The 72,089-nt window shown below is 32.4% G+C and overlaps 2 protein-coding genes and 1 long non-coding RNA gene across 3 annotated transcripts in view; 1 reads left to right on the top strand and 2 right to left on the bottom strand.

The window, feature by feature from the left end:
* LOC127718647 (uncharacterized) overlaps positions 1–3,479 on the bottom strand; it is a 3,901-nt gene extending 422 nt beyond the window's left edge. The window contains exons 1-3 of the mRNA XM_052224699.1: positions 3,141–3,479; positions 489–946; positions 1–55 (exon numbers count right to left, since the gene is read on the bottom strand). The exon at positions 1–55 is cut by the window's left edge and continues 422 nt beyond it. Of these exons, the coding sequence (XP_052080659.1) occupies positions 1–55; positions 489–946; positions 3,141–3,474 (847 nt within the window). The 5' untranslated portion in view covers positions 3,475–3,479. The remainder of the gene's footprint in view (positions 56–488; positions 947–3,140) is intronic.
* Positions 3,480–28,985: 25,506 nt separating this feature from the next.
* Positions 28,986–64,327, top strand: LOC127717488 (TGF-beta receptor type-1-like). The gene is made up of 10 exons (XM_052223155.1): positions 28,986–29,110; positions 32,467–32,572; positions 35,850–36,019; positions 38,585–38,827; positions 41,081–41,311; positions 42,774–42,941; positions 44,786–44,878; positions 51,978–52,175; positions 53,660–53,790; positions 57,897–64,327. The coding sequence occupies exons 1-10, from the start codon at positions 29,044–29,046 to the stop codon at positions 58,035–58,037; spliced, it is 1,548 nt and encodes a 515-aa protein (XP_052079115.1). The 5' UTR covers positions 28,986–29,043; the 3' UTR covers positions 58,038–64,327.
* Positions 64,328–68,234: 3,907 nt separating this feature from the next.
* On the bottom strand, positions 68,235–70,516 carry LOC127717486 (uncharacterized). Its single transcript, XR_007989202.1, has 2 exons — positions 70,379–70,516; positions 68,235–69,295 (listed from the first exon to the last, which is right to left on the bottom strand). It is a non-coding gene; the product is annotated as an uncharacterized LOC127717486 (long non-coding RNA).
* Positions 70,517–72,089: the final 1,573 nt, after the last annotated feature.

Below are 72,089 nucleotides of genomic sequence, written 5' to 3'. Positions count from 1 at the left end.
CAGCGCCTTCTTTTATAACACTGGCCCAAATTCCATCTGCTCCATCCATTAGTACCTGAATATGGAATAAAATACTCAATTTTGTTTTACAAATATAATTACTTAAGATTGATAAATACTTTTCCAAGGCTGTGTAATACGAAATTTTCAAAGTCTACAAATTTCAAAAACAGTGAAAACTTAAAAAATTAAAATAGACATGTCAAAATCATATTGTATACATACCTTAATAGTGTTTTATAAGTATTTTGAACGAAATATTGCCATGCAATTAAATTCTTATCCCGTCCTACTTTGTTCTAGCAAATAACCAACAAATATTCCGAAAATACAAAAACAGTTAGGATAATTTGGTCAAAGAGTATTTTTATTAGTTTATTACCGAGATCAGGTTTGAAAAAAAAATGTTCAGCAAGTTAATAGTGAGAGATAAATACATGCAATAAATCATAATTAAAAGATTTGTTATTTATATTGTAAATGCGTACCTGCAAAGCTACAGCATCACAGTAACCAAATTTCTCGTGAACATGAACCAAAAGATGACCTTTGAAATTATTGGCGTCCATGACCTTTCTTATATGTTTTGCCCAGGTGCCACATTCCTCGGGGAGAGATTGTCCTCTTGGTTCCTCAAACATCAGACCAAATAATGGTAATTTACATAGGAAATCAGTAACTTCAAAAACTCTATCGGAATCAGTTGGCATAGCATCCGGGAGGTCTCTGAAGCTAATGAATACTTTTGCCTCTTTACCCAAGTTTTCAAAAACCCAGTCGACCCATTTTTTAAGTAATGCGCACATCTCATCTGTTCTGAATTTGTCAAAATCGTACGTAGAATCTCCAAGGTCGAGTTCAAAGATAACGTTATACAATCCAGCTTCTTTCATTTTCCGTAAACCTACAGGTATGCTTTCAGTGTCAGGAACTTTCCCCTTTATTGCTAAAAAAAGGCATATAAAATATCATTAAAATATTCTAACATTGTTTAATGAATACTTTCCTTAATACGATTACATAAAACCAGTCTAAAGCGAATCCCTTTAAATATTCTATTCAGTGAAAACACATGTATATATAATTGTATTTCCAGATACAAGACATCTGTAAAGACAGGTCAACAAAGGATTAGTATTAAACAGGATTCATTATATTTCATTTGTAACTTCTTATCAAAAATTTTGAATATCCTAGAAAAGTAAACCAACGCGTTTTTCTCTCTCTCAAAACAACTACAATACAAGTGAAGTAGTTACATTTTTTTAAATTCATTAACAATTACATTTTGCTTTTTATCCTAAGGTACGATAACATGTATATACATCCTGATCCTGATCCTAAGATCAAAGTTGACACAACTTGTCTCTCTGTACTGTTTTTTTTCTTCCTCTTATGGTACACCGTTGCACATGGTAATTACTCGCGGTACTTTGGAATATTTTTTTAGGCGCAGAAACGGGATTCAGGGCTTGCTAGTTCTTGAAATCGCCCTGATCTTGCTATATATTCCCCTACAATTTGAGCTGTTGCTTCGTATGTTTTCTCTTTGGTAATGACAATAGTGCATACATGACATAACAAGCAACGTGTAACATTGTTAGTAATAACCCAATTCGATCTGCAAATTAACGAATAAACAAGCATCTCGCATTCTGAGAGTATTGCATGGCAATACATAGTCCCCTACCGGTTAAAAGTTCATTGTACTGGAACAATATGCTAACTTAATCTATAACTTGTCATGGTGTAAACTATATAACAAATATCAAGTCAATATCTTCACGCATAAAGAAAAAAAGTGTGGAAAACTGATTATATCTATGAATTGTCTAAGTCCAAGGACCATAGCTCTGCACAAAATCATCAGAACGGGAATTCAAACTTGATCTGTAACTTGTCATGATAAAACTATATACCAATTATCAAATCCTTATCTTTAAGTGACGAAAAAAGTGAGGAAAACTGATTATTTGAGAGAGTTTTCTTAGTCCAAACACTATAACTCTGCACAAAATCATCAGACCGGAACAAAATTCGAAAATAATCTGTAACTTGTCATGATAAAACTATATACCAATTATCAAATCAATATCTTCAAGCATGACGAAAAAAAGTGAGGAAAACAGATTATCTGTGTGAATTTTCTAAGTCCAAGGACCATAACTCTGCACAAAATCATCAGACCGGATCAAAATTCGAACTTGATCTGTAACTTGTCATGATAAAACTATATACCAATTATCAAATCAATATCTTCAACCATGACGAAAAAAATTGAGGAAAACCAATTATTTGAGTGAATTTAATTTCTGGATAACCATAGGCCACCTCTAGCGTATATCCAAACACAGCCATTTTCATGACCTTTAGGCTGTGTTTGGATATACGCCAGAAGTGGCCTATGGTTATCCATAGGTACCTTTGGTTTGATGTTCTATCCAAACACAGCCACTATCATCAATCGTAACTACTCGGCCATTCTCGCTACGCCTACACTAATTTAAAAAGTTATTGTAGGCGTAGCGAGAATGGCCGAGAAGTAACGATTGGATTTCTTTCCTGAATCACTTACGGATAAGCTCACACATACATGTATCTAATGCACCCCAATATTACTCAATCGGACGTTAAGAAAGCCTTTACTTCGTACGGAATAAGCTATTATATTTACCAATGAGAATCCCTTAACAGATTTACCGCATTGTGACGTGAAGCGTATGACTATTTAGACCGGGTCTCATGTGACCCGGTAATGACGTGAAGCGTATGACTATTTAGACCGGATCTCAAGTAACCCGGTAATAACAGAACATGCTTACTCCGTCGAACCTGGTTAAGAACTATTTAAAAAAATGTTTACAAAAAAAAGAGTAGATTGGGGTTTACTAGTATAGAACAAGCTGCTGATCTTTCTGTAGTATCTGAGTTCATTTCGTATTTCGTGGGGTGTTCGTTGCTCAATCTTTAGTTTTCTTGGTAATAAATATTTGTGAGCATGATCTCGCTGTCCGTGTTATTTTCTTCATCGACTTATGGTTTTTAAAGTTGGTATCTGTTTCTTTTATTACAGGTTAATTGCTTGGTGGTTGCTAAGCATTGTATACAGATTCAGGACAATGACTTTATATACAACTGACCTTCGGTTATTTCTGAGAAAGCCCAAAGGCCTGCACGATCCTCTCCCTTGTCAATGAGCTGTTTGATAAAGACATCATCTACACGAGTACTGTGGTTGAATGAGGCAACTATTGTATGCTTAAATCCACATTTTTTAACTTCGTCATAAACTTTCCACTTGTTTTCAATGGTGTGACCTCTAAGCTGACCAACTGTGCTCTCTCTTATTGAATTGTCTAGGACAAACAAATCTACATCTTTCAGTACTTGGTATTTCTTTATACTTTCTGTCACATCTTTTTCATAAACTTTGGCCAAGTCTTTAAACTGACCATTGACTGCTTCACATGCCATTTTCTTTATCTGAAAAAGTTAATTGTGGTCACTAAAGTATGTCAATTGTGGTCACTAAAGTATGTCAATTGTGGTCACTAAAGTATGTGAATTGCGGTCACTAAAGTATGTTAATTGTGGTCACTAAAGTATGTCAATTGTGGTCACTAAAGTATGTCAATTTTAATCAATTATAAGGTACCTATCAATCGTGTCCTCCTGGACGTGACAGATTGAATACTTAATTTGTTTGTTCGATAAAAAAAAACGACAATAACAGTTTATACTTAAGGATGTACTTAGGTGAGGTTTTGGAATAAGTTTCAAATGTTCGGACTCCTCAGTGTTTTTCCATACGATACAAGGTAAAATAATTTGCCCCATAACACCTATTTATCTTTTAACATAAGACTTAATAGCTCATAAATGGTAATTTGACAAAATTTAAGCAGATTCTTGATTTTTTTTCTTTTGATTTGAGACCAAAATAATACCAATGCAAATATAAGGTAAAAGTCCGAGTCAGCCTTTTACCGCCATATTTTATAAATCAAATATCTCAAAAAGGAGCTCCATGACCTATCAATATTTTTAGCTTACTTTGATCCTTAACTAATACTCTTCCAGCTTTAAGTATCAATTTGGAATTCTTGATTTATTTAATTTTACCTTAGATCACCTAAGTACATCCTTAAGAAGCCACTTTTCTGTGTTTACTATCACCAGAAAGTCTCAAACCCAAACAAATTGATAGCACAGGATGGATAAATACTTAAATATTTAAGGAGCTATATATATATATATGACCAAAGGGATATTAACATTCTTCCTAACAAATATATATAAACTGAATAAACAATATCATTTGGCCATTTATTTGGATTTATAAAGTTAACCAGGTATAAGTAGGAACTTTTGTTGCTTAGAAACTAAAAACGGAGAGATAGTTAGATCTGCGCAGTATTTTTAGTGTTATAACCTAAAGATAATCAGCAGGTCCTTTATCAACTTACTTAGCGGTTAGAATTGATTGGAACCTTGTTTTTGAGTTTAAGAAAGCTAGGGATAAAAAGTAAAATATGTGAACTCCATTGGAAGTCAATACATAACATTATATTTATATATAATCAAGATTTGGGCATTCCTCAGTTCAAGTCAACTGCCATTTCTGCAAACATGTCTCTGAACCACAATAATTCTTTGTTACACTTTAAAAAAGGTAAGGCTCGAAAGAGTTTGTGTCACCTGGATCTATGTTCAATTTCAACATTGGCCACGTATCAAAATTAAATATAAAAATAAGAAGATGTGGTATGATTGCCAATGAGACAACTCTCCACAAGAGACCAAAATGACATAGAAATTAACAACAGTTGCTACGGGTCACCAGCACGGCTTGAAGTGTTGATTATTTGAGAATATAATTCTTGACTAAAATCTCTTTTTTTGTCGATCTTTTATTGCTGATCATTCTAGGTCCGTGTATATTTGCATCCATTCGTTTTTCGATTAGAGATATAAAAAAAAAACGTTAAACGAAAGTGTTTTCAGTGTTTTCATTTTCTGTTTTAAATTCCAAAAACGAAAATAAAAAAACGAAAACACTGAAAATAGAAAAACGAAAGTGTTTTCGTTTTTTTTTATGTTTCATTTCTAATTAACAAAAGCGAAAAATAAAAGTGTTTGATTTTTCGTAAATGATTTCTTGACAAAAAAATGAAAAACAAAAACGATAACGATTAAACGACATTTCAACTAAATTTCTGTATTTCAGTTCTGTGCATTTCTCGTTTAAAAACGAACTATGATTTCAGTTCTTGTTGCATTGTTCTATATCTTAATTGATGAGAAAACTAGCCCGGCCAGTATTCTCATCGGTTACCAGATCATCACGGACACTTGTTCTTTCGAGGCCTGACGCTGGTGAATAAAATACAATGATGTTTTTATGATTTATCCCAAACAGCAATCTAATTTGAAATGTGGTATGTGATCAATTTATTTGAATAGAAAACTGTATTTTAACTTATTTATATTAATGAAAATCTCTATTATAAATTTAAGTTAAGTTTTAAGTGTCAAACTTAAATTATTAAATCAGAAAATAAATTCTTACCTTAAAAAAGTCAATTGAAAATATTTTAAACTTAAACAATTTACATACCTGGTGAATAAAATACAATGATGTTTTTATGATTTATTTCCAAACAGCAATCTAAATTGAAGTGTGATATCTGATGTTGGGAGTTTGCGGTCTTCCCGTTTTAAACCCAGCATCACGTGCTGATTGGAACTATTTTATTCACCAATAAAATTTCAGCGTCAATTTTGAATTTTCTAAAGTTACTTTTTATTGGTCAATTCTTCTTTTTTATGTAAAAGATTTATATGATTGACATATATTTTATTTAATTATGTATTGACATATATTTTATTTAGTTATGTAAAAGCAATTAATGGATTATCAAAATCTCTTTAATTAATTTACAGGATTATTTTAGTGGACAATAGAAACACTTTAGGATTATTTTCCTACGGCAAATTACATTTATTCTTATTCTTTTAAAAGGTGTCAGTTTATTTAATTTATTTCTCGACGTCACATTAATAGCTATGATCAAAAGATCTCTAGAAATGAGATTAACTATATTATTACCAAAAAGACGTAACTATTTCAATTGATTACTTAATCATATGTCACTTATTTTGTTTCAAAACTTTAGCAATACATTATAATTCTTTTTTTTTATTTATTCGTTTATTTATCTATGTTTACTTTATTTTACTTTCATTTTCCAGCATACAATTTTCCATCATTATACAGCCTTCAAAAATAAGTTAAAACCATACCGAATAGACCCGAATGACAAACAGGGAAAACTTTATCAATTTATTGCGCACAGAACAAAAGTAAAGGCTCCTGACTTCGGACAAGAATTTAACTAAGATGGATATGTATTCGAATGCTACTCCCCTACACACACCTTGGTGTAAAATTACTTCCTGAGAACAAAGTTGGAATTAAGAAGGTCCTATAAACAAAACAAATGATTTAAACATCGACAATATTCATGTAATAACTACAATGTGGATAGGGTGAAATTATGATAGAGCAGTCATTGAATGATTGATTGATTGATTGAAAAGGGATTTTCTGATGTAACTCCAACGAAAATCATGACCAGAGACATATAATACAATATGTATTATATGTCTCTGTCATGACCAATTGAGAATCCTCTGTTTTTGTTGGTATCATTATAATAATTTGTATTATTCTAATGATTTTGTCGTCTTAATTTCAATAATGAAACTACCATAAATTTCCGTTAATGTCTCTGCATAAAACCATATGGAAAAGTACATCGGTAGAATTTTCTTTAAGTTTATTGGAACCCAATGACATTTTATATAGTGTTGTAGCCTTTAATGCGAAGATGTGTAATTTAATTATGTTAAACAAATACCATTGAAAAAGTACAGGAAGATGTTTTATTTTCCATCAAATGGGCTCACAAAGAGCATATTACAATATAAGACATTATTCTAGACAACAACAAAAAACAATAATCATGTATACATGCAAAGAAAAACCAGTCTGAACATGTGTGACCCGCCATGACATTTCAAGGCTTATGGAGGTATAGACCGAATTTTTCTGTCTCCAGTGTCCATATTTCACCCTTCCGTGTTACAATTAAAAAAAAATTAAAAATCCAAATGATAAATAGGTAATATGAAATGTCAAAAATAAACACGAAGAGACAGATTATTCGGTTTAATGGAGGTAGAACGTCATTGTGAGAAAAACGCCGTTAACTATATACACGTTATGTAAAATTTCGTATGGGGACATGACTGAATTTATGTTTTGGATGCTTTTTGCATTGCATATGAAACTTATATAATTAAAGCTTTAAGCTAAAGCGAGCGACTAATTATAAACGTCAAAGAGAAGATGTGACATTCTGTTTATTTTACCATTTAAAATCTCTTTTTGAATAACATGAATTTTTTCAAAAGAACTTTTTTTTCCGTATGCTTTGGTGCATTGTGCATCACATTTTCTAATTATAATCAATGCTACCTCACCATGTATTCAATATAACATGTATGTGTAACATAGGAACAACCAGTAATAATAATAAAGTTATACATATTCCATACAATAAGTCATAAAGTCTTACGGTTTTTAAGGGTTGTATTTGAATATAAGATTAATATAAATAAGAAGACGTGGTATGAGTGCCAATGAGACAGCTCTCCATACAAGTCACAATGTATGAAAAGTTAACATTTATAGGTCAAAGTACGGCCTTCAACCTTAAACCTTTTTTCGAGTAGTTTATTTTATTACACTGCTTTTTAACCATCTTTTATACGATATAGTTTTTCATTTGTTTTGATATCTAATTTTTTAATCTAAAGAGTTAAACCCTTTTTAACTGATTTGTATAGTTTGTTCTTGTGTTGTACTGTTACACCACTGTCACCTGTTTAGCGGAGGGTTTGGCACAAGCAAACATGTTAAGACAAGGGCTATTTTCTGCTCTTTGGTCGGGTTGTTGTCACTTTGACACATTCCCAGTTTCCACTTTCTATTCTAAGGTTAACCTCGCCACATTCTGTATGTGCCTATCCCAAGTAAGGAGCCTGGAGTCGGTTTCACCAAAAAAAAACTCATAAGTATACTGAATTGTTCATGACTTACGATCAATCTATAGTCGTAAGTTTTTTTGTGAAACCGACTCCTGGCAGTAATTCAGTGATTGTCGTTGGTTGCTGTTTATCATATTTGTTTTTCGTTTATTGTTTTGTACATAAATCAGGCCTTTAGTTTTCTCATTTGTCATTTTGGGACCTTTTTTTATCTAACTATGTGGTAAGGATTTTGCTCGTTGCTGAAGAACGGTGACCTATAATTGTTAACTACTATGTCAATTGATCTCAATTGATAATCATACCACATCTTATTGTTATAAATTCATAGCCACTTAATACTCCCTCTACCATCATATATTATTTTCAACGCTTTTTGTCTACATAAATGTGTCACGAACTGTAAAATATCGTAGGTTCAATAAGAATACAAGCGTCTTTAAATGATTTAAAGAAATAATATGTGTTTATCTATACCATAGTCGGTTGGTATAAAGCAATTGACGTTAGTTTGAGGGGCCTGATGGGTTATTTTCGTTCTTCGTGATCGGCGCATTTTCGCTATCGTGATCCGTTTTTCTACAGATTTATTACTCTTTATATTTTCGTGATCCGTGATCATGGAAATTTATTTTCTGTGAATCGTGATCGACAAAAAAATCAACTCGTTTATCGTGTTGAGACCCCCCCCCCCCCCCCCCCCCCCAATCAGGCCCCTCTAGTTTATGCAATGTGCATGTACAATACTCGATAAATAAGTAAACAGAAAAGACCAGACACATTTATCATATAAGTCCAAAGAAGTCGTAATATAGTTTTGCATGGTAAATTTAAAGTATATTAGTAATTTTCTACCAGTTGCGGATCAATGATTTTGAAAAGGTGGGGTACCATGGCAACGTTAGGTGGGGTACCATGGCAACGTTAGGTGTGGCATTTGAAAAAAGTTTATGTATTCACCATATATGCAGCTGCGGCCCAGTACCCAAATAAAAAGAAAATAAATATATATATAAATCCGCCTCTGACTTTATAAGTTGAAGCCCGGTAAAATGATGTATAAATTGAAAATAAATCAATCATTTGCAAATTTATAACTGCTTTCAGATGGATCATTCAATTTCTAAAATTATTGTATTTTATATAATATCTCAATTCAATAATGTTTAATTGTCATTTCGAAGTATTTGTGAAGAAAAGGATTAACACTTTACCTTGGCTCCTTTTTTTGCTGGCAACTACGTTATCGTCTAAAGTGAAAAATATTTGAATCTATACATATCAAATGGATAACGAAATCAAAATTCTCTGCTCTATAGATTTTCATAAATGGAATCATAATAAATCTACCGTATCGTAATAAGATTTTATTTTTGTGAACTACTCATCACTACTGCTTATAAGCTGTTACGCTTCTTATGCTATGTGATGTAGAGACATGTATCATAAATCGAAGTTAAAAGACAAATTAAAAAAAAATTAAAAGCTTTCTTTGACAAATTGTATACTAACTTTTATAACTATACTATTACAACAAGTTTAAATTACATGTTCTGAAAGAGAGCAAAGAACTGTTTGCATTGTAGTACATTTAATACATTTTGAAATTTGTATGCAAATACGCTGTTAAAGATCACTAAGCGCCAATACAATACAATACTTGTGTATTTTATAAATAGTGCCTTCGATAATAAAAATCGCCATCGAATACAGTCTCATTATCGATGACCAGGATATTGACGAACGAACGTACGAAAGCGTAACTTGACGAATCGTACGAGACAGGAGCTGCTGTTTATACAAAGTACATTAAAACGTAAATCTAACATAAAAACAGAATGTTGAAGTTAAGTAACTCGCATCGTCTGCATTAAGTTTACATGAGATATTTTCGGTCTCTGTAGCTAAACTCCTCACGTTGAAATGATGATAAATATTGTAATGTTGTCTACAATAGAAAAAGGTGCATTTGATATACAAGACTCTGCTTTGGCAATGAGGTTCCAAAAAGGATATATATGAGTTACGGACTTAATACAAGGGTGATAGCATAGATATTGAAGCTTTTTATATTGATATGATTGATGATCAATTTCAAATGTGTTTTTTTTTTTTTCACTAATTTTAGTTAGCTTATGCCACTAGACCAGTCGAAAAAGGCTGGATGCAGAGAACCTCTGTCCAAATTTTAAAAAAAAAATGTGTAGCCAAAAGAGTTTTTTTACGAATATTTTATGATAAAAAGTTGATACTTCAAAAGACATTGAAGTTAAGTATATTGATATATTGATAATCAAATTGGAGTTGCAACTCTTGATGTTCATTACATTTTCTGATTGCAAATTTATACGGAAATCAACGAGTTTACTGACCGAAAACAACAACAGACTCATGTATAAACGCTCAATTTATCCAAACAGACCACGTCAGATGAGTTGCATACTGTTTAGGGTCCAACTTTCTGAGAAAAAATGGATATAACTCTAGGAAAGTTGGACCAGATCATCCTACTCACGCGTACACATTGATGTAAAGTACGTTTCACCTTACTGAGTATCACATTATGGTAAAACCTGATAAGATAAGGAGAATATCATCTTGAAATTTTGATTTAAACATACTTACGGCAACTAATTTTTGTGACATGTTTCTAACTACTATGGCTTGTTCTATACTCATGTGGATATTTTGGGACAAAGTTTTTGATAGGTACAAAATAACTTATTTGCCAGTGATTTCATGATCACTTTTTTCTACACTATATCAATAAGTATATAACAAGCCGAAATCGTTTCTACATTCTAATAGTTGATAAAAAAGACCTATAGGTTTATTATTGGGAGGACTGAAATACTCTATTTTCCCACGTGAGCTTAGCAAAACGGAAAGGCAATATATCAACATTCCGAAATAAAAAAGGGTTAACGTACCAAATATATTTGTTATCGATCATATCATTTGCCTTCTGTGTATTTTGTGAAGTCAATGAAACTTGAAATACTTAAATAATTGAAACGTATTTCAACAATCGCAAAAAACCAACATGTCATATGATGCCATGAGTATGTGCATACTGGACAGGATCAAAATTTATATAGTTGTAAAGCTTTAAAGCTGTCTTCGTGTGCGTTATAAATGGACCCTTTAAAAAAAGTTATTTACTCTTATGACTAGTGTTCTTTACAACTAATAAGTTTTGCCATCCTCAGAGGTTGACAAATATGATAAATAAAAATAAAAAAAACCCGAAATCATTATTATCAGTCACAATTACATGTTCACTTGATTCAAGGGGAAATAACTATCATATGGAGTCTCCAGAAAGCTTCGGTCAAAATTAAACGTTACATTCTGAGGATATAACAAGCAATTTGGAAAAATAAATTTGAGTTTCTTTTACGGTAAGAGTGTTCGGGGAGATAACTCTAACAAAGAAAAGTGTTCGGTTAAGCGGTGTCAGTTTCAAAAGCGCATTAACTGTTCGATATCATATATCAAATATCTAAGCGATATAATTTGAAACACCAAAACAGTGCAAGAAAAAAAAAATAGGCGGAAAAAAAAACAACAACAACAAAAAAGAAAGAAGTCTCTCCACCCCAAATAGACATATCAAGACAGGAAAATATCACTTTTGGTTTATAATTCTGGTGTCAGCTGAATAATAGCTTAATTTATACTGATTCCGAAAATATATGGTTTTTATATACTTTGGCTTAAAATAAGGGAGACTTCCGATGTACAAAATGTTACTTCAGGCTACATATGAACATTACTTCACACTGGTTCTAAATACATGAAGTTCTAGTAAATTGTACATGAAAATAATGCAAAAATGGCTACTTCTGGATAACAAAAGGTCATTTCCGGTTGACCTTCTTCAAGGTCATATGTCTGTAACCTAATGTAAAAACCGTTTTTTCTTTATCATGAACCCATAAGAAGTTAGAGCAAAGGTCAAAATCTAGAACGTCAACTCAAACTTTGATTTTGTCCCCAATTTCAAGGTCATAAAACAAGGACCTCAATTCAGAAGACCCTTGGTCAGCACTATATATGGTTAATGAGTTATATCACAATACAGCTAATCTTAATTATAAGAGGGGAGAAAACTCCCATTAAATGTCTACGTACCCTTTCATCAAAAATATATGTGTTACGACATGTTGCGACTAACAAATATGTAAAAATATTTTGTTGATATCTTATATGATTTCTGAAAATAAGTGATAACAAGCCAAAATTTAGGAGATGACCTTGATCCTTGACCTTGACCTTATTTTCTTTTTCATGGACCAAGGACCTCAAATCAAAAGACCCTAGGTCTCTATTACTCATGGTTTGCCAGATACAAATACATTTCACTCATATCAAATACTGAAGGGGAAATAACTCTCATATGGGATCTCTATACTGCTTCGGTCAAAATTAAACAAAACATCCTGAGGATATAACGAGCAATTAAGAAAAATAAATGTGTCGGTTACTCTACGATCGTGGAGTACTAGAAATAACAAGAAAAGCAGTGTTCGGGGAGATAACTCTTACAAGGAAAAGTATTTGGTTAAGCGGTGTCAGTTTCATAAGCGTATAAACTGTACGATATCATATTCCAAATATCTAAGCGACATCTTGCGAAACAACAAAACAGCGAAAGAAAAAAAAAATAGGGAAAAAAATAATCAGAACAAGATCAAAAGGTCTTTCCACGGAAAAATGAAAAGACCTAATAATATCAGAACAAAAGCAAAAGGTCTTTCCACGGAAAAGTGGAAAGACCTAATAATCAGAACAAAAGCAAAAGGTCTTTCCACGGAAAGGTGGAAAGACCTAATAATCAGAACAAAAGCAAAAGGTCTTTCCACGGAAAAGTGGAAAGACCTAATGATCAGCACGAAAGGAAAAGGTCTTTCCACGGAAAAGTGTAAAGACCTAATAATAATCAGAACAAAATCAAAAGGTCTTTCCACGGAAAAGTGGAGACCTAATAATCAGAACAAAAGCAAAAGGTCTTTCCACGGAAAAGTGGAAAGACCTAATAATCAGCCAAAAGCAAAAGGTCTTTCCACGGAAAAGTGTAAAGACCTAATAATAATCAGAACAAAATCAAAAGGTCTTTCCACAGAAAATTGGAAAGACCTAATAATCAGCACAAAAGCAAAAGGTCTTTCCACGGAAAAGTGGAAAGACATAATAATCAGCCAAAAGCAAAAGGTCTTTCCACGGAAAAGTGTAAAGACCTAATAATAATCAGAACAAAATCAAAAGGTCTTTCCACGGAAAAGTGGAGACCTAATAATCAGAACAAAAGCAAAAGGTCTTTCCACAGAAAAAAGGAAAGACCTAATAATCAGAAGAAATACAGTAAGGTCTTTTTCTTTGGAAAAGGAAAGACCTTAATTATCAGAAGAAATACAGTAAGGTCTTTCACTTTTGGAAAAGGAAAGACCTTAATATTAATAATAATAATAATAATATCCAGAACAAAAGCAATAGGTCTTTCCATGGAAAAGTGGAAAGACCTATATAGCTAATAATCAGGACAAAATCAATAGGTCTTTCCATGCACGGAAATTGGAAAGACCTAATAACAAACAAACGAAATACAGTAAGGTTTCCATTACGAAGTAAAGACCTTAATAATAAATAAACGAAATACAGTAAGTGGTTTCCATTAAGAAGGAAAAACCTTCATAAAAAACCACAAAAAAACAAAACAAAAACATAAGAAAAACCCTTAAAAACTAAATTAATTGAGCGTAATACAAGTACCTACCTTCTGTTATATCCAGGCCTGTTATATTTTTTTTCTATGGACACTACAAGTATATATACTTTATCTGTTGGCAAACTTATACTAATACACTTACCGCAATTTCTTTTATATATAGTAAAGCATCCTCAATCCTGTTTCTATATAGTAAGTTCACATCTGAAAATAAGATTTCAATAATCAATCCATCCTCGATCCTGATCTACATGATATGTCGAACCCGGATGTCCACATGCTCGGGGAGTTTATTACCTTACTTGGTATTAGTCCAAATGATAATAATTTATTTTCACTCTTCTGCAATATTACCCATAATGCATTCTAATCTTAAACGGCGAATTGTTTCCTACATTTTGTGTTGCAAACTTTTAATTTCCATCCTGTTCTATGCAAGGTTATTTTTTTTCAGCTCTTACCAGGCCAGGATATTCATTTTCAAAATCCCCCGTGACGTCTTGAAATGCTATTTTATTTTTTTTCTAGCGTTACAGAAAAAAAATTAAATAGCCTAGACAGGATGAAAATTAATAATCTGCAAAACAAAATGCAGGAAACAATTCGCCGTTTCAGAATCTAATGCATTATGGGTAATATTGCAGAAGATTGAAAATAAATTTTCTCGTAGCGAATTAAAATAATAAGGCGTAGCAACAAATGAAAATAAATATTCAAAACTGCAAACAGTTTCCTTGCCTTCCCCCGAATATCTTTTGTTGCTAGATTGTCACTATATATCAACCAGTCTTGCACATAAAAGAAAAAAAGATGTACATGTTTTCAAATTTAGGATTTATCTATTATTTACATGGCAGAAAAATGAAAGTTAAAACTTTAAAATGCATTAACTCCTTGCCGTTCAATAGAAAAAAAAAACATTATTCCAATTTCTTTGATGCTTTTCAATCATGAAATTTCGACTGACAAACATCTTGAAAGACATGTTTCTTTATTAAGAATAAAATCAGCAATATCTCTGTTTTTGAAGCGATAATTCTTTATTCTTAGATAGGCATTTTATTTATTTTTTTTTTGTTGCTATGTGCTTATAGGATTAGTACTGCTCTGATAATTCAAACTCTTTCCGACCACAGTTTACAGTTTGTTCTTACATTGTGCTGTTACACCACTGTCCCAGTTTATAGGAAGGATTCATCGCTCATACACATGTTTGACTCCTTCACAGTCTGTAATCGCCTGTCCCAATTAAAGCGACAGTAGTTTAGCGATGTTCAAAGCCTCGTAATCTCCAGCCAGGAGACTATAATGTAGTGGTTGCTATTTGAATACTAAGTAATTGTTTCTTGTTCTTGTTCAAGTTTAAATCAAGCCGTTGGTGCTCTCTTGTCACTCAGGAGCCTTTTAAAACGTACTATACGGCATAAGCATTGCTTAACATTTATCAAAGGGGAACATAGAAATAAATTACGCTATAGCAGCTTGGTTGATTATTGGTTGGTCGGAACTACAACAAATCGTCTTATAACTCTGCCATTTTCTCCCTAACATTTGTTTTGAAATGGACTGGTCATTGTTAATAAATCTTGCACCATTTGATTACATTTTACTCATTTTTAGCTCACCGGGGCCCGATGGGCCCCATGTGAGCTTATGCCATCACTTCGCGTCCGTCGTCGTCTGTCGTCGTCGTCTGTTGTCGTCTGTCGTCGTAAACTATTTCAAAAATCTCCTCTGAAACTACTGGGCCAAATACCTTTAAACTTTAACTTAATGTTCCTTAGGGTATCTAGTTTATAAATTGTATCCGAAGTTTTGATCCATCGACAAACATGGCCGCCATGGCTAAAAATAGAACATAGGGGTCAAATGCAGTTTTTGGCTTATATCTCAAAAACTAAAGCTTTTAGAGCAATCTGACAACGGGTAAAATCGTTCAATTGGTCAAGATCTATCAGCTCTGAAATTTTCAGACGAATTGAACAACCCATTGTTGGGTTACTGCCACCGAATTGGTAGTTTTAACAAAATTTTGCAGTTTTTTGTTATTATTTTGAATATTATTATAGATATATATATAAACTGTAAGCAGCAATAATGTTCAGCAAAGTAAGATCTACAAAAAAGTTAATATGACCATAATTGTCAATTGACCCCTTAAGGAGTTATTGCCCTTTAAAGACAATTTTACACAATTTGTTCATCAAGTTTGCTAACATTTAAAAATCTTCTCCTCTGAAACTACTGGGCCAATTACCTTCAAACTTTAACTAAATGTTCCTTAGGGTATCTTGTTTATAAATTGTATCCGAAGTTTGTATCCATCGACAAACATGGCCGCCATGGCTAAAAATAGAACATAGGGGTCAAATGCAGTTTTTGGCTTATATCTCAAAAACTAAAGCTTTTAGAGCAATCTGACAACGGGTAAAATCGTTCAATTGGTCAAGATCTATCAGCTCTGAAATTTTCAGACGAATTGAACAACCCATTGTTGGGTTACTGCCACCGAATTGGTAGTTTTAACAAAATTTTGCAGTTTTTTGTTATTATTTTGAATATTATTATAGATATATATATAAACTGTAAGCAGCAATAATGTTCAGCAAAGTAAGATCTACAAAAAAGTTAATATGACCATAATTGTCAATTGACCCCTTAAGGAGTTATTGCCCTTTAAAGACAATTTTACACAATTTGTTCATCAAGTTTGCTAACATTTAAAAATCTTCTCCTCTGAAACTACTGGGCCAATTACCTTCAAACTTTAACTAAATGTTCCTTAGGGTATCTTGTTTATAAATTGTATCCGAAGTTTGTATCCATCGACAAACATGGCCGCCATGGCTAAAAATAGAACATAAGGGTCAAATGCAGTTTTTGCCTTATATCTCAAAAACTAAAGCTTTTAGAGCAAATCTGACATGGGGTAAAATCGTTCAATTGGTCAAGATCTATCAGCTCTGAAATATTCAGACAAATCGAACAACCCATTGTTAGGTTGCTGCCACCGAATTGGTAGTTTTAACAAAATTTTGCAGTTTTTTGTTATTATTTTGAATATTATTATAGATATATATAAACTGTAAGCAGCAATAATGTTCAGCAAAGTAAGATCTCCAAAAAAGTTAATATGACCAAAATTGTCAATTGACCCCTTAAGGAGTTATTGCCCTTTAAAGACAATTTTACACAATTTGTTCATCAAGTTTGCTAACATTTAAAAATCTTCTCCTCTAAAATACAGGTGAGCGATTCAGGCTCTTGAGAGCCTCTTGTTTCAGCATATATTATGTCATAACATGAAATTTCATATCTTAAATAACTATTTTTAAAGAGAGTAATTTCAACCCACAAGTTATAAGTTAATACAGAAATTAATTTTTATTGTCGACTAACAAATTATAGTTTTCATTTTCATTCCTGTCCTTGTATACAAAATTTTTTAAGTCAAAGTTTAGACAAATACGTATATTAAAATACGCGGTAGAGGTACCCCAGCCCAAACGCAATATCATTAGTTCGCTCAAAGGTAATACGTTACCATTTGTTTGCGCAAACGTAATACCTGTAGAAATTCAAATTCGAGCAAATGTAGGTCACCTGCGGTCATAATAACTGTGTTTTCAGATCAGAACCAAAGTTACGAATAATTATTAAAACAGAAAATCTTGCGACAATTAAGATTCAATTCGGAATTCATATTAGTAAATTCGCTATATTCTTTCAAATTTGTGTTAATAACACCAATTTAGCGCCCTTCTCGTTTGAGCATGTTCATTTCCCTTTTGGCCATGCGCGCGCAGCTCTTTTTGTATCATGTACTTATGCAATTTTGTATTTCAAATGTTTGGGACTGCGTTTCTGATGAAGGAAAATCAAGAAAAGCGCTTCGGACGCATGAAAAAAGAATTGTTTCATTTTCACTGTCTATCCATAGAATGATTGAAACAATATCACATTTAATGGCAGTGTTGTTCATTAATGTCAATAAACTTTTTTTTATTTCAGGTCAAACAATGATGATGCTGATCATTTTCTTGTCTGTCTCTTAAGATCCCAGGCTGGTCTCATTTTCTTCTTGGCTTTGAAGATGAGAGTGTTGATTAAACCACTTATTCGGACGTCAGTCGATGGTAAATGTTCCCGGTATGCAAGTCATCAAAAAGTCGGGGAGGTTGTTTTAATATGACATCGACGGCTTGCATAGTATGCTTTTACAGTAATCCATCGGTCTTTTTTGTTGAAGGTTTACCTTTTAACAAAGAAAGATATATAAGAAAGATGATCAAAAGCACAGACATTTTAGTATATACATCTTTATTTTTTTATAACTAAAGTTGTATGTATGCACTTCAATGTATTATCTTTGAATATAAAATTTTAACATTATAAGTACAATTGAAAAAAGAATACTCTTGTAAAATGTAATTATAATAATTTAATCCAATAAATATCTTCTTATTCTAAAAATGTAATGACTTGCATTTCGAAATAAATACAAAGATGTTTGTTTATCGTGTGTCCGTGTGTTTCCCGCTTTTCTTCTCCATTTCGTACCTGTCGCAAATTGATTTATTTGTAACTATAAGTGAGTAAACCGTAAACACAATGTTAATATCCTTTAAATGTTGTCAAAGCAGTTTTCATTGGATTTTCCCAGTTATCAAGTATCCATTTTTCAGTATAAGCCATAACACTCCCAATTTTTCTCATTTTTCCAGAAATATACGCGCTTTCTGCTACTGAAAACTTGGCGTCTCTACATAAATTCCCGTTAAGGAAGAAGCACTTATCTTTAAGTCTGTAAGGTGAAAACTTTATACACAATGTCATCAATTCCTCCGTTTCCCCGAGGTTAAGGCTAAAACGGCCATAATCCATGAATCGAACCAGTCGGGAACTTGTAATTTCTTCGATGCCAATGCAAGAACTCGTGCATGACAAATAGTACATCAAGTGTGCTCTGTAGTCGTCTGCAACTTTAGCGGCAGAACCTTCTTTAGTTAGTCCTATAACAGACGACATCTTCGAAATAAATAGGATAGAATTTTTGAAATTATAATGAGCAGAGTTTGAACATGTTTGAATAGAGTGATTATGATTTGATATAAACGAGCCTTCAATAGTTTTCTATTACAATGTATTTTGATATCGTTTTTTAATGTTGCAACTGAGGTACATGGTGGTCCTAAATTGTGCGACCTGGAGTTACGCTAACTTGAATGTTTAAGCCAAACATAAAAGAAATATCAAACTGTATTACAATCTGCGACTAATTAAATCCAAACTGGGGTAAATAGTACCTTGTTCATGCATGTTGTTTTTCTCGCATTTTTATTTTGCTTCTAACAAAGTAAATAATGCTACATCTATGATGGTGTGGATAGCGTTTACAGAATAGAGAATAATGAGCAATATGTGAAAGAGTAAAGAGCAAAAATACTGTACAATTAGAAAAAACTGTGTTAATTTATTAAAATCATTAATGTGAAAGTATGTCCCCCTAGTTAAACTATTTAACTTACATGTAGTATTTCATAAATGCATGTATTTAGTATATTTATATATATATATATTTATATAATTCGTCTCAAATTTAGCCCAACAATGTAAGATCCTCAAATTTGCGTTAGCAAATTTTTGTTCTTCAAGGCCCTCAGCGGGATTCGAACCCTTGACTGTGACATCGTGGCAACACCTGCCACTATACATCATGTACTGTGTTACAACTCTAGATAAAGCCGACAAGGAAAGGCATTACATCGACCACCGAAAGCAATATTTTTATGTAGCCTAGATGGTCGAGTGGTCTAGGGCGCTGGACGCGGTGTTGCCACGATGTCACAGAAGCAAGGGTTCGAATCCCAAGTGTTATCCGATGGAGAATGTCTGTCATAAAGTTGTCACATGTTATGACGTGTGTCGCCATAAGTTAAGCAACACCTAAATGTTTTTGCTTCTATTTTTTGTTTTAAAATCAAATTTTATACTGCTTTGTTTCCATATATTTCGTTAATCTATTGTTAATCGACAGGTAAGAATTCAGGTATAGATTTTATTCCTAGGTATCTTAAAAACAGATTTTCGAAAGCTACATACAAGTTTTTCCCTTGCAAGTTTCGTGCAATAAAATGTAAGGTGTTTCACGTGCTGTTTTGTCAGTGTATACGATAAATATTCTGTTTTGGAAGATGTGTCACAGTTACATAACAAACCAAATATTACTTGAATAGACTTGACAAATATTTCTCTAAATGAGTGACAAATTCAATTATGGGATTACAGAAAAATTAGCACATAGATAATAATTAAAATAATTATTCATGGAATTAAACATATACGAATAATAGATCAATTGAAGCAAAATGTCGCTAATTGAAAAAAACAAATCAAAACATGAAATTAGATTAGCTTTAAATAAATCTTCTAAACTTGACTTAAACCTTTCACAATAAATATAACAAAATTCCTTAGTGAAATATTGCAAATATAACAAAAACAGTGATTTTACAAAATCTTTTACAAATTGTCCAAAAAATCTCAAAATCAATTTTTGTCCATTTTTTTCACTGTGACAACAAAACATATACGAATAATAGATCAATTGAAGTAAAATGTTGCTAATTGAAAAAAACAAATCAAAACATGAAATTAGATAAGCTTTAAATAAATTTTCTAAACTTGACTTAAACCTTTCACAATGAATATAACAAAATTCCTTAGTTAAATATTGCAAATATAACAAAAACAGTGATTTTACAAAATCTTTTACAAATTGTCCAAAAAAATCTCAAAATCAATTTTTGTCCATTTTTTTCACTTCGACAGATGCCCAGACGTAAGTTGACAATTGCACAGAAATGGCAAGTCATTTGTCCGCGCACTACTGGTCTGACGAGAGCAGATTCCTTTTACGTCATATTGATAGGCGCATGCGTGTATGGCGTCATCGGAATACAGCATTCAGGGAACAGCACATCCTTGGAACTACAGCGTTTGGTGGTGGGAGTTTGACAGTTTGAGGATGCTTTTCATTCGACTGCAAAATGGACCTTTACGTTCTGGAAGGGACTATGACGGGCCAAAAAAAATCGAGATAACATCATCTGGGATATCGTTGTGCCACATTTTGACAATCACAATCTTGCAACTAGACCAATATTCATGGACGATAATGCTAGGCCACATAGAAAAACGCATTGTTTCAGATTATTTACGTCAGGAGGCAGTTGACAATATTCCTTGGCCAGCCATGTCACCGGATATGAATCCCATTGAGCATGTCTGGGATGATACTGGTCGAAAAATTAAAAACAGGGTTCCAGCTTGTCAGAATTTACATGAATTACGAGCAGCCTTGATTGAAGAATGGCAAAGAATTCCTGTTAGAACATTACGACGCTAAGTTCAAAGCATAAGACGACGATGAACCTTTCCGGAAGCATGAAGGTTACACTCGCTACTGACCTAAATTGTACTTGAATGTATTCACAAAATGTCACTCTCGAGTTTTGAAAAGAATTTTGTGTATAGTGCAGAGCAAATTTGTCAAAAACATCAGCATAAGTTGAAACTTTATCTTGTCTTTTTTTTTGCCATTTTGCAACCATTTGCCCAAAACTTGTAATAGTCAAAAACTCAATCATGAAAACAGTCCAAACTTTCACTTGGAAATTAACATTCTGTATGTTATCTAATAAAATCACAAATTCAGATAATTTTACCGATATTTCGATTAGTTATGAATTCAGTAAAAAACAATTCTGAAAAAAATATCAGGTGTTACTTAACTTTTGGCGAGGTGTATACATATAAAGTGCCTAGAAAATCAACCTCACAATTAATGTTAAAGTATATCTGATTCTTTACTTCCTCCCCGACCGGGGCTTGAACCTATACTTTTCACTTCATACTTCTACGACAACACCGCCTTATCCCCTCCTCTAACTATATAGCTGATAAAAATTAGCTGTTACCTTCTATATGAATTAATTAAATAAGGACGTCTAAACGCAATAAACAAAGTATTTTTAAGTGTACAGGAATGATCATCTACTCATCTCTTCAGTATAATTAATTACAGGATGCTATTCTATTTTTAGAAGCATACAATCCCTGTAAAGTTATATATATAAATGTCTGTCTATGTGTAGTGACAACTGTAAATTATACCTTGTCCATCAGATATCTTACGATTAAGAAATACCAGGCGTTAGAATATTTATAAAGTGCCTAGTAAATCAACGTAACAATGTTAGAGTAGATCTGATTCTTTACTTCCTCCCCGACCGGGCTGGGTTCTGTACTTTGCACTTCAAACTTCTACAACACCGCCTAGCATTAAGCAGACGCCTTACCCCCTCCTCTAACTAATATAAAACATAATAAAAATATACATTTTAAGAATATGATAAACATTTTCTTTTCAATAAAATATCATAGCAGATCTTGGCGTCTGCCAATTACTTTAAGGCACTACAGAATTGTTATCCCTATCAACAGATCATTAAGTAACGGGTTGTAAAAGATGCTTACTATATAAATCTTTGGATTGAGAGACTATATATATATAAACATTTAACATGACAATAATTCGTGATAACAATTAAATAATATTCAATAAAACCAGATGCAGGCTGCGAGTAAAAGGCGTTCTACGCGTTAAACCTGGGAATTGTATGATGCAATGTCCCAGTTTAAAAACAAAGTAAAAAAAAACATATCTTTATAATGGCCTTGCTTCATTTTGAGACTTCTATGACAATGTGTTATACAGGCGCGGATCCGGCCATTTTAAAAAGGGCCGGGGTTCCAATCCTCGGAACACCAGGAAACGTTCACATAATTAATAGAAAATACGAAATCGAAAAGGGGGGGGGGGGTCCTACCCCCCACCCCCCTTCCACCCCCTCCACCCAACCCCCGGTATCCACCAATGTTATAGTAGACTCTGTGTCATGCCGACAGCAGAATAGTGTTGTTATTATCAAATCAAATAAAATATGATAGAAAAATTTAATGTCGGTAAATACAGTTATACATACATAAGCTTTTTTTTTCATTGTATATCAATGACCTAGTAGATGATTTGGACTTGGGGTGTGATTCATAAAAAAGAAAGGAGATGTGGTATGATTGCCAATGAGACAACATCCATCAGAGTTCAAATGAAGTGGATGTAAGCAATTATAGGCAACCGTACGGCCTTCAACAATGAGAAAAACCCATACCGTATGGTCGGCTATAAAAGGCCCCGACATGAAAAATATGAAACAATTCAATTGAGAAAACTAACGGCCTATAATTTATAACAAAAAATTTTACGAAAACAAATATGACAGACATGAACCAACGACAATCACTGAACTACAGGCTGCTGACTTGGGACAGGCACAAAAAGAATGTAGCGGGGTTAAACATGTTTGTGAGCGCTCAATCCTCCCCTAACCTGAGACAGTGGTGTAACAGTACAACATAAGAACAAACTAAAAAAAAAAATTCATTTGAATAGTAGATCTTTATCTTGTTTATTATATGCCAATGACATTGTACTGTTGTCCTCAGTCTGCAAAGGGACTACAAAATGCACTAGATATATAGATTAAAATGTTATTGTGATAAATGGAAACTCCAGATTAATATCGATAAGACAAAAGTGACGATTTTTAACAAATCTGGTAAAATTCTAAAAGGCCATAACTTTTTATATATATAATGAAACTGTAAAAATTGTGAATGAATATAAATATCTTTATATAATATTCAAGTCTTCTGGCTTTTTTTCTGAAGCTAATAATCAATTATATAAAAAAGCTTATAAGGCAATTTTCATTTATTCGCAAATCATTCTACTCAGAAAATATGAATAAGAATTTACATGTCAAACTATATGATACTTGTGTAAAACCCATTTTGTTGTATTGTAGTGAAGTTTGGGCCATCATGGCATGTCCTTACTTATCAAGAACAAATCTAATTTTGAAGTATGTTACGATTCTTTTATACCTAACAGAGTGCAGCTTAAATTTGCAAAATACATTTTAGGTGTGACATTTTAGATGTGTACAAGTCAGCAACTAGTATTGCTGTCCTAGGTGAATTGGGTCATTACCCTCTCTCTCTGACTGCATTCAAGTCAAATATTAGTTACTGGATATATTTATTAAAGGCAAAAGATAAAAAATTTATATATTGGTCTTATAAAGACAATGTTTCACTTAAAAATAGTATATTTGATAAGCTAAAAGATCTTTTAAATCCTATTGGCTTTGAAAATCAAGGTTCCTTTTCTAAGTCAAAATTAATTTCATCTATTGTGAACAAACTAGAGGAAAGATTTAAAAATTATTGGGAGGTGTTCCTTTATAATGATGACAAAAAGGCATCGGTAATAAGTTGATACCATACCGTAATTTTAAAACAATGTTTTTGCAGAGAAAAATAATTATTCACAGATATTGACAAAAAAGCAACATGGGATTTGTAAAAATACGAATTAGCAACAGTAACTTATATATTGAAAAAGGTCAATATCTGAAATTGCCAGTAGAGGAGAGAATTTGTTAACTGTGTACTTCAGTCATTATATTATAACATATACCAAACTAAAAAGCCAAAGGAAGAATTCTTTAAAAACATTATTTCTGTTATATCTTCTTTTTTAATTTTTCTGTGTTTGAGAAAGTTGAATTCATAGCAAGCAGTAATGACTAAGATGTATGTAAAATATATATTTTAGGTGTAAACAAGATGTATGATATGAATCTGTCTTAAAAACAACACGTGTAATACTAGTCACTCACTTGTGTATAAATTTTATTTCTACTAAATTAATTTCAATGTTGTGTTGTAAGGGAGATAACCCTGAGAATTCTTTGTAATAGCTGAGATATATATGGGTCTTTCTAAAAATATGTCAAAATTCAAAACCAGACTTGAAGATTCATAAAAATGATGAGTAATTCTCAGATAAATGTAACTTCAATTGGAATTTTAACTTCTGTAAAACACGAAAATACAACTTAACATCAACATGAACAATAACTTTTTTTGTAAACAAAATATGAAAAATATTCTTATATATTTGTATTTGCTTCCTCCATTCAGAAGAATTTGGACAATATGAACGTGAATTTACATGTCAAACTATTTGATGCTTGTTTAAAAACCATGGTGTTGTATTGTAGTGAAGTTTGGGCAATGTCTTTACTTATCAAGAACAGTTCTAATCATTTTGAAGTATGTTACGATTATTTTATGCAAAATACATCTTAGGTGTGTACAAGTCAGCGACTTAAATTTTGAGAATGACCCGGCCATATATAACATATGGGACTTAACTCTAATCAGCTCTGCCGTGGTATCAGCGATTCTAATTTTGCTAGCTGTTCAATGTATTGATTTTTTTATAATTTTGATTTATTTTACAATCACATATATATGTTGTGTACAAATTGTAATGTTGTAAAAATTATAATTTGTACAGAATTTTTGTACAAGTTATCAGTGTTATATGAACAGCTTAACACAGATGGATTATACAATCACACAGTCTTCTGTTTCGCATATTTCTGTCATATTTCCATGACTACATAATACAGTCTAATACTGAGCATTGATAAAAAAAAACATTATAAGAACACAAAAAGACTTTTTATGGATATGATTTTGGTATAAGGATAAAAATCAAAATAGAATTTAAACCATTCAAATGTCCTTACTTCCAGTTTTAGGACAAAGAGAATAGCACTAAATGTTAGGTTGAAGTAAATAAATTTGAATTTAAGACATTAAGCTGATAAATTTGAGAAGATAAACTTTTATCATCTGGTGCAAAAAGGTATGTGTCAAAAAACTTATAACTTGTACAAAAACCCTGTACAAAGCTAATTATAATTTGTACAAACTTGCAACTTGTACACAACATATATATATATATATCAGCAGGGTTTAAGAACATCAGTTGTTCGACCTGATAGTCAAATGAGTTTTGTTAAAATATACTTTTTCACATTTTGGGGTCTTTTGGGAAATGTTGTTTGTGCTGTATTTAGACCCCTCTACCAAGAAATTTGTTTTGCATGCACACGTATAAAAATTACGGTTTTTATCCAACGCAATCATAGGTTTGAACGTTGTTTTCAATTTAGACTTGTTTATATATATATATAGTCAATGCGTTTTGTTAAAATATACCTTTTCACTTTTTTTGGTCTTTTGGAAAATGTTGTTTGTGCTGTATTTAGACCCCTCTAACAAGAACTTTGTTTTGCATGCACACGTATATATAAAAATTGCGGTTTTTATCCAACGCAATCATAAGTTTGAACGTTGTTTTCAATTTAGACTTGTTTATATTTTTTCGTTTGGGCTTGTATTACATTTGCCTTAGGGTTTATATGATCCGTTCGTCCTATTTTGACTCCTCAAAATTCAAGAGTCTATCCTAAATTGAGGTAAATTGTTGGGCTTTCCAAATAATGTTTCGATTCCTAACATCACTGAAGAGACATTATTTGTCGAAATCCGGATATGGTGTACAAAAACCTTTGCACCTTTTGTTTGCGGTATATCATCTTCTCCGCAAGTTTATTGTTTTCTGTTTAGTATTAAATTTAAAATTAAGATCCATTTATTACATCAGTGATCCGTTTATTTGGCAATCGCCAATGGCAGTCAGCAGGGTTTAAGAACATTTGTTGTTCGACCTGTTAGTCAATGCGTTTTGTTAAAATATACCTTTTCACTTTTTTTTGTCTTTTGGAAAATGTTGTTTGTGCTGTACTTAGACCCCTCTTACAAGAAATTTGTTTTGCATGCACACGTATAAAAATTGCGCTTTTTATCCAACGCAATCATAGGTTTGAACGTTGTTTTCAATTTAGACTTGTATATATATATTCATAAACGCCTGAAAAGTGTACAAACAACACCAATAACAAAAAAAAAGAAAACTATAAATGTAGTTATTTATAAATATTTCGGATAACAGATATCCTTCATCAGTATGATTATGATCATGGATGTCAAATGAATCATATCAATCTACTTTGATTAAACTATAACAATCTTGAAATTTATACAATAAAACAGTTAAACCGAACATCATAGTTTAGACGCTTGTACAATTCTAAAAATTTTAAACATGACATAGGTTATATAGCTATTTACAACAGAGACTGCAAGATATGCTTCAAATAAAAATAGTAATGTGCGATAGAAACTGGCACAATTCTAAAATTTAAAAGGCGACGACAGTTACGATGTTACAAGAACGATTGCGTGAATAAACATTCCAAATAAATAGCACTGACCGATCTAAGTTTGTAAATATTTCAAATTTGACAACGGTAGAGTAATTACAACATCCCAAATAAATAGCAGTTAAAAAATATAATAATAAATTTCAACTAAGGTTAAATAGTTGAACGTGACTGGGTACTTTTACATCCCTTCAAAATGAAAAGAACCAAGCAATTTAAACTGATATATTTACAAAAATTTTTAGAGTTGAGTAAGGTAAAGAAATAGAAGCAGAGACTGTAGTTATAAGTAATATAACCCAAGTGTAAAGCACTGCGCGAATCCGAACTACATCTTTTCATTTATCCTAACATCACTGAAGAGACATTATTAAATCTGTTGTAGAGTTGTCACTGGTTCAGACGTACTTATATTGGAAAATGTTGTTTGTGCTGTATTTAGACCCCTCTACCAAGAAATTTGTTTTGCATGCATACGTATAAAAATTGCGGTTTTTATACAACGCAATCATAGGTTTGAACGTTGTTTTCAATTTAGACTCCTTTATATTTTTTCGCCGTTTGGGCTTGCATTATATTTGCCTTCGGGTTTTATGATCCGTTCACCCTATTTTGACTATTTTCACGGTCCGAGCAGTCTTTCAAAGTTGTCTGTGTTGCTTTCATACGTGGTCTGAATGGTGTTTCCAACTTGTCCGATGTTTCTTAAACTGGTCCGAGTTGTCTTGGTCCGACTTGTCTTTGGTCCGAGTTTCAATGTATTTAAAACATACAGAATATTCCAAATTAAAGGGCCCACAAGGGGCAACATGAGATTATAGCATTGCACATATTTAACAAATACAAAAGAACAATACTGAAGGAAAGAATTACTTGATTGATAGCATTTAATGACACTCACAAAAAAAAATAAAAAAAATACATATTATTTTGTAACTATTTTTCTTAAATGAAAGTTTTTAATCACACTAAGATAATTCTCTGGACCAATCTTTTTACAGATAATTTTCCAGCCTTAAGCGTTTCACTATTATTTTTCAAATCACTTATGTATTTTTTGTGTAAAACTTGGTTTAAATAGAGACAAATATACATGTTTCTGGTTTAATATGAAACCAAATTTTCTTTTAATAGAAGACAGAAAGTCTTCTTTAATATCTATTTTTTTTTAATTGAGTTATTGGGGAGTACCAAGTTGTTTTACCTTGAGTATGCAAACCTTTAGAGTTGGAAAAAGCATCATATAATGGAAATTCTGTAAACGGTAACAATATTTCAACATAGATTTAACAATGTTATAATGTAATGGAAACCGGCTTCCAAGCTCTGATAGTGATGCAAAGTTAACACTTTTTCTATGCACACCTAATACAAATTTGCAAAACTTATTGTTAATTTTTATAACATAAGTCCAGATTATAAGTTGTCCTGGATTAGAAGAGCGAATTTTCTGATTGTTAACATTAAATGAACCCCAAATTTCTGAAGCATATAAAAGTATAGGCTTGATTGTATGGTCAAAACATGTAAACTAGAGTCTATTCCTAAATTTATAATTAAAACCTCTCAATTTGTAATATCCTTTCAGTGCTTTTTGATAAAGCACATTTTTAATCAATGAAAAACTTCTATGTATGCAAGAAAGAGAAAAGGGAGTTAATCGCTGCAGGTGCTCGGATTGTTAATTGATATATCATTACGCGACAATGATTGTCTGGAAAATATTTCTTTTTTCGTCACAATTAAAAAATTCATGTTATGTTCTTTAGAATATAAAAAATATATGGAACACATTCATTTTATAATATTTAATTCTTATTTCTAAGCGATGAACCGGAGTCTCAATCATCAAAGTAAATATTATTTCGAACTTTTTTGGTGGATTGATATCCTGTGTAGCAGACAGTATGTTCCTCGGTCAATAACAAACAGAGAAAAATGTTAAAATTTCTTATTTTTATGATTTTAATCACGATTTGGCTTAATTTAATTGGAGTTTCAGATGGTAAGAGGAAAGTAATCTTACAATCAAGATGAATTCAACAATCATATTACATTTTTATTGAATTTATATATATATATATTTACGATATCTCAACTTCGACTCAAAATCATTGGCAATTTGCTGCTCTAGATCTCTTATCATAAAGCATAAAATGTTATTTAAAGTCGTTTCAACATAAACATAATGTCTGTATATCTAGTGATAGTTCTCCCCTACCAATTATTCATCGCTTATTGTATGTACTGAAATTTCTTCTTCCAGTCTTCAGCATGTTCAGTCCTATGTGATTTTGACCCCCTGTTATATTTTAAGGTTTCATAACTGTGAGAATGGGATATCCCTTGTTATTATACCTTACATTATATAGTAGTTATTTGATTGGCTAATACAGAATCATGTGTCATAGTTTAATTTGATGTATTTCAAAAAATTGTTTGTTCGTATAATATAACAGTTATGGCACATTGAGGAGATGAGCCCTAGTGGAATAACACTTACTCGGTTGACAATTTTAGATATTCAACTCCTCAGCGGGCCATAATTGTATAATATCAACTGGAGTTATTTAATTTCAATATAATAATAAACCAGCCTTGTCAAATGCTTGTGCGAGTTTATTATTACTAATTAAATGAAATAACAAGAGTTGATACATTGTACATGTATCAAGCAATATCAAATATTCTAAAAAGTTGTTTAACCTATTTCTCTTATGACATGGAGAATCATATTTGAATGCTCTCCCTTTATCATGTACAGTGGGATTCCTTGTGTCTGCGTGGCTGATGATATCATGCATTACATGATTTCATCAAAGCGCAATGTTACATAAATAGAATAGTTCTTGTAATGGTATTGCTCTTCAGAAGGAAGAGAAAAGATTAAAATTGATAAGTTCAAGCTCAAATTTATAATTGCAATCCCATGATCAACAATATTTAACCATTTTCCTAAAGACATGAAAGAGTTATGACATCATTTAAAAAAAAATCTTTCATTTCAAGACAAATTTTATCAAACTGAAAAAAAAACTTTTGCTCTGCATCATTGGCAGTCTGTTTCATTGAAACTGAACTGTATTTTGTAGTATAAAATCCTTGTTTTATTCAAAATTAACTATTTTAAGAAGGCATGCCCAAAATCACCAGACATTTGAAGACCTGTGTTAGGGGTTTCCCTAATTTTGAACACTATTACACAAAATCTTAAGGGTGAAAGTAAATCATACATTAAGAAGATTTAATGAAATTAAAGAATGTCATGAATTTTTTCACAATTTATTATCCAATTATTGGTTTTATGAGTTTACCAAAGTGAAGCCTAAAGTCTTCCCTGTGCTTATACACCTGACTTCACCGTAGCATTTAGGGATAACTTAAGAGCAAAGATTGGTTGGCTCGGATTCATAGTCATACTAACAATGACTAATGTGTTGTGGTATGATGGCATTTCGTCCTTCAGACTGTTACCTTAGTTGTGAACTATGTAGCATGTTTTAAACTGGCTCAGCATGTAGATCTACAATGTAGTATGAAGTAGGGTCTATACTGATATCAAATTTCATTTTGTCGCAGGGTTTTCAAAATGTAAATACTATTTTATATATATATTTAATGTATTGCATTTGTAATTGATCACTGAATCCTCTTAAAGATTCGAACCAGTATTTCATATTATATAGTATTATCCAGTAAAATCAGGGTTTTCCCAGTATTTCCCACTGGGATGGGCAATACTCATAAAACATGTAAAACACAGGGTTTTGCCAACCCTGTTTTTATACGACCGCAAAAAGATTTGTACTACAAGGTTCCATATCACAAAGGTAAAGTTGGGTTTGAGTTTGGGGGTAATTGCCTTAAAAGTTTAGGAATTTGGGGCCAAAAAACAAGCATTTTTCTAGTTTCCAGACAATAACTTGTGTTCAAGTGTATGGATCTCTCTGAAATTGTACTGCAAGGTACCATACCACAAAGGGAAGGTTGGGATTGAGTTTGGAGGTGATAAATCATAAGGGCGTTCAAAAAATTTGGGTTAGGGTTTTTTTTTTCTTTAAAATTTTCCATTTTAAATTGGTTATTTCTGATTTATATATAAAAGCAAATAATAATGATATGGTTTGAATAGGTAAATTAAATTTTTTTAAGTTCTTAGACCACATTCATTCTGTGTCCGAAACCTATGCTGTGTTAAATATTTAATCACAATCCAAAAAGCTTGAATGTTGTGTCCATACTTGCCCCAACTGTTCAGGGTTCGACTTCTGCAGTTGTATCAAGCTGTGCCCAGCGGAGCATTTTATTAACTTTTGTCGTCCTGAAAATGCATTTGAATTGTCACTGGACGATAAATAGGCAGCCATTATCATCATCATGTTTAGATAGTATCAGTCAGTGGCGGATCCAGAAATTTTCATAAGTGGGGGCCCACTGACTGCCTAAGAGGGGGTCCGCTCCAGTCATGCTTCAGTGATTCCCTATATAATCAACCAAATTTTTGCCACAAAAGGGGGGGCCCGGGCCCCCTGAAAAACCCTCTAAATCCGCCTCTGTCAGTTTTACTTCTAACCTAGGTAATATATACATGATATATGTAATTGATTAAAATAAAACTGTCCATGAAGTTATTATGGATTCAAAGGACAAATCTTGATGAATCATTCACACATCATTTTTTCACAAAATGTGATAATGGCGACTGCCAGCAAAAACCCTGGGTGTCGACCCATTTTTATTGGTGGTTGAAGCCTGATGAGTGCACTGAGAGAACCACTGACCTTTTCTAGGAAAATTGGCATTCCTTGTCAATTAAGAGTTATACCCACAGAGAACTATCTACATTCAACAGAAAAACTTTTATGTCATTCTAAGTTTCTTAATCAATTCCTGGTATATTGTCCCTAAAGTTGAACATGTTTAGATGCAAATTCCAATGTATCGAAATATAGAAAAATTAATTTGAATCAACAGTATTCAGAGATTTTTAAATTTTGTTTAATCTGCTTTGGTGAAGAAATGTGTAAAGCATTTTATTTTTGGAAGAAAAAATTACATCAAAAGCACATAGAAGGCTGGGTTGGTATGACTAACTTTCGTTATAATTCAAGTAAATTCTTTTATGTATCTTCTTCCTCTTCAAGGCTATCAGCTCTTTGATTTTAAAGTTTATTTGGTCACTTCACCATATTTAGCAAGTGACTCACTGAATGAGCTTTAGACCGTCACATGACCGTGACAAATCCGAAATCTCCTGCAGGTTCTGATCCTTATGAACTCTTTTATCAACTAAAAAACTTGTTTATTAAAAACGTTTATGGCAGTGATTTATTAAAATTTGAATCTTTTGATTATTTTCAGGTCTGAAATGTTATTGTGATTTATGTCCAAACAGTACATGTATAGCTAATGCTCAATGTTTAACAGTTGTGGTCAAAGGAAAGACAGGTCTTGTCCATAGATTCAGGTAAATGTATATATGTTTTAATTAGGATGAGATGTAAAAATGATACTGGAAACAGAAGAAATGCTTAAAGATCAACAAAAATGTAGAGTACCAAATCATGCAAATCTAACATTGACAAATTTGTAGGGAACCAGATCATGCAGATCTGAAATTGACAAAAATGTAGGGTACCAGATCATGCAGATCCAAAATTGACAAAAATGTAGGGTACCAGATCATGCAGATCCAAAATTGACAAAAATGTAGGGTACCAGATCATGCAAATCTAAAATTGACAAAAATATAGGGAACCAGATCATGCAAATCTGAAATTGACAAAAATGTAGGGTACCAGATCATGCAAATCTAAAATTGACAAAAATATTATGGAACCAGATCATGCAAATCTAAAATTGACAAAAATGTAAGGAACCAGATTATGCAAATCTGAAATTGACTAAAATGTAGGGAACCAGATCATGCAGATCTGAAATTGGCAAAAAGGTAGGGTACCAGATCATGCAGATCTAAAATTGACAAAAATGTAGGGAACCAGCTATATAGAGAGCCAGATCATGCAGATCTAACATTGACAAAAATGTAGAGTACCAGATCATGCAGATAAAAAATTGACAAAAATGTAGGGTACCAGATCATGCAGATCTAACATTGACAGAAATATAGGGAACCAGATGATGTAGATCTAAAATTGACAGAGATGTAAGGTACCAGATCATGCAGAACCAAAATTTTAGATCTGTATGTTCAAATTACGGTTTACATCACAGTTCAAGTTGGGGTCCTCTGTGCAGTCTGCGTTTGATTTATGTCGATTTCATTCAAAAACAAATTCAACAATTGGGATTGAAAAACCTATACGTTTTAGCTCAATGTTAAATTGCAGGATAAAAATAATATACGCACAGTGTAGGAAAATATAAAATTTATTTGTACTCGTAACCAAACTGGAGGAAAGCTCAGCGAGCCTTACTTTTCTCTCTGTTTCTAAAGCTCGTTAAATAAATCGTAATATTTTTTGACGCTGTACAATATCGTCGTCACAGTACAAAATAAACATTAACCTTTTTATATATATATACATGTTTAAGAATAAAACTACAATATTTATTTATTCCTCCAATTTTTACTGTCCTAAAAAATACAAGGTGAATTGTTTTCTATCAGTAGGTATATATGAAATGTTAAGGGTCCTTTAACTGAACTTAAAAGTACATTGTACATATATTTTCATCGAAATCTAGCTATTTTTTTAAGAATGAAGATATAGCCTGAAAAAATCTTTAACTGTAAAAAAGTTTTTGATAAGTCTCAATTATAAGATGACCAATTGCAAGTATTGAAGTATTATGACATTTCAGATGCAATGGAGAGGACAATTTTTTTCGTCCACCAGATTCACCAAGTATTTGTAATCCTACTGAAAAAACAAGTCTGAGTAATGCTCAGTGTTGTTCAGACTCAGATTATTGTAATAGGTATCTAACTCCTACATTAACTCCGGTTGGGAGTACAAATATGACAGGTATTTATAACACCTATTGCCATGGCAACACACACCAAGTACCTTCAAGATTCCTTTGATCCATTCGAATATCCAAATTCCTTGCATATAAAACCATTTCACGCAGTTAAACAGATAATTTACACACGTCAAAATCTATATATATATACAATTGCAAACCAGCAGTATCCCAAGACACGCAAGAGTCACAATTGACATGATTGAGAAAAGCTTGAACTAAGATATTGTTGCTATCATAATATAAAATAAGAATGATTTTGAAATAAACTTGACTTAATTTAGGTACTAGATTGTTTATGCCAAAAATATTGAAACTGAAGAGAATTAGTATTACCTCTAGACCATCATATCTTACAGGGTGCAAACTACTGTAAATTCAGAAATTATTGCGTACATTTATTATTGCGATTTTTGAAGAATTAACAAAAATGTCAGTTTAATTATTGCTATATAAGGAAAAGCTTCTTACATTTATACATATTTTATATGTATCATATATCAGAATGCGAGTACTTAATATTGCAATGCTGAAGGAGTCGCAATTTTCACATTAATAAAAACGTCGCATTAATTTCTGAATTTACAGTATGTGATATGTTTCATTTACAATTTGTAATACTGTGGATTCATTATTATTCGTTGGATACCAATTTTCGTGGATTTCGTGGTTATAGGTTAACCACGAAATTAAATGTTCAATGAATGTCAAATTTACTATAGGCTTGTATGCAGACATTGTCAAAAACCACGAAATTAGATATCCACGAACATGTAAGTTTTCCTTAATTCACGAAAATTGGTACCCACGAAAATAAATGAATCCACAGTAATCGCAACTTTCACATTTGTCTTATGAATAGTAGCATGACGTGTGGGTTTTATCAAATTATATACTCAGAAAGTAAAGGGTTCACTAAGGATTAAAATTGGCCCCTAAATTTTGTTAAATTTAACTTTAATAATGTGTTAAAGTAAAAATTTGATAACAAAATATGTTTAAAGAATATCTGACAAATACAAAAACAACAAGCCTTGATGTATAAGAACACTTATAATGTCATTATTGTTTTGACCCAGATTTCTTGGTTTACTAAACATGGTAATCTAATAGGTGGGGCATGGTGTCCTACAGACTTATATTCTTATTTTAAAGAATTATGTGCAATGTGGCGTCATAAAGAAAAAAAAACAGGATTATGTTGCTAATATTTGACAGGTGAGAAATTTTAAAAAAACATACCAAAATTAACTGTACTTTACAGCATGCTAAGGTACACAAAAGCATACTAAGGTACACAAAAGCTATCCCAATTGAAAATCACTCTTGTTAGTATTGTGATTCAAATTTGCAGGCATGGATCCAGTCATTTTAAGATGGGGGGTAACCCCTGGAACACCATGTAACATTCACATAATACATTTTTTTCAATCGAAAAAGGGGGTTTCAACCCCTGGAACACCCCCAGGATCAGGCAATGGAACACCCCCAGGATCAGGCAATGAATTCAAATAGGATGATTGTATGTGATTGAACTTATTGCACTCTGATTTTCCATCCTGTTGATTTTGGTAGATATATCATTGTATATCTATTGAATACACACCCAAGAAATTTCAGAGTCAGCAACTGAAAATAACCAGAACTGACCAGGAGACAGGATTAAAACTGAATGGGTTTGTGTGAAGTGATACAATCATGCATATTTACCTCTTATATAACAACAAGCATTACTTAATTTATTACTGATATTTCAGATGTTTAGATAAAATAGAAGGACAGTTTTTAAATGGAGAGCATGTAAGCTGTAATACAGCTAAGAACAAAAAGACAGACAATTATAGATTGTGTTGTGATGATTATGATTTTTGTAATCGTGCATTGATGCCAACACTGGCGCCACCTACAACAACAACCCCAAGTCCAGGTTTGTTTTGACACTTATCAGTCATATGCTTTTTGACTTATATTTAGTTTGTTCTGTATTTTTTGCTTGTACAATTTTTTTTTTTGTGAACATTGTAAATTTTGTTTAATTTCACCGTCTGACATATTGACATTAAAAAGTAAGTAGAAATACATTTAAAAAAAATCTTATTGATGTTTGCTGGTTATGACAGTCAGGGGTAATACTTATACAAGTGTTTTTATTTACTTGTCCTGGTGAATTAGTTTTAAGAGAGAGTTATAGCCCTTAGACATTCAGAGTCATATTTTCATCTTTTCTTGAACTTCTCTTGACTACATTACTGTAAATGAGTGGTCAATTGTCTGTCATTCATAGATATCTTTACTTATCATAAATGTATAATTTGATGGACAATGAAAATCTCATGTGCCTGTTATCTTTAAAACACTACTCATTTACATGCTCCAGGAAGTAATTTTTTAAGGTCTTGCACATTTACTTTTAAACATATGTGCAGAGTACTAGATTTCTTTGTTTAGTTCTTGAGATAAAAGGTTGGAGTCTTAATTTAAAAAAATATTAGCAAACTAGAAACCAATTGTATAGACATGTTTCGACCTACCAAAAACTTGAAAATTTAAGGTGCTGTAAAAAAATATTACTTGTTCAGCAAAATGTTCAGAAGAAATTTTTGGAGAAGATTAAGGGGAGATTACCTGTATTCAAATCTTGAAATGAAATCTTACAACTTTACTTCTACAAGTAAATATTACTTCTTCAAGTAAATAATCATGACTACCATAAAAAAAGTATAACAAAAGCACCGAACTCCAAGGTAAATTCAAAAAGGGGATGTGCGTAAAAACTGACAAAATCAAAAGATATCAACTAACATAAGTGAAAAACTACCGTCATACTCCTGACTAAGCATTACTCTTGACTGTATGATGGCCATTTTTGTTTGCCATAATCAGGTTTTCATTATTTTGAGCTCCTCTGTCTATCAAACTTCCTTCAGCATCATTTCCTTAGATGGATGTGGAATTAATGTCCCATCAATGGAAATGTAAAGTTAATTCCTATTATGACAAAAACCGTGTTTGTTAAAAGACAAGATGATTTTTCTGAACATTAGAATTTGTTTATAGATATGGCAATATAAATAGACTATTTATTTTTAACACTATGCCCACTTCACCTGACATTGATAGCAGAAAAAAGATTCACCCTTTTGGTGTTTTGTTTCTACTTTTTAAGATAATTGTTTATACATGTATACTTGTATGAGGCTCTGGATGGGGTCTTAATTTCTGTATACTTTAATTTCATAGGCCAATTTTCTCTCTTCTTTTTTTATTTGTTCATTATTCTCTTCTTCATATTTGAAACCCCATTATTCTCTTTTTTGGGGGTGTCCATTATTCTGTATCGTCATATTTTATTATTGTCTGTTTTATTTTTTTGAGGGGTCTTATTATCTCTATTCTGTAAACTCCATCCACAACCCCTTGTATCTCACTTAATATCAGAAAAAAAGTTATATGTTTTGTTTCTACTTTCTATGAAATATACTTGTAGTTTGTTAGTGTTGTGAGTATTTAACTTTGTCATGTGTTATAGAAAAGGAAAAAACCAGTACATAGATACACATACATACATGTATACTGGTATATTTTGAACATTGATGCAAGCAAGGTAGTATTTCTTTATCTTTGTCCAGTATTGCACTGCCCTCTAGGCTTACAAATGCTTCAAACATGTTCATTGGCTAGCATCACCACTTAAAAATTCCCATAATTGCACTTGCAAAATGTCGTTTTGATAGTTATGCCAGATATCTTATATCTGTATATTGATTAATTGTGTTAGAATATTTTAGATTTTTCTGATTTAAATCTTTTTCCATAAATTCAACAAAATTACCAAGTTATGCTCATATTTTGTATTTACTAACTTGACAAATTAAATGTAAGAGATAAAAAAAAGTGTTTGTGGCTAAAGCAAATGATTTAAAGGCTGTTTGAAATAACTTAATAAGCTTACCAGACCAATTTACCTTATACATCTGTTTTCCTTGTAAATAAATCAACATCATCAATACAATTAAGATCAAGGTATGACTATTTCCATCAATTATAAAAAAAAATGAAACGTGTACAGATGTATGGAAAGTTAAACCTTAAAAAAGAAGGTTGTTTTTATGAACTGAAAATTTAGAAACTACTAGTCTGTGCATTTATAAAAGTATATCAAAGTAATGTGATTGCACAAATTCAATTAGGAGAAAAAATAGTACTGAAATTATGAAAAATAAGGAGATGTGGTATGATTGTCAATGAGCCAACTATCCACTAAAGTTCAAATGAAGTGGATGTAAGTAATTATAGTCAACCGTACAGCCTTCAACAATGAGAAAAACCCATACTGTGTAGTTGACTCTAAAAGGCCAGATATTATTATCACATTAAAAAAAATTAATAACAATTTCTGAATTTACTAAATGTAACTGTATTTGTGTGTTTGTCTGTCTGTCTGTTTGTAAATTTACATCCATCGCTGATGGTCTTTTTTTCTTGTTGATAGATGAGGATTTAGACAAACTAGAGTTTGGGACTGTAGAGCTAGTTGTACTGATATCAGGTCCAGTTGTTCTTGTCTCACTACTTTTTATGATTGGTTTCTTTGCTTACTACCAATACCAGCACAGGAGACCATCAGGTTACATGCTACCACCAGATACAAGTAATGCAGATGTTGCACCGTTCGCTCAGCAAGGGACAGAGTTATTGAGAGAGATGATGATTGAATATTCTGGGTCTGGGTCTGGTATGTATAACAGGGTCCTAGCTAGCCAAAGATACTGGGCTCAAGCTCCCTTCTGCCTTTTCTGTGCACCCCTCTGCCCTTAAAGTCTTGCTCTATGCATGTTTGTTTTCTTATGGATTTTTTAATGCAAAGTAAAATCATTTTAACTACTGAGAAATATTTTCACAACACAAAGTATTATAAATCAAGCAATTTATTAATAAAACATTACTTTTTTTCTCAATTATTTCAATTTTCAATGTAGAAACATGCTAACATTGTTCATTTTTGTCGAGCCTTCGACTTTTGTCGAAAAAGCGAGACATAGCGATCCTACATTCCGTCGGCGTCGTTGTCATCGGCGGCGTCCACAAATATTCACTCTGTGGTTAAAGTTTTTGAAATTTTAATAACTTTCTTAAACTATCCTGGATTTCTACCAAACTTGGACAGAAGCTTGTTTATGATCATAAGATAGTATCCAGAAGTAAATTTAAAAAAAAAAAAATCCATTTTTTCCGTATTTTACTTATAAATGAACTTAGTTTTTCTGCCAGTTAACATTACATTCACTCTGTGGTTAAAGTTTTTAAAATTTTAACAACTTTCTTAAACTATCCTGGATTTGTACCAAACTTGGACAGAAGCTTGTTTATGATCATAAGATAGTATCCAGAAGTAAAATTTGTAAAAAAAATCCAGTTTATCCGTATTTAACTTATAAATGGACTTAGTTTTTCTGCCAGTTTACATTACATTCACCCTGTGGTTAAAGTTTTTTTAAATTTTAACAACTTTCTTAAACTATCCTGGATTTGTACCAAACTTGGACAGAAGCTTGTTTATGATTATAAGCTAGTATCTACATTCCGTAATGTATTTGTTAAAATTTTGTTCCATTTTTTCTGTTTTTTACTTATAAATGGACTTTGTTTATCTTCCAGTTAACATTACATACAGTCTGCAGTTTAAGTTTTTAAAACATTTATTAGATTCATAAACTATCCTGGATTTTTACCAAACTTGGACAGAAGCTACTTACAATCAAAAGATAGTATAGAGAGGAATATTTTATTAATTTTTTTCCTCATTTTTGTTGAGCCTGCGATTAACAGCAAAAGTAGGCGAGACACTGGGTTCCGCGGAACCCTTACGAATTTTTAGATGATAAACAGTGCTAATCTGCCCTTCATCTTAAAACTGTACCCCTCTGCCTCTAAATCCTAGATAGAACGCTGTGTATGGATATCAGCTATAAAGTTTCCTTCATTAACTAGAAATATTATCAAATGAAGGAGTAGACCCAAATAGGCCAAACTAATGCCCTTATTCTAGTTAAAATTTGTAATTTTAAAAGGTATAATAGCCATCATCATATTTATACAATTTAAAACTATTACTAAATAGTTAGCAAAGGTATGGAATTAAAAAAATTGTAGAAATGTCATTTTTCAACTAAGCCCAATAACAAGAGTCTTACTTCGATTATTTTTGAGGACCTGAAATCCAGAAAAGATCTTTTAACACCATGTTTAATTAACAAATAACCTATAACTTAAATGTTTAGCCTGTCAAATGCTGGGATCTAGGCCTTTATGTGATTAAATCTGGAAGATTTTGTCAACCTTCACCAAAATATCTATTGTTGGTCTATTTGGGTTGTACATGTATATACCATAAATAAAAAATAAAAAAAGGTCTGCAAAAACATTTTGTTTTAATTTCTTTATATGTTAATATGCATGAAATTAAAACACTTTAATTTTCATCTTGAAAATATGGATTTAATATTGAGGGCCAGTTATAACACATCTACTTTACATTGCTAATTTCCTCTTGACAATTTCATGGGTGTAAAAGCAGTCATGTGACTCAAAATCAAATCTTCATTATCAATTGGTGCACAAAATAAAAAAAAAACAATATATGCTTCCACAATAATATTTTTGGCACAACAGCAACATGGCTGATTGAGTAGAAAAATTTAAATCATCTTTAATGAAATGGTCATTTAAAATTAATAACTATTGCCATTTTTCAGCTGCAAATTTCAAGCAAAGTAACATGAGTATTAAAGTGATTGAATCTTTAATTAATTTCAAAAATTGTTTAGGCTTATTGAAATAGACATTTGATTTGTCTGATAAAAGAGTGAGTTGCCTTATTTCATTATTTTGGTTTTCAGACTTTTCTGTCAAAATGGATTTGTTATATACTGTTCAATTTAATTTGAATTAAGAATAGAAAGAAATAATTGATTTGATTTTATTCCAGGGTTACCTCTGCTGGTTCAGAGGACTATAGCCAGACAGATACACCTGTGTGAAATCATTGGAAAAGGGAGATACGGGGAGGTTTGGCGAGGAAAGTGGAGGGCAGAAAATGTTGCTGTTAAAATATTTTCATCCCGAGAAGAAAGTTCCTGGTTCAGAGAGGCTGAGTTATATCAGACTGTCATGTTGAGGCATGAAAATATTTTAGGTTTCATAGCTGCAGATAATAAAGGTAAGAGGGCAAGGTTCAGATAATGATTGATTGATTGGTGTTTAACGCCACTTTCAACACTATTGTGCTATTTCGTGGCGGTCATTATTTATTGTTTGATGAAGCTGGAGAGAACCACCGAAAACTGACAATCCTAGCCAATTAAGATTGGAATCGAGTGCACCTGCCCCGTGCGGGATTCCAACTCACAACCTTAGTGTTGACTGGCTAGTGATACAGTAGTTGGACTACTTAGACCACTCGGCCACCAAGGCCCCCCAGAGATAATGATATCAATATAATAAAAGGTCTAAACTTTTCATTCCTTTATTCCTTGATAGGGTTTTAGATAAGCATGATAAAGATGAGGTAAATGTTCTTGTTTTAGTAAGTTAGGATTATTTGTATGTTTGTATGTCTAATGGTTTTGTTTTGACTGTAAGATTTTAATACTTCTATTATTCAGCTGGTGTTTAACGTGATGGTACCCAAATTGCACATATTTTAAAAGTTTTTTATAGCCCTGCCACAAAGTGGTCGCAGCCATATAGTTTCACCCTTATCCATCATTGCTTCATTCCGCAACAAACATTTATACAGACTTTTTTTCTAAATGCCTTCACATATTTGATCTGAATTTTAGTATGGGAGTCTACTATGATGAGTTACAGATTGAGTTTCGTTTGGTTCTGCTCTGCTGATTTTTGCCAAAATTATGGTCTTTGGACAATTTTTAAGTGGAGCCATTCGTGTTGTACTGACACATCTAGTTTTTCACCTACATTTATTTAAAAAACAGATAAAAGTTGCCACTACGTGTTTATGTTACAGATGTATCCTTATTTACTATAAAGTTTCACATTTAATTTTGAATCCATACTGAATCATAGAAAAATGGGTTTGATATGACCTCCCAAACAATCCAAGATTCTGTAATGAGGAGTATCTAAATTGTACCCAAGCTTAACTACATATACACATCCATAAAAATTGAGTAACAGATGTTTTGTTTTATTTCTTCAGATTTTGAAATAATTTGACAATATTCTGTGCTTGTTATTCATTATGTATGAATTGGATGTTTGTGACATATTTTTATTTCTCAATTCTGAAAATAGACTTTTTGTAGACAAAGCATGGAAGGTTGCTGTAAATTTTACTTTTTTCTCTAAAGAATTCATCTCTTAGTATATAATGTGACCTTTTTGTGAATATTTATGTATATTTAGCTATACTGAAAGACGTGCATAATGGCAAATTCTAAATTAGTTTCTAGAATATATTCATTACAAACAATCAAAGATTTGTCAATTGATACCCATATACATGAATAAAAGAACTTAACTAAAACCTCAGATCACTTATGTTCAAAACATCTGTAACTGGTATTACATTGTTTTTCTTTGTTTGTTATGAAAGTAAAAGTAAAAGATATTTTCAATGTTTAATTACACACTATTTCATGGTAAATTTATGATTTCAGACAATGGTACATGGACACAGTTATGGCTGATTACAGACTATCATGAAAATGGTTCCCTGTTTGACTATTTAAACAGGACCCAAATCAATATTCCTCAGATGATACAGTTAGCCTTGTCTGCAGCTAACGGTCTCTGTCATCTTCACATGGAGATTATTGGCACAGAAGGTATGTACTTGTTTAATGTCCAGTGCCCATTATTTTATACATATTCAGGACATGAACTTTAATAATTAATACAAAAGGTAGGGATAAAAGACAGGAAATAAGGACTGTCAACGTCAATGAGCGTATATATGATGGGGCAGAAATTTTGTTTTGCAACTGGCCCCTATGGACCATGAAAGAGTTGTTGAATAGTTCTTTAATGTGCAGAGAGCGTGAAATTTAATGTGATTTTAAATTCCCATTCTGACAGACTGTGGCTGAGTATTTACACCTCCTACACGGCCAAACAGACATATTAACAATAGAACCCACAAAGGAAATCTTTCCCTATTAAGGTCAATTTAAAAATTTGAATGATACAAGAATACACTCTTTAATTTTTACTGTAAGGCAACTAATTTTTGCATGCAATTTCTTGGCACTACTTTCACAAATTGGTAAATAACAAAAACATAAATCATTGTGAATATATGTATAACAAAAAATTAAAACATTTGAATTCAGAGATTCAAATGTTGTAAAAAAATTCTTAATTTTTTTCTTTTAGAATTAATTTCCTAAAGCATGTAGATAGACTTTGGTTGGCTTGCTTGCTTTGTTCGTATAAATGTTTGCTCAAACATTGTAATTAAGATTGACATCTGCAAGCAATATAAATAGATGGAGTTAAACCTGTATACATTATATTTAGATTTGATTTGAGATTGTCGAATAATTAAATTTAACTATATACAGGTTTAACTCCGCCTACATTTATTGTTTGCAGATGTCAATCTTAATTACAATGCTTGAGCAAACATTTATGCAAACAAAGCAAGTAAGCCAACCAAAGTCTTAATCTACAAGCATTAGGAAATTAGCTCTATTTTTTGCAAGTAACGGATAATCTTGTAACTCACTACCGTAGAAAGGCTTGTATAGTCCGCGGTTTTATTCTCCAAAATTGGACCATCCAGACGGGGTGCGGACTATAGAGTACAATAAGCAAGAAATAAGAGAAAAATTTCAATTTCGCGGGCGAGGTGGTTTGTTTACGTTCCGCCATCTTTGTTATTTATATTGTAGAGGGCGCTCTTATCATTTTTCAAACTAATAATTTTAACTCATCCATATTAATAAGTTATTTCTATTCAATATCAAATTAATACTGATAAATATAAAAACTAAACCTTTCATTACAAATTTCTCGTTTCTTTTCAATGCATTGGTTGAAATAAACTGGTATCTGCTTGATTGAAACGATACAAACATAGTGAAAAAGACAACCGTAAACCAGCTTAGAATTTGTAAACTACAAAACATAATCGGTTATTGTTCGTTCCGTTTTGGTGTTTTATACTGACTAATATGGTTTGTATTAGCTTAAGACCCTTCAAACATTAATGTGATAGATATATTAAAGACTGTTTTACAAAAGGATGGAACTGTTTTACTTTCAAAGTCGTATTATAGTGATATCTGTTATGTACGGATTTCGACTCTCACCGGTTAGTTTCTTCTTTTACACGTGCTTTTTAAACTTCCTGTTTAAGCATACTCAAGTTTCTAAATTGTTTTTTAAGTGAATTAAACTTATTTTAACAATCATGAAGCGTTCTAGAATCATTTACAAGCAGTTTCAGCTTCTGTTTGATGATGGAAAACAGGTTTTCCCAAGAAAATACCGCAAACGACCGCACAGGATTTGAAATTACCGGAGTTTCATTAGACCTTTTCTAACAGTTACAAAAAGTTTTTTTACCTAAAATTTCGTGGGGAGAAGGGGGTGCGGACTATGTACCAGTGCGAACTATACAAGCCTTTCTACGGTATATGATATAAAGTATTTCTGTTTCTCTCTTCAGTTCATGCAGGCAAACCAGCCATTGCACACAGAGATTTGAAGAGTAAAAATATCTTGGTAAAAAATAATCTGACCTGTTGTATAGCAGATTTAGGTAGGTGTTTAGATTATAATGTTCTGTACAGAGACCAAGGTTGATTGGTCAAGGTAGTGACTGTATAGAGGGTATACATTTAAAATTTATGTGATAAAACAAAACAAAAATATGGTTCTATGAGCTGCAACGGATAGAGACCTTATGCAAATGAATATGAAATACATCTGTTGTCCTAATTCAGCTTGAAAAAATCTCTATTCAAAGTGTTTAACTGTTTGAAAAATTGAGTAGTCATAAGAAAGAACCTTACAAAACAGACCAAAATTCATCTTTTATTTCGTTTTTGAATGATCCAAAATCAATCAAAGTCATATACATGTATATGTGCACTTGCATAATGTCAATTTCTATCCGACACAGCTCATATGTTATGAACATTTATGGTTAAGCAATGTTGAAAGGTAAGACATTTTTGTGAAGCACTGTTAAAAGCCCAGATTTTTTTGTTTAAGCACAGTTTAAAAGCCTAGAACATTTCCTTCTATAGTGAATTTGAAGTATTTTTAAAAGTAAAATAACTTAGACTATAGTCGCCATCATGTAAAACATGTACAAAAAAGAGGCAAAGGATACCAAAGGGACATTCAAACTCATAAGTCAAAAAAAACGGACAAAGCCATGGCTAACAAAGAAACAGACTAACAGACAAACAATAGTACACAAAATACAACATAGAAAACCAAAGACTGAGCAACACGAACCCCACCAAAAATAGGGGGTGATCTCAGGTGCTCTGGAAGGGTAAGCAGACCCTGCTCCACATTCGGCACCTGTCGTGTTGCTTATATTAGTACAAACCCTGTGATAAGCCTTATTCTGTAGGTCACATTGGGGGAAAATGGGACGTGATTGTAGTTAGGACAAGATTGGATAATTCCTTTCTTTAAATGCTTGCACAACAACATTTCAATCCAACCACAACTACATGTGTGTCATCATGTGTCAATCAGTATCTGCCCCTTTATACAAACCTATCAAATATTTAGGCAGTAAATCAGCCAATCAGGTAAAGTCACATTTAAATCAGTCAGAACTGCACACAAGATTTTATTACTGTTAAATTTTTATTTATGAATTGATTTCTGTTAGTTCGATGCCCAGTGGCAAATATTCCATCCATGTTCAGAAAAAATAATTCATTTGTGTATCTGATTTCTTCCAAATTTGTCAATTTAATATCATTTAATGAGAGCTTTTTTGAACTGTGATATTGAAAACAGTTTTATTTCTTTATAGATTAACCACTGCAAAAAAAAATTGATTAACACATTCTGCATTCTAAGTGTTTTTAAGGAAAATGCTTAGCTTGCTTTTTGTGGCTATGTCACTTGTCGCTCTTAAAGTTGTTTTTGTTTGCTTTAATTGATCATCTTTTTTTTCTTTTTTTAGCTCACCTGGCCCATAGGGCCAAGTGAGCTTTTCTCATCACTTGGCGTCAGGGCCTAATCTAGGATTTTGAAGAGGGAGAAGTGACTTCTCCTTCCAAGAGAGAGAAGGGAGAAGTGGTCAATTTCTTGGAGAAGTGAGATTCCATTACCGTTTCGGTTGCATCGTGTTTTCATGCTTATCACTAAGGAAATTGTTTTATATTCAATAAAAGATATACTTGCAGTTTTTTCATATGTTATTGTACACAATGTATAAATAGAAAGTTCTTAATAAAAAGGTTTAGACAATATATAGTTGTTATTTATTTATTGATACCATTGTGTTCTAAATAAAATTTGTTGATTGGGACATGAGGGAGTAGCCTAGTAATATTATCATGATTATGATGCATTAAATTCATGTGCAACTGCCTCAATTTATTTAAGTCCAGAAAAAATATAACTCCCAGTTTTCCTGTTGAATTTCACATGACTGGGAATTTAATTTATATCACCACTTGTCATTATTTTGTAAAACATTATTGAATGTCCAGGACCGTGATTTTATCTGTTTATAGGTTAGTTGTAAATTGAGATTATCGTTAAAGATTGTAAGTCTATAAATGAAAATATTTTTCAATCGCATATTAATTATCCGACAAAGAGCTAATTTCTATTATTTTTTAAAAATATCATCCATATCAACGAAATGGTCGTGAGAAACAATCCACTGCTGATCAACCTGGTCGAGTGTCGTACGTTTGCCATCACATTATCCATCAGCAGTCTTTCTATCTTTTATATTTCAATTTCTATTCAATCAATATAATAAATCTACCGTTAATTCCAACCTTTTACCTACCGAATAGTAAAACTGATCGACTCGTGTAAGTTGTAAAAATAAAACAAATCAGCTGAGTGATTACGCAACATCCTCAGATGAAAATTATCGTAAAATGATAACTTAAACAGACGGTCAGTTTTCCGTTTGAACAGTTTTGAAAGTTATATCCGAGGATGTTCAAAGTCGCCGTTGTATTTATTTAATTTGATCGTTGACAGTATTAGTCCTGGGTCGTTTCGAAAATCTCGATTTTCCTTGTCAGCCGCCATTTTTTTTACCTGTGAGACTTGTCAATTACAAGTTGTCTCCCTTTTACCGATTTTGATAGCGATTTGACTTCGCTATGAAGTCAGTCGGCCGGCGAGATTTAGCGATTTTCAAAATTCTTTGGCGACTTAAATCGTCATTTCGCCGGCAAGATTATGGCCTGCTTGGCGTCCGTCATCCGTCGTCGTCGTTAGCTTTTTACATAAATCTTCTCCTCTGAAACCACTGGGCCAAATTTTACCAAACTTGGCCACAATCATCATTAGGGTATCTAGTTTAAAAAATGTGTCTGATGACCCCGCCAACCTACCAAGATGGCCGCCATGGCTAAAATTAGAACATAGGGGTAAAATGTAGATTTCAGCTTATATCTTTGAAACCAAAGCATTTAGAGTAAATCTGACATAGGGTAAAACTGATTATCAAGTCAAGATCTATCTGCCCTGAAATTTTCAGACAAATCTGACAACCTGTTGTTGGGTTGCTGCCCCTGAATTAGTAATTTTAAGGAATTTTGCAGTTTTTATACGACCGCAAAAAAAATTTTGTGGTCGTATATTGGTATGACATCGTCGTCGTCGTCCGAAGACACATTAGTTTTCGCACTCTAACTTTAGTTTAAGTGAATGGATCTCAATGAAATCTTACCATAAGGTTCAATACCACAAAAGGAAGGTGGGGATTGATTTCAGGGGTTATGGTACCAACAGTTAAGGAATTAGGGGCCAAAAAATGGCCAAAAATAAGCATTTTTGTAACTTCCAGACATAACTTGTGTGTAAGTGTATGGATCTCTCTGACAATGTACCACAAGGTTCCATATCACAAAGTGAATGCTGGGATTGATTTTGGGGGTAATTGCTTCCAAATTTTAGGAATTAGGGGCCAAAAAGAAGCAAAAAACAAGCATTTTTCTAGTTTTATGACAATAACTTGTGTGTAAGTCTATGGATCTCTCTGACATTGTACCACAAGGTTCCATATCACAAAGGGAAAGCTGAAATTGAGTTTGGGGGTAATTGCCCAAAATTTTTAGGAATAAGGGGCCAAAAAGGGGCCAAAAATAAGCATTTTTCTAGTTTCCAGACAATAACTTGTGTTCAAGTGTATGGATCTCTCTGAAATTGTATTGCAAGGTACCATACCACAAAGGGAAGGCTGGGATTGATTTTGGGGGTAATTCCCTCAAAATTTAAGTAATAAGGGGCCATAAAAGGGCAAAAAAACAAGCATTTTTCTAGTTTCAGGACAATAACTTGTGTGTAAGTGTATGGGTCTTTATGAAATTATACTGCAAGGTTCCATATCACAAAGGGAAAGCTGGGTTTGAGTTATGGGGTAATTGCCCTAAACGTTTAGGAATTTGGGGCCAAAAAGGGGCCAAAAAACAAGCATTTTTCTAGTTTCCAGACAATAACTTGTGTTCAAGTGTATGGATCTCTCTGAAATTGTACTGCAAGGTACCATACCACAAAGGGAAGGCTGGGATTGAGTTTGGGGGTGATGAATCGTAAGGGGGTTCAAAAAATTTGGGGGGGGATTTTTTTTCCTTTTTTTTCTTAAAAATTTTCCATTTTAAATTGGTTATTTCTGATATATAAAAGCAAATAATAATGATATGGTTTGAATAGGTAAATTAAAATTTTTTAAGTTCTTAGACCACTTTCATTCTGTGTCAGAAACCTATGCTGTGTCAAATATTTAATTACAATCCAAATTCAGTGCTGTATCAAGCTAGAATGTTGTGTCCATATTTGCCCCAACTGTTCAGGGTTCGACCTCTGCGGTCCTATCAAGCTGCGCCCCAGCGGAGCATTTTATTGGTTATTATCTTGAATATTATTATAGATAGAGATAAACTGTAAACAGCAATAGCGTTCAGCAAAGTAAGATCTACAATTAAATCTTCATGACCAAAATTGTCAGTCGACCCCTTTAGAAGTTATTGCCCTTTATTGTCAATTTTTAACAATTTTTCGTAAATTTTTGTTATCTTTTACAAAAATCTTCTTCTCTGAAACTACTGAGACAAATTTAACCATACTTGGCCATAATCATTATTAGGGTATTTAGTTTAAAAATTTGTCTGATGACCCTGCCTTCCAACCATCATGGCCGACTTGGTTAAAAATAGAACATAGGGGTAAAATGCAGTTTTTGGTTTATATCTCTGAAACTAAAGCATTTAGAGCAAATCTTACAGGTGACAAAAATGTTCATCAGATTGAGATTTATCTGCCTTGAAATTTTCAGACGAATCCGACAACCCGTTGTTGGGTTGCTGCCCTGAGTAAGTAATTTTACAGAAATTTTGCAGTTTTTTGTTATTATCTTAGATATCATTATAATATCTAAAATCTAATACTATTAATTATGATTTTAACCTTATTTTACATGATTTCCAAAGCATCAGTAAATACAGGTGAGCGACACAGGCTCTTGAGAGCCTCTAGTTTTTATACAACCGCAAAAAAAATTTTGTGGTCGTATATTGGTATGACGTTGGCGTCGACGTCGTCGTCGTCTGGCGTCGACCGAAGACACATTGGTTTTCGCACTCTAACTTTAGTTTAAGTGAATGGATCTCTATGAAATTTTACCACAAGGTTTAATACCACAAAAGGAAGGTTTGGATTGATTTTGGGGGTTATGGTACCAACAGTAAAGGAATTAGGGGCCAAAAAGGGGCAAAAAACAAGCATTTTTCTAGTTTCATGACAATAACTTGTGTGTAAGTGTATGGATCTTTCTGAAATTGTACTACAAGGTTCCATATCACAAAGGGAAAGCTGGGTTTGAGTTTGGGGGTAATTGCCCTAAACGTTTAGGAATTTGGGGCCAAAAAGGGGCCAAAAAACACATTTTTCTAGTTTCCAGACAATAACTTGTGTTCAAGTGTATGGATCTCTCTGAAATTGTACTGCAAAGTACCATACCACAAAGGGAAGGCTGGGATTGAGTTTGGGGGTGATGAATCATAAGGGGGTTCAAAAAATTTGGAGGGGGGATTTTTTTTTTTTTCCTTTTTTTTCTTTTTTTCCTTTTTTTTTTCTTTTAAAATTTTCCATTTTAAGTCGGTTATTTCTGATTTATATTTAAAAGCAAATAATAATGATATGGTAGGAGATACACGCCAAACAGGATATGTAAATTATTATATAATAAGTATTGTGCAATAGCAAGAAATTTTCAATTGCACAATAGCAAGAAATCTTTAATTGCACAGTATTGCGCAATAGCAAGAAATCTTCAATTGCACAGTATTGCGCAATAGCAAGAAATATCCAATAGCACAATATTGCGCAATAGCAAGAAATTGTCAATTGTACAGTATTGGGCAATAGCAAGAAATATTTAATTGCACAGTATTGTGCAAAAGAAGATACTTCGTATAAATTGCTTATTTCTTGACCAATTTCAATGGGGTTTTATTCTTGAATTCTTGGGGTTTTTAAATATGCTGAATCTAACCGTGTATTTAGTTTTTGGATTTTGGGCCCCGTTTTTAAATTGGTCCACATTGAGGTCCAAAGGGTCCAAAATTAAACTTTGTTTGATTTCATCAAAAATTGAATTATTGGGGTTCTTTGATATGCCGAATCTAACCGTGTATTTAGATTCTTAATTTTTGGTTCCATTTTCAAATTGGTCTACATTAAGGTCCAAAGGGTTCAAAATTAAACTTAGTTTGATTTTAACAAAAATTGAATTCTTAGGGTTCTTTGATATGCTGAATCTAAACATGTATTTAGATTTTTGATTATGGGCCCAGTTTTCAAGTTGGTCCAAATCGGGGTTCAAAATTAAACTTTGTTTGATTTCAACAAAATTGAATATATGGGGTTCTTTGATATGCTGAATCTAACCATGTATTTAGATTTTTGATTTTTGGGCCCTGTTATCAACTTTGTCCACATTGAGGTCAAAAGGGTCCAAAATTAAACTTTGTTTGATTTCATCAAAAATTGAATTCTTGGGGTTCTTTGATATGCTGAATCTAACCATGTATTTAGATTTTGGATATTGGACCATAATAGGTGAATGTCCAATTTAAAATTTTTAAGTTCTTAGACCACATTCATTCTGTGTCAGAAACCTATGCTGTGTCAAATATTTAATCACAATCCAAATGCAAAGCTGTATCAAGCTTGAATGTTGTGTCCATACTTGCCCCAACTGTTCAGGGTTCGACCTCTGCGGTCGTATCAAGCTGCGCCCTGCGGAGCATTTTATTATTTCCTGCAACAGTTTAGGAGCTACTTTTGATTTTTCTGGGTGGGTCAAAAGGTGTTTTCAAAAATGTGTAGTTTGCCCACTTTCCCAATTTATGGGGAATTTCCGTCATAGGAGGATTGACCTTACACTTTAAACCCCCAATTCTGTAAAAAAAAAAAATTTCAAAAAGGCATACATAAAAATTTAAAATACATTAAAGCACATTTTTACTTATTCAAAACAACAGATTATAAGATTAAAAACACTTATGATATATATATAAAAGATGCATTTGGTCCTTTATATGTGATTGATTTTCTCAATGAAGATGACTTACTAATAAATCAAATGAATATATACTTAAATGAAATGCATATGAAATTCTCCATGAATTGTCTTTTAGGGCTGGCTGTTCGTCATGATATTGCCACAGATTCAGTGGATATAGCTCCCAATGACAGAGTTGGAACGAAACGGTACATGGCTCCAGAAGTCTTAGATGCTACTCTGAACAGAACTCACTTCGAGTCTTTCAAAAGAGCAGATGTATATGCCTTTGGTTTAGTATTATGGGAGATAGCAAGGCGATGTTCTATTGGAGGTAAGTGTAGGCAAGTCTGTCAAGAAAATTAGGAAGATTTGCTTTGATTGCCTTTTATATAATGATCAAGAAATTCCCAAAAAGAACATACTTTACATTTATTTAACATTTCCAAGGACCTTTATGTATCAGCAAAGACCCATCGAAACAACATCTGATACAAAAATTTAACAATACTTTTAGATATTTGGATGATATATTGGCTCTCAATAATGACGACTTCAGTATGTATACTAAAGAAATTTATCCTGTTGAACTTACTTTAAATAAAGCTAATACTAACAATGACCACTGTCCTTTCCTCGATCTTGATATCTATATCATTAACGGGAAGCTTAATACAAAAATTTATGATAAAAGAGATGATTTTTCATTTCCTATCGTTAATTATCCATTTTTAGATGGTGATGTTCCCTTGTCACCATCTTATGGTGTTTATATATCTCAACTTGTACGATTCACTCGTGTATGTAAAAACATATTAGATTTTAGCTAGAGAAATTTATGTATTACTGAAAAATTATTACACCAGGGTTTTCGATATCATAAACTAGTCAAAACATTTACTAAATTTTATCATCGGTATAAGGACATCATTCGTAAATATAACTCAACATGCAGACATCTTATACGTTCGGGTATTTCACATCCAATCTTTTATGGTAATATTCTTTACATAGCACAAAAATGTCAGTATTCACCTCAAAAGCTAACAAAACCTTTAAACAGACTTATTAAGAAGGGATATAGTTACGATACTGTTGTCAGGTCATTAAAGATTGCATATTTTGGCTTTAATATTGATTCACTTATAGGGTCTTATAGTGGTTTACTTTTATAAATTGTAACTTGGATGGAGAGTTGTCTCATTGGCGCTCATACCACATCTTCCTATATTTATAGAAAAAACACTGTGTTTGATTTATTAGTGGGTTCAAAGTTTAACCATTCCTTTGAGAGAGTTGACATTTGCACACTTGTTGAAATAATTCAAAGTTACATTTAGTTATTTTGATAGAGTGTTTAAATCATAAAAGGCATTGAAACTCCAAACAAAACACCAGGAAGACAAAAATATAAATAAAAACTAACTGCATTGTGACTCAGGCTTAATCATGATAAATATTTTTACTGTCAAGTGGGCATGTTCAGGAAATCTGACAACTCCGATTAAACTGTAGACTTATTTTGTAAGGAATTCAAAAACTTAACTAATTTTCCTTGTGATAGTGGATGAATCCTAATGCAAATTATTGCAGCGTTTTTATTAATGCAAAAAAATGTAACAGTATCAGGTTGACAATAATGAAAACTCACATTCATAATATCAGTAGTGATTTTCCTTGATAGAATTTTTGCAAACTCATTAATTAAATTTCACATTTTTGCCAATGGTCAAGGATAAGTAATAATAAATGCACTCCTTAATTCCAGAATTTTTAGTGTATGTAAACTGATTGTACTATATGTTGAATTCTTCACAGGGATAGTAGAAGAGTACCAGTTACCATATTATGACATGGTTCCATCAGATCCTTCTTTAGAAGAAATGAGAAAAATTGTCTGTGATGAAAAATACAGACCTGGCATACCCAACAGATGGCAAACAGTAGAGGTATAATAAACAACATTTCCCAATTACTGATTTGATTCCGTTATTACAAACTTTTAACACAAATTGGTTCCCTTTGTCAATTGTAGACTGGTTCCATACTGGACAGAATTGGCTTCTGCACATGTAAAGCATGAATTACTGATTTGATTCTGTTATTACACACTTTATAATAAATTGCTTTCCTTTATCAATTGCGGACTGGTTCTATATCGAACAGATATGTTTTAAGTGATATATAGTTGTTTTAATCAATTTTTTTGGTATCAAGTTTTTTGCTATCAAAAGATTTGATAACTTAAAGGTTACACACATTAAGCACATATAAATTTGCTCTCTCTGCAAGCTCTTGATTGTCAATGGAAATTTATATTCCTCCTAAGGGAGACAACTAAAGAATGGATATCAAATTACAGGGTCAATTACTGGAATTGACAAATAGACTATTTTAAAAACAACAACAACAAAATTGCATTTAACCATCAGACTTTGATTTCTCAGAACAAAAGAGTAATATAGAAAGGAGATTTGGTACAAAACAATAAACATAAAATAAATATGATGAACAGCAACAAACAATAACCACTGAATTAAAGGCTTCTGACTTGGAACAGGCACAATTGTTTTACATTTTGGGGCCCTTTATAGCTTGCTGTTCGGTGTGAACCATGGCTCCGTGTTGAAGACCGTACTGTGACCTATAATGGTTTACTTTTTACACATAGTGACTTGGATGGAGAGTTGTCTCATTGGCTCTCATACCACATCTTCCTATATCTATAGAAAAAACACTGTTTTTGATTTATTAGTGGGTTCAAAGTTCAACCATACCTTTGAGAGATTTGACATTTGCACACTTGTTGAAATAACAATAACTTGTTGGCACTCATACCACATCTTCTTATTTCTTTTCTTATTTATGTTGTTTCCTCTGACTAAATGAAGGTCCAGTTCAATTTTCATGATTTTAGCTTTTTTCGTTGTTGAGTTGGAGACCTTTAAATAGCGAAAAGTGATATTTTTAGGGTTTTCCGTGCAATAACTTGAAAATGCTTTAACAAAATCTTTTAGATATGTTGTTTCCTGTGACTAAATGAAGGTCAAGTTCGATTTCCACGATTTTAGTTTTTATTGTTGTTGAGTTGTAGATCTTTAAGTAGCGAAAAATGATACTTAGATTGATTTTGGCCTTTGCATTTCTGAACCCTACAAAAACTCATTAATTTTTATGCCCCCGAAATGTTATGAAACTTATGCACAATACTTACTACCTTAAAACACAGACCAAGTTCAAATTTGGGTTGCGTCACTTTTAAAGTTCTATAGTTATGTCCATTTATAAAGTTATATGCAAGCGGGGGCATCATCTTTGTCCCATGGACACATTCTCCATTTATTTTTATGCCCAACCTAGGGGCATTATGTTTTTCGGTCTGTGCATCTGTTTGTCCGTCCGTCCTTCCGTCTGTCCTGCTTCAGGTTAAAGTTTTTGGTCAAGGTAGTTTTTGATGAAGTTGAAGTCCAATCAACTTGAAACTTAGTACACATGTTCCCTATGATATGATCTTTCTAATTATAATGCCAAATTAGAGATTTGACCCCAATTTCACAGTCCACAGTCATAGAAAATGATAGTGCGAGTGGGGCATCTGTGTACTATGGACACATTCTTGTTTTTAGCTCACCTGGCCCGAAGGGCCAAGTGAGCTTTTCTCATCACTTGGCGTCCGTCGTCGTTCGGCGTCGGCGTTAACTTTTTACATTTTGAACTTCTTCTAGAGAACCACTGAATGGAATGAAACCAAACATGGCATGAATGTTCCTTATGACGTGCTGACCAAGTGTTGTTACTAAGAAGCCGATCCATCATCCAAGATGGCTGCCAGCGGGGAACTTAGTTTAACATAGGACCCTATGGGAAATACATACAAATGTCTTCTTTTAGAGAACCACTGAATGGAATGAAACCAAACATGGCATGAATGTTTCTTATGAGGTGCTGACCAAGTGTTGTTACTTTGAAGCCGATCCATAATCCAAGATGGCCTCCAGCGGGTGACTTAGTTTAACATAGGACCCTATGGGAAATACATACAAATGTCTTCTTTTAGAGAACCACTGAATGCAATGAAACCAAACATGGCATGAATGTTCCTTATGAGGTGCTGACCAAGTGTTGTTACTAAGAAGCCGATCCATAATCCAAGATGGCCGCCAGCGGAGGACTTAGTTTAACATAGGACCCTATGAGAAATACATACAAATGTTTTCTTTTAGAGAACCATTGAATGGAATGAAACCAAACATGGCATGCATGTTCCTTTTGAGGTGCTGACCAAGTGTTGTTACTTTGAAGCTGATCCTTCATCCATGATGGCTGCCACATGGGGACAATGTTTAACAAAGGACCCTATGGACAATACATACAAATGTCTTCTTTTAGAGAACCACGTACTGAATGGATTGAAACCAAACATGGCATGAATGTTCCTTATGAGGTGCTGACTAAGTTTTGTTACTTTGAAGCTGATCCTTCATCCATGATGGCTGCCAATGGGGGGACTTCCTTTAACATAAGACCCTATGGGAAATACATACAAATGCTTCTTCTAGAGGTTCACTGAATGGAATGAAACCAAAACATGGCATAAATGTTTCTTATGAGGTGCTGATTAAGTGTTGCTACTTTGTTGCTGATTTACTGTTCAAGATGGCCACCAGGATTTTTTATTAAATTACAGGACCAATATTAACCAAATTTGGCCTCACTCATTATTAGGGTATCTGTTATGATTTTAATCTATTTTTACATGATTTCCAAAACCAAAGTAGAATCAGGTGAGCAACACAGGCTCTTGAGAGCCTCTAGTTTACTTGATCCTGTTCAGGGGTCCAGATTTGTAAATATGATTTTCATGCAGGAAAATCCTGTTTGTTGTCAATTTGACAGCCTCTTGTACTGAATCTACTATCATTTCATGGCTTAATCCCAAGAAAAGGAATTATTTCTTTGGTTGCAATAAAAACAAAACATGATTTTTCTAGTCAAATATTCTATGTATTGCCCAACAGAATTAATATAGTAATTTAAATTGAAAGAACTAAATAATGTATTTTTTTCGATTACATATATATGGTTTAATCTTCACAATAAACTTTTGGAGCCTGACACTCATTTTAAAAAAAACAAACTTTATAAATAAGAAGATGTGGTATGAGTGCCAATGAGACAACTATCCACCCAAGTCACAATGTGTAAAAAGTAAACAATTTTAGGTCAAAGTACGGTCTTCAACACAGAGCCTTGGCTCACACTGAACAACAAGCTATAAAGGGCCCCAAAAAGACTAGTGTAAAACAATTCAAACAGGAAAACCAACGATCTAATCTATATAAAAAACAAGAAACGAGAAACACTTATGAACCACACCAACAAACGACAACACTCGACAACAGGCTCCTGACTTTGTATAGATTCTATTGGCCTGTATCAGAAACTTTTACAGGCCCGATAGAAATTTACAAGCTTGGGCTGGTAGGCCTAATGTTAAGAACTATGACTGATGGTAGCAGGATATTTAAAACAAAAAAACTGCCATTACAATGTTCTCAAAATGTGCCAATGCCCAACATTATGGCCTGCTAAGATTAAGAAAATTAGATTGATATAAAGATAAGTAGATGTGGTATGAGTTTCAATGAGACAAATATGCATAAGAGCTGCCTAATTTAAATCTTCACTGGAACTTGACTAGTTTAGGTTTTAATAACTTGCTTCAATTTGTTCACTTCCTGTAAAATTTTTACTAGAAACAGTTCAATCTTTGAACATGTTGATATAGATATTAAGCTTTAAAAACTAAATCAGAAGTATGTAGATGCATACTGTAGAATAAACTGTAGAAGGTAGTAAGCCTTGGTTAAAAAAATATTAAATCTGAATCTTTTAAATGCTACCTAGAAGGGCCACACTACTTAAGCTCAAGGGTTTGACAAATTCTACATAAGTTCAAATTTGAAATGTGTGTTTCACCTACATGTATACAAACATTAGTAACACATGATTAAAAATGAATCAACAGTAATTACATTAAATGTTTTCTTTGTAGTCATTGAGATTGATGGGAAGATTAATGAAAGAATGTTGGTATCATAATGCTGCAGCGAGATTGACAACTTTACGGATAAAGAAATCTTTAGCGGCAATGACCTCTATGGAGGATACCAAAGTGTACATAAGGACAGCATGAGTACTTTTATAAAGGGAGACAACTACTTCCAGGTGAAATGCCTTTCAGAAGTGATGTTGTTGTACAACAGATTGTGTCACAAGTCAAGTTTTATTGTTTGTAAGCAATTACCATTAGGCTTTTACATGACTACATTTTGTGGAATTGTTATATTATGGGTCTGTCATTGTTTATACTTGTGTCATTGCTGTAACTGGTGGTGCTATTGCTGTTAACCGTAGTGTCAGTGCTCTTATGAGTAGTGTCAAAGCTGTTAATAGTAGTGCCATTGCTGTTAAAAGTAGTGTCATTGCTGTTAACAGTAGTGTCATAACTGTTAGGAGTAGTGTCATATCTGTTAATAATAGTGTTATAGCTGTTAATAATAGTGTTATATCTGTTAATAATAGTGTTATAGCTGTTATAAGGTATTAATGATGTAAGTGGTACTGTCATTTCTGTTAAAAGTAGATTAATTACTGTTAAAAGTAGTTACATTGTTGTTACCATTAGTGTCAGTGCTGTTGACAGTGGTGGTATTGCTATTACCAGTTGTCAGTGCTGTGTGATGAAAAGTGTCATATCTGTTAACAGTAGTGTCATTGCTGTTAACAGTAATGTTATTCCATGTAATTGCTGTTAAGGTAGATTGGGAGGGGGTCTAAATTAACACCAATAGAATATTTTAATACATTGCCAAAATGTGATTTATATAATGCCTTTTCAAAAATATAATAAAAAGTAATGAAACACAGAGCTTTTATTAAGATTTGGTAAAGATAATTCATCGAAAACCAATTGTTTGTGTGAATAGAAAGAAATTTAAACGATAGAATTATAGAAAATGAGAAGAGAGCTCTTATAACATGCTTTCAGACAATAAAAATAATGGGGCACGAGACACATTTTCTTGCTTCAAAACAAAAATTGGTAAATTTACTATTCATTCCTCTATAAAAGTTAAATTAAAAGAGTTATGTCCCCTTATATGGCTAAGTTGATAAAATTGAATCAATGAAAAAATATTCTGTTTGTATAAAAACAGAATAATAATTTTTTTAAAAGAAAACACATAATTTTCTTCCATCTATATGAAAATATTTTGAAGGAATTACATTCCGCTCTCAAAATTGGAATATTTCTTTTAAGATCCAGACTGATTGTTTTCTGCTATTTCACAAGCAAAAATCACAGAAGACACCTGATCTACCTTAACAGTAATGCTGTTGTCATTGAAAAAAAACTAGTGTCATTTTGTACCTGATAGTGTTAATGCTGTTACCACCAGTGTCCTTGCCGTTACAAAAAGCGTCTGTAGTCATTGAAGATCCTGTTGAAAGGCATTTTTTTATACCTGTCAATATGAAAATTACATGTTTTTGTAATCCTTACATAAAGTATATTGCATGCTGACATGTTTGTAATGTTTTTAGCAAATTATAAAAACAAGATGTTTCGGATTTTCAAACTCGATAGAAAATGAAGATTTAATTAATGTAAACAAGGAATATCAAAATAAATTATTTCCTGTATTTAATAAATATATTAATGTATTCTGCCATCTACTGTTAAAGAAGCGAAAAATCAATTTAATCTGTTTGTTAGATACAAGCCTGTTGTTATTTATTATGAATGTCAGGTTTAACTAATTGAAGGATTTGTATGATTAGAATCTAGTTGTAAAACATTCTCAAGTTATGTAGTTTTTGTCAGGTTTTTAAGAACACATTTATATACTGATATCTGTACAACTCATCTAGATCAGTTCAAATGCATCATTTTCAGAAGATTTCTACAGATATAACATTCAAAAGAGTTTTAAAAAGTAGCATGAATTAAGCTATCTAAATCATAATGTTTTTACTACCCTAGCTGAGAGTATTTGAAATGAGGGATATTGACATATGAGGATAAGTTCTTTTCATATATTGGCATTCATTATACTGCAATCAAAATTTAATTGATGGAATAGATCAGAAATACTTATGTCATTTCGAAAATAGTTTCGTAAATGGCGATTATGACAAGCACTAGCAAAACCACTGAATCAAATCATGACTCTATGGTCAATTAACAAATCGATCTGTGATTATTTACGTTTGTATTATGCTGCCACTAGGTGTCACCACTCCTCCACATCTTGTGCTATTTATTTGTTATATTTTAATCATTCACTGCACATAGTTTTATTGATTGCCAACTTGAATATTTGTATGGTAAAGACAAGTAAACAAAAATTTAAGTAATATACCAAACATTATAAAGATATTTATGAGGGTCTGGATGCATTCATTTCTGTCTTCTTTAATTTTTTTGGCCATTTGCTCTATTCTTTATTTTTTCGGTCCATTATTCTCTATCATGTATATTTTAGCACCTTATTATTATTTATTCTTTACATTTTATTGTTTAGTCTGTATAAACCCCATCCAGACCCTCTTTCATCACATCCATGGAAATGAACAAATCTTATTGCATTTTGTTTACTAATTATTGCTTTTAGTAGAAGATTTGTTTTTGTCGTACTTGCTGTAAGGTAAGAATTTGCTGGTACCTATTACATGTACTACAATGTATAATAAACTGACAGGGCATGGCTTAAGGGGTAGATCTGGATTGAGGGAGGTAACTCTGAAGATCAGTAAATTGTTTGTTGTAGGCAGTTTTATCAATACTTTTTAAGCATTCCTTTGAAGAAGAATTAAAATAATCTGTATTACTTAGAAGCTTACAATGCATGTATGAAAATGTTTGACATAAACACACTGATGATTTTTAAAAGTTATGTCCCTTGATCTAGGCTACATGCATGTACATATTTGTAAAAATATCCTATCTGAGAAAGGGTAAATGTTTGTAGACTGAGACTGATTTCTTACAACTAATAAGAAATCCAAAAGAAAAGTTTTCAAAGTGAACAGATGAGAATAGTTAATCCTTTACATTATAATAAATATAACGCATTATTTACTAGGCTATTAAGCCACAACCAATGTTGTGAATTTAATTAAGTATTCCACATCCTAATTATTTTTTTTAATGTGTGTATTTAGAAAAATATATTAACAATTAAAAACATATCATGAAATTTAAATTTGCATAATTTACAGCTTTTCATTTTTGATTCCTGGGTAATGTAAAATGAAGCTAGGGAGAAACCATAAGAAATGTGGCATGATAAGTGTAATCTGATTTTATGCATTATGTTGCATTTTGGTGTACTTATATTATTGGGTTGCTGTCTCTAGGTTGTTTTTTTTTTACCTTGCATCTCTTTTTATTTATTTTTTAAAAAAGACAAAATTTTGTTATATAATTAGAATAAAGATATTAGTCATAACTGTGTCATAGGCATGATAAGGGTTTTCAAATAGTACTATGAAAGCACAATCTGAATAGGTATAGTTCTAGAGATCAGTGTTTCTGTGGATTCATTATTATTCTTGGAATACGACCATTTGTGGATTTTGTTGGTATAAGTAAACCACGAATTCAATTGTTCATTAAAGTACAAATTTTCATCAGACTTGTATGCAGACTTTGGCAAAACAATGAAATCGAATAGCCATGAAAATACAATTGTATCTCAATCAACGAAAATTGGTATCCACAAAAATACAGGATTTCACAGTAGTTGATTATTTGGGTTTATGTTTGTAAAAACAAGATTTTTTTTATTTGAACATTAAAGAGGACCACATTTACTTAGCTGAGCCATCTGATAAATGTAAACTTGGGAGATTAAGAAAACCACGTGTAATGTGTGTTTTTGTAAATATTGCTTTTAAATGTGTGCAATAACTTTGTAAATAAATTTCAGTTCAATTTATATAATTTCGGTTTACATTATGTGTCAAATAGCGGTGCATATTGTTTTATCTGTTTTGTTTGAGAAAATAAGAGAGAATTAAGTCTTGTGTATGAATTCCATTGTAATTTTCCATTTTTTAGTGTATATAGATGTATGTATCTCTCAAATACTGAAATCAGTTTCAATTTTTTTTTAATAAAACGATAATACCTTTTAAAGCTGACAATGCAGTTAGGGTTTTGCTCATTATTTAAGGTCATACTGTGAGCCGTAGTTGTTTACATCAACAGTGTTTTGACTCATTGGCAATCATTCAGCATCTCCTTATTTTCACACATGTAGTTGTCTCTTTTTACTGAATTGGTAATACTGTTTGTTTATTGCTTAACTATCTATCAATGCAGTACAGCTATAGTGAGTCCCTTAATAGTATTTAAGCTAAAAAAAAATTTTTTATTTTATAAAGATTTTAATATCTATCACATAATGGAATCTTTTTTTTCGCTAATTTTCATTAGGGAAAAAATTGTATATGTTGGGCTTGTACTAGCAAGGTCAAAATATTTTGCTTATTAAGGATGTTCCCTACTCTGTTTCAAAATAACAAGCTTTTAAAAAGACTTTTATAAATTGATAGTATATAAATAACAACTAAAAAAGCAGAAAAAATTGAAGGGTCTGTGTACTTGTTTTCGAGATATAAGCCATTGAAAATTTGGCGGGAAATGATTCTCTCTGGATTTTCCCTACATTTAACATTGGTACCTTTTTTCTTTTAAAAACTATAAAAAAATTACTAGGATTTTCTAAATTTTCAAATATGGCTTTTTAAACTATATGTAATAAAATTATGAAAAGAAAAGTAGGGTTTAGTAGGCAAAATTTTTAATGGCACTACATGGATAAAACCCGAGGATTTTGAATATCTGGCAAAAATTCAAAAAACAAGAGGAGCGAACATTCTTAATTTGCTATTCATAATTTACATTGCAGAATCAAAATCAGTTCAAAGTCAAAACAGTGGGGATTTTTTTTACTGCTTGATGCAACATTTTTTTAGAATAAATTGGGATGTGGGATAATTCAAAATATAAAATTACATTTACAATCTGCCGTACAAATTCAAAAACTTTACACATTGGTTTCAGATATTTACATATTTAGGATCAACATTGGCCCTGTGTATACTTCTATTTTGACTGGGTTATGTCCAATTGTTCAGTAATTGTAAATGCATGTTTAGTTTCATGTTATAACAGTTTATTAGGGTAAAATTCTTCATTTTAAATAAACATGTAAATTAGCCACAAATTTTTATGTAGTATTAATGTGTTATCTATATATTCATTTTTATCCTAGCTTTAAAAGTTGGGATGAGTCAGTTAATTTTTGCATGGGCCATCAAATGGCTGTGTATATGTGTACAGTAATGTGAATGTTTGCGATGGAGAGAGAAAGAATGGTAGAGGGAGTTAGGCATTAAACATATGCAGACAAGGTTGGGTATTAAATAGTCGTTGTTTATCCTTTCTTCCCTCAGTTTCAGTTTCTAAGTGAAATTCCAGATATCTTTTTACCCTATCGGTTGAATTTTTTTGTACAGTTGTAATGATCATACATGTATTGTAAAATAGCATTGTAAAAATGACAACATGTTCAAATTTTCAAATAAATGTGATTTGGACATATTGAGCACATGCAAGTACCAAAACAATATTTAAATGAAAGGTGGTGTTCACACAGACAGTTCACACAGACAGTTCACACAGACAGTTCACATAGCAAACGTGGTAAAATATTTAGTTGGTACTCTATATTTGTGAATTCAAAGTATATACTGTAAATTCAGAAATTATTGCATACATTTATTATTGTGGTTTTTGAAGAATGAACAAAAATGCTAGTTGAATTATTGCAATTTTTAAAAAAAGCCACATACAGATATATGTACCAGATATCAGAATGTGAGTACTTCTTATTGTGATACTCAAGGAGTCGTATTATTCACATTAATAAAAACCTCACAATAATATCTGAATTTACAGTTGCACAATTTCTACAAATAATTACAAATATGCATATTTTCACACACATATGTGAGTGAAAATCCTGTCCTTTACAAAAAGGTTTTCTCTTCTAGTCCAGAATTGTAATATTTCTCCACGATACATATACTTTGCTTTTTTTTAAAGTTTATATAATACTGTATTTAAGGTACAATTCAGATAAAAAATTATTATCAGGTTTTTTTAATGTGATCATTTGGAGTAAAAATTACTTATGAATTATTTGTTGTACATTTTTTTTAGAATTTTTAGTCTTGGTCTTTCACAGCGGAGATTGATTTCCATATGAATGAAGTTTTTGAATAACGATATTTGTTATTTTTGTTTTAGTTATGAATGTGTACATATACGTGCTTGCACTAAGTCTTAAGATTAGCTTAATATATTAAATGTGTGTATATTGTGAAAGAAATATTAAAATGGAAACAACATGAGTGTTTGATTTAACAGATACATTGTCCTTTTTGAAGTAACTCTAGTGCCAAACTTCTTGGCCACCACCTGATTCTGATTGGAAATTATATTTTGGAAAGGTTTTAAAAGTCAAAAGTTTATTGAAATACAAAATTACATCCTCCCTTTTTGCAGTAGTAATAAAAGTATTCATCATCTATTCTTGCAACACACTGTCTGACCTACCTCTTTGTGAAATCTTACAATGAACAGATGTTCTTGTCATCAATACTGTAAACTATTTTATTTTTTCTGAACATTTATTTTCATGACTTTAGTGAGTAGGAAAAAACAATGATAGACATAGAAATTGATATGTCAAACTTTGAACTTCACTTATTTGAGGGGCCTTGGTGGGCCAGTGGTCTAAGAAACCGAGAAAATCGAGGTTGTGAGTTTGAACCCTGCACCCTGCATGTGGCAGGTGCGTTCGACTCAGATCTTAATTGACTAGGACTGCCAGTTTTTTCCTTGAAAGGTCGTGGTTTTCTCAGGCTTCCTTCACATGCTACAAGATAGCCAATAGTGCTGAAAGAGACATCAAACACCAACAATCAATCTATCTCTGGAATGAATACCCTAACAAAGACAGAGATAGTCATGAAAACACTTTGCACTGAAATTGGCTGGAAAAAGTATTCATGTTAATAAGTTGGTTTGCAGTATAAAAATATGAGAAAACATGCTGTAATGGTTAGCACAACAGCTACCTATCAATGATAAATGGACAAAAAGTGAACTTTGAAAGTTGACTTTGCCACCCTTAACATTGAACACCAGTCCCTCACACATACACTTCTGAGAAACCTTTAAAAATAAAACTTATATAGTCGAAAAATTATAAATAAATTCAAGGGTGAGTATCGAAGATCTGCTATATAAACTATATTTAATGACTTGGATTACCATTTGTCATCTGAGGCAGATTTAAGGGGGGGGGGGCTTTTGTTGGAAAAATTTGGTTGATTATTTAGGGAATCAATGAAGCATGACTGGAGCGGGCCCCTCTTAGCAGTCTGTAGCCCCCCCTTATGAAAATTTCTGAATCAGCCACTGGTCATGCCAAAGGTTATTGTTTCACTTTGGGTACTCCGACTTCTTCTTCCTGGCTACCATGATATAGCCAAGTGTGCCTATAAGTGGCGTTAAACACCAATAATCATTAAGGTCCTTTTAAAATCGCATTAGTGGTCTCTTTGTGGCATGCTATGTTGTGGGATCCATTTCCGGCTGGGTAAACCAAAAATTGAAAATTGATATGTGCTGCTTTTCAACTAGGTATGTGCGTTTTGAATTAAGCGAAAAGATTGGTCAGCCTTGAAACAGAATAATGTGTAGGTCTAAGGTGTTCTTTGTCCTTGGCACAGTTGACTTGTGAAATAGCAAGTTAAAAAACTGGCCAGCATGTTGGTGTAGTACAAAGCAGGGTGCATATTCATTTCACATTAAACTATTCTTGTCCTAAAATGCACATTTAGAACATACTTGTCCCAAGTCAGGAACCTAGTTGGTGGTCTTGTTCCATATCTTGATGTTATATTTTGTCATTTAGAGAATTTTGGCGTTGATGGCACATCTTCGATAATCACTCTTAAATTTATTCACAATTTTTCGACCTATATGTGTTCTTAGGTTATTTTGTGTCATCTTAATTAACGTACAATGAAAATCCCGAGGACGAAGAGGACTATAAGTTTGCAGTCCGTAAGTCCGTCCGAGAAGATTCCCACGCTTTTTTTGGTTAAAATTCAATCTATTGATAGGTATGTGGTATATAGTCATGCCATAAGAAAAATGAGGCAGAAGACACCAAATGAACAACCAACACTCATCGACGAGAAACCGACAACACTGAAGAAAAGGCAGTGGCTATTTTGCCGACGATTTATATGGAGTTTTGCTATTTTGCCGGTCTTAATAAAGATTTTTCAGTATATTAATTACGAATAGAAAGTAATGTAGAAACATACACTTTAACATGTTAATAATAAATCTCTAAAAAAATGTATACATTTTAGCAAAGTATGCATAAGTTTTGAAATTAAAAGTTACTTCACATACAAATAAAATGTGTCTTTTTTAAACTGAAAAATTATAATAAGAATATCCCATAAGTTTTGAAATTAAAAGTAAATTCAACAACTTCAAAATACTTTTCAAGTGTTAGAAAACCAGTGTCTTGCTTTTGGTGCATTCTGTGCATTTTTTTTTTTCATTTTTTTTACACAAGAAAGATGCTGCAACAGCAGACATATATAACTGCACATAACACTTATTGGGTAGGGATTTTAGAATAGTTTGTTTATGATTTGTTGTTAAGCTAAAACAACACAATAATGTTTTTTTTATTTCAATGATGTAATATTATGCATTACATTAAAACGCACTTGTTAGTGCAAAGTGCATGTATACCAAGTTTGGTTTAAATCGATTGAAAGATGTTGAATGATGGACAAATTCGCAAGCTTTGACAATGTTAGTTTCTTTGCTGCTTGTCATCTCAAATGCGTACCGCCATACGTAAATGTAGTATAGTTGCAAGATACATGTACAGGTAATGATGCAACAACATGACTACCAGCTGTGGATGATAGTTTGTGGTCTTTGCGCCTTGAACACAGCAGTACTTTATTGCGCCGCATAGACTAGATCTTAATTAAAGGTTTTGTTTGGTGCTCTAGTTTTCATAAATTTTATAGTCCTTGAATAACGTTTCCAAAGTTGCACATAGTTGTCCTTTTCAAATTGCTCCAAAACCTGCTTTAGCGCTTTATATTAGTCGAACATAACGTTTATTTCAAGGTCTTTTTTACAACGAAGTGTAGTCTTCCATTTTCAATGATTTCAATAAAAATTTATTTCATTTAGTCTGAAAAAAAAATCTGAAATAAGACCGGCAAAATAGCAAAACTCAATATAAATTGCTATATTGCCGGAGCCGGCAAAACAGGACTAAGGAGGCAAAATAGCTACGGCAAAAATAAATCAACGAAAAGACAAACAGCAGTCTAATTTAATAAAGTGGAATTTATAAGCCTTGGACATGGTATGCTCATATTTCATTACCATGTTATCGTCCTGAATATGCATGAAGTTAAGCTGCCGTCAATTAATATCGTCCTGCAGCCGGTTGTACGAACGTGTTATTCGCTAATGAGTCATTTAGTCTTCATTAGCCTAATGCATCATAAAGGCCTAATGAGGACTTAAGGTGGTACATAACACTACAGGGAGATAACTCTGTAAAAATCAGCGGAACGTTTTAATCACGTTCTTTTGTTAAGGAAATATTAAGCTTCTCAATGATCAAAATTAGTGTTTGTCAAACTGCTATATATCCAATGAAATTTTTCCGATAAAGTGTGTGGTTCAAGTTTTTTGAAATTTTTATATTTTTGTTAAAGGGTCAAGTAAATATTTTGTCAAAATTTTATGAAAATTAAACAAGCCAAATTAATTTTAGTCAATGTGTTTGGTACCACCTTAATGACCCATTAGGCTAATGCCACGTTCGTACAACCGGCTGCTGAATATGCAGGAAATATTTGTCACTGTATGTTAAGCTGTCGTCAGTTACGTCAATTACGAGTTATCTCATCAATTATTGAGAGCAAATTAAACCAAAGTTTCATATACATGATATAAGTAAAAGTAGTCGATTTTAAAAACTGGCATATAATGATATTTGAAACCATTATCAATAGAGCTTTGCCGGTTTGTAACACCACATCTTAGTTAATTCATATGCGCTGTTCTTTCTGAGCTTTTGCCTCTGTTACTTGTAATTAATTGACCAAAAAAATCTAATCTGAAACTAATTGGTCAATTGGCTTACTATTTGTCAACCTTCGGGTTTGTGCAATGTCCATACTAATAACTAAAATGACCTCCATTTGTCAAATATTGAATACTTGAAATAGAGAATACAAAGGTTATTAAACACTAAATAGCAAATTTGAAATACATAAATGTAAAATTGTATCTTTAATTATAAGCTTATATATAGACCAAATATTGTATTGGTGAATTTGGTTCTTTGAAAACAAAACCTCTGGCAATTGTTTAAGGAGCCAGCACCTGTGGTTACTGAAAAGCCAACACAATTAAAAGGAGCTATTTATTGTTTTTAAATCATTTAACTGCATATAGAAATGCCCAACCGAATCCTTGACATATAAGTAACTGTCCGCTATCATAATATACTGCCGCGGGAAACTTTAGTCCACAGTCCTTTCTACAGAGTAACTCCAGTTTGTCTTTCCCATCAGGGCTTATAACAACTAAGTTATGAGAATCTAAACCAACAAGATATATGTTCATGAATTCATCCATAGCTATCCCTCGTGGAGATTTTATCAGATCGTCATCCCGAACTTGGAAAATTTTCTTTCCCTGAGAATCTAGGAGGGTTACAACGTTAGGGTTTGTATAGCATATTTTGTCTCCATTTGAAATAATGTTTGAATAAGTGGATACTGTTTTATCACTATAGAACAATGCAATTGTTTTTCTGTCAACATCGTACTTGAGAAGTCCAGCGTTTTCACCACAGAATAGGATCTGTCCTTTATGCTTTGTAATACCATAGCAACCACAATCAGTTTGAATTGTGGCCAGTATTTTCTTATTATTGACATCTATTACTGAAATGGTTTTGGTATGGCCACCAGAAACAACAACAGTGCTTTTTACGAACGAGACAATACCGAACGCTGACGCTGGTGATAATGGAATATCACACAGAAATGTTCCGTCTTTCTTATAAACTGCCAGACATTGTCGGGTTTCCGAGTAGTCCGTAAAAACCAAGTTTCCATTCGGAACAATGCAACCTCCTCTGACTTCATTTCCTTCGGATAGAATGGTTTGCTTCAGTTGTAATTTTATCTTATTTAAATTTTTTAACTTTTGTACCGGAATTTGGACACCAGTCACTGAAAAATCAGGAGCTGAAATATAAAGTACAAATACACTTTTGCATGAATAGTTACAGATATCTTGCCACGTGCACTCTCATCATACAATAACTCTGAACTTTTTTTCAATTTTTTCACATTCTATATAGTTGTGGTTTCAAATGAAGATTCGTTTTGTGTTTGTTAATTTCAACATCGGATTCAACATTTCTTGATAAACAGGCAAATGTAAAACAATTCAAACAAAAAAACTAACGCATGATGTAAAACAACAAACGATGTACAAATATGATCATACTATACGTAGTATACAACAATATAAAAAAAAAACAATAAATTACAGGCTCCTGACTAAATAGGACAGGCACATACAGAATATGGCGGGTCTAGCATGTTTGCGTCCTTTAAACATGGGACAGTGGTGTAGCAGCACAGCATAAGAAAAAACTGTAAAAATCTATTGAAAAATGCTTAACTCTTCGGATCTACAGAAAGCACACACAAAAAAAAACAAACCCCAACAACATACATCATATAAGCGACTTGTACACTATTGATCATAAAGAATGTGCAAATGATAAATGAAAGCAGTTGGACAGCATTGGAATACTGAAGTACGTGCTTCGGTACTTACATTCATAAGTATGATCTGACTAACTGACTGTCTCATAAAATTTATAAGTCGGCTCTCAAATTCGGTTAAGAGTCTCGTTTAACGCGATGGGAGATGGATCAAATTGGATTATCTCCCTTTTACTACAAATAAAATCTTATCTAAAATAACTAAAACGTTAAACACAAGTCAGATACGATAAGTAGGCTTTCCCTGACTCATCTAGTACAATTGTACCGGCTAGAATTAACCATGTTATAGATTGGTTTAATGGTTTCAAGGCTATAGTCGTATGATAAAATGAGCATAAAACAAATCGTTATGTTTAAGTGTTCTTAAAATGCAGAAAAAAATATATTTAATAAGTTCTAACTGGAGAATTTTCGTGGTGTTGAGAGTTTATATCACTATTTACATACACATAACCCGCAAATACAATTTCGTAAGTGTGATATTAGATAATTACAAACATGTAAGATTAATTAAAAATACTGAATACGTACCCGACATTATCACATGACCACGATAGATTTATTTATTGATAACTATCCAAGGTTTTAAACTTTTAATTCATATTCTTCTTAAAATCAATGACGCAAGTATTCGTTAAACTTCGCGATTTAAAATTTTTAATAACAAACAATTTATAAATAGTTCTGATTACCAGATATGACAAAGCCAGTTAGTCCTTTTCCGTATATCGGTCATTTAAAAAAAACCATATTTGAGTTTTGCAATTAAAAAAAAAAAAAACAGTGAAAGATCTTATTACATAACCTGGACAATACTAATAAAACTTGAGAGAACATCGAAAAGGAGTTTCACAGGGAGAGGCGGTTTATTCTTCTTTTTGGTCACATTTAGTATTCGCCTAAACTATCTTCATTAGGATTCTAAAATCAACTTAAAAATTTTATTCAGTGCATAAGTAACTTCTATTTCATCAAAACAAAATGTCCAAATAGAGAACATATAACGCGAGATATTTGTCTTGGACACAAATGTAAACATTTAAAAAAAATACCCATTTAAGTATAGCGTTTACATACATCTTTTAAAACACTGATCAAATTATTTAGTATTTGAAATTGAAACGACATTTGGAAACCCAACTCACCACCTGGCAAACGATATTAAGATAAGAATTCAATTGAAACTTGATGTAAAGCTATAAATAAAAAAAAACAATTTGGGGATCGAACGTGTTAATGAGACAGACAAACAACAACACAAATATCCAAAAGACATCTACAGGTTAACGCACAGTCTTCACTATTGGTTTATACACGTGGTGTACAGTCTTCACTATTGGTTTATACACGTGACGTACAGTCTTCACTATTGGTTTATACACGTGACTTACAGTCTTCACTATTGGTTTATACACGTGACGTACAGTCTTCACTATTGGTTTATACACGTGACGTACAGTCTTCACTATTGGTTTATACACGTGACTTACAGTCTTCACTATTGGTTTATACACGTGACGTACAGTCTTCACTATTGGTTTATACACGTGACGTACAGTCTTCACTATTGGTTTATACACGTGACTTACAGTCTTCACTATTGGTTTATACACGTGACTTACTCTTACCAGGAACATATATACAGCCCGCCAAAAGTTAAGCACCACCTAAATATAACTGGCAACATTTTTTTAACTATTGCGAAAAAATTATTAATGTATGGTGTGATAAGTTGCCTTTAACATACACTAAGAAAATTCATTACGAACAAAAATATTGAACTCCTATAAACCCGTCAAGCAACTTTTTATTAAAGGTCATCTGCACTTTTACAAATGCACTGTTTCGATACCTTTAAATCATCTTCTTTCTGTCACGCGTACAAGTGAAATTCAGTGACCTTCATCAAGTCATAGTGTAATATGGCAAGGCGTAAGTTATCTGTGGCTGAACGCTGGTAAGCAATTGGCATGTCAAATGCCAGTAGGAGTACTAGGAGCATAGATAACCATTTTAATGTTAATCATACCGTCATTGTCAGACTTTTATAACGTCATGTTGACACAGGAACTGTAAATGATAGACCAAGGTCCGGAAGACCCCGTTTAACTACCCGTCGTGATGACAGACTGCTTATTTGTCATGCTAAAGCTAGCCCATTTACTCCTACCCGCAGCTTAGACACCTCTGGCCTCCAGGTGGTCGTGTTAGTGTTCGCACATTGATCCGTCGACTTCATAGA

The sequence above is a fragment of the Mytilus californianus genome, unplaced genomic scaffold, assembly GCF_021869535.1.
Source record: "Mytilus californianus isolate M0D057914Y unplaced genomic scaffold, xbMytCali1.0.p SCAF_10, whole genome shotgun sequence".
Taxonomy (NCBI): Eukaryota; Metazoa; Mollusca; class Bivalvia; order Mytilida; family Mytilidae; genus Mytilus; species Mytilus californianus.
Note: the sequence above shows the minus strand (reverse complement) of the source record. Positions and strands in the feature narration are given on the sequence as shown.

Excerpts from the sequence above, each read along its gene's own strand:
- LOC127717488 (XM_052223155.1), top strand. The coding sequence starts at position 29,044 with ATGTTAAAATTTCTTATTTTTATGATTTTAATCACGATTTGGCTTAAT. Across the intron at positions 44,879-51,977 it reads CTGTTGTATAGCAGATTTAG|GGCTGGCTGTTCGTCATGAT; the intron begins GTAGGTGTTTAG and ends ATTGTCTTTTAG. Across the intron at positions 52,176-53,659 it reads AAGGCGATGTTCTATTGGAG|GGATAGTAGAAGAGTACCAG; the intron begins GTAAGTGTAGGC and ends AATTCTTCACAG.